The 72,089-nt window shown below is 44.1% G+C and overlaps 1 protein-coding gene across 1 annotated transcript; it reads right to left on the bottom strand.

Moving 5' to 3' along the window:
* Positions 1-62,323: 62,323 nt before the first annotated feature.
* Positions 62,324-69,483, bottom strand: LOC134337686 (nuclear receptor coactivator 6-like). Its single transcript, XM_063032877.1, has 2 exons — positions 69,433-69,483; positions 62,324-64,474 (listed from the first exon to the last, which is right to left on the bottom strand). Exons 1-2 carry the CDS (start codon positions 69,481-69,483, stop codon positions 62,324-62,326), a joined length of 2,202 nt encoding a protein of 733 aa, XP_062888947.1.
* Between the last annotated feature and the right edge of the window lie 2,606 nt (positions 69,484-72,089).

Here is a 72,089-nt window from a genome sequence, read left to right as displayed (position 1 = left end):
CAAACTCCTACACCCCCGATGACGCTGTGATTTCAGCCCCTGAGGCTGACATGAGAGGGTGAACCCATGAAAGTATCCGGCCCAGATGGGGAACGTGGCCGAACACTCATCAACTGGCTGGAGTGTTCGCCGATATCTTTAACCCCTTGCTTTGGCAGTCTGAGGTACCCACCCACTTCAAGCAAGCTTCAGCTATGAGAATATAGTAACTACCACCCAGCAGCACTTTCATCCACTGTGATGAAGTGCTTTGAGAGGCTAGTGATGAAACATATCAGCTTCTGCCTGAGAAGAGAATTGGATTCACATTCACTCCAATTGGCCTACCGTCACAACAGGTCCACAGCAGATGCCATTGTGCTTAACCCCCTGCTCTACTCAGTTTACACCTGTGACTGTGAGGCTAAGTACAGCTTTAAAGTCACATTTAAGTTTGCTGATGACACGACTTGGAGACAGCAGTCAGAGAACTGGAAATGAATACCAACGAATTGATCCACTTGACCCGAAACAGGAGTGTGTGGGCCATGGCAGTCAAAGCTCAAACTGGGCACGGCACCTGATGAAGATGATGATGATAATGACACTACTGTTGTTGGCTGAATCAAAGGAGGTGACAAATCAGCACATAGGAGGGAGATTGAAAATCTGGTTGGGTAGTTCCACAACAACAGTCTCTCACTCAGCAAATATCTCAGCAAAACCAAGAAGCTGGTTACCATCTTCAGGAGGAGGAAACCAGAGGTCCATGAGTCAGAACTCATTGAGGGATGAATCAAGGCAGAGAAGGTCAGCAACTTTAAATTCCTCGCTGTTATCTTTTCAGAGGATCTGTCCTGGGTCCAGCACAGAAGTGCAATGATGAAGAAGGCATTGCAGCGTCTCTACTTTCTTAAAAGTTTGCAAAGATTCAGCATGTCATCTAAAACTTTGACGAACTTCAATAGATGTGTTGTGGAGAGTATATTGACTGGTTGCATCATAGTCCGGTATGGAAGCACCAATGCCCTTGAACAGAAATGCCTACAAAAAGTAATGGATACCACCCAGTCCATCACAGGTAAAGTTTTCCTCACCATTGAGCACATCTACATGGAATGCTGTTGCAGGAAGGCAGCTCCCATCATCAAGGACCCCAACATCAGGCCATGCATTCTTCTCACTGCTGCCAACAGGAAGAAGGTACAGGAGCCTCAGGACCCACACCACTAAGTCAAGGAACAGTTATTACTCCTCCATCATCAGGCTCTTGAACCAGATGGGATAACTTCATTCAACCCCACTCATCCCATCACTGCACTGTTAGCACAACCAATAGTTTCACTTTCAAGGACTCTTCATCCCATGTTCTCAATATTTATTGTTTATTTATTTATTATTATTTCCTTTTTTATCTTTCTTTGTTATAGTTGCACAGCTGTTGCCTTTTGCACATTGTTTGTTTGTATGTCCTATTGGATACAGTCTTTCATTAATTTTATTGTGTTTTATGTATTTTACAGTGAATGCCTGCAAGAAAATGAATCTCATGGTTGTATGTAGTGACCTATATGTCTCTCTCTGTCTCTGGCTATCCATCCCATAGGATGATGATGGTTCCTTTCAGTGCAGAAAGGAACAGTCTGTGTGTGAGTGGATTTTCGGTGATTCAGGGGTTGCACAGGTCCAGACCCACCCTCTCGACATCCCCTCCCAGATCCAGTGGCATGGTGGGGTCCAAGACAGCTGGGGGAGGTTCTGTTGCAGTGAATGGCCAGACCAAGCTTCGATGCAAGGGATGCCCTTTCCGCACTTCACGGCACGTGTTTGCTAGATGGACGTTGACCCTACGAGAGTGTTCATCCGCGCTTTGACAGGTCTTGTTTTCATCCTGCAGGGTGTCTAGTCACCCTCCACACCAGGCAAGCCCGGTGGGGGAGCCGGTTTAGTCGCCGACCACCCAACCATGCGACAGGTAAATACTGGGTTACATGGTACCAATAGCACTCAGACGAGTGACCTGATATATATGTACTTTCAAAATAAATGTACTTTTAACTTTGAACTTTTGTATCCCTCTATGTCTGTGCTGAGCTTGGTGTCAAACTAACTTACTCTATTTCCCTACATATGATCTATAGCCCTCCATTCCTTGCCTGGTCATGTGCCTGCCTAAATATCTCTTAAATATTGCTATTGTATCTGTTTTCACCACCTGGTAGCAAGTTCCAGGCACTTGGCACACACTGTGTGAAATAAGTGTTTCACCATTCTTCTTTTAAACTTTACCTCTCTCTCCTTAAACTTATGCCCTCTAGTGTCTGAGATTTCCATGCTGAGAAGGAGACTCTTACTATTAACCCTACCTATGCCTCTGGTAATTTACTATTAACCCCACCTATGCCTCTGGTAATTTACTATTAACCCTATCTATGCCTCTGGTAATTTACTATTAACCCTATCTATGCCTCTGGTAATTTATCAGGTTACCCCTCGGCCTCCAGTCAAATGATTTAGCTCAATCATTTCCACCGCCCTGTGTATAGCATCTTCACTTGCATAAATTCACTGCCAGATTTCCTTCTATACAGCAATTAGTTCTTACATTTCAGATGTCCAGGGTGTGAAGGGTTTGAAATGATTTCAGATCAAAAAGTAATCTTCACAAATGTTGGTTATGATGTCTTTACTGAGTAAGATGATGAATATGAAATAGAATAGTCAGAGTGCTCAGAATTTTATCAAGATTAAAAATACAGCGATAGAAGCAATGTTTAGGCCAGTGGTTACAAGTTTCTCAGTTTGCCATTTGTGCATTGTGAGGACTCCTTTTTCCTGTGATTTGTATTCATGCATAACATGATTGTGTTATTCATTCTGCATGACCACTTGGAGAAGGCTGAGCAGACAGGTTATAACAACAGTTCTCATTTGATGAGATGAGATGCACTCAGACTAGACAGCTGGTAGAGCTGCCGTCTCACAGCACCAGAGGCTCAGGTTCAGTGATGACTTCCTACTAATTTGTGTGGAGTTTCTTTGTTCTCCTTTGACTGTGTGAGATCCCTCTCAGTGCTTTGGTTTTCCTCCACATTCTAAAGACATGGTTGTTGATCAGTGAACTAGCCACTATAAACTGCCCCTAGTGTGTAGGGATCTGGGAGGAGAATGTGGGGAGAATAGGAAAAAGGACTAATGTAGGAGTTGTGCAGAATGGTGGTTGATGGTCAGCATGGATCTGATGGGCCAAAGGGTCAGATCCGTATCCCTATCAGGGTCCACCTAAGACATGGTATCAGACTTGGAATAGGATAGGGCATTTGCTGGTTTATTGTACGGAAATGGTGATGACAATGATGGATTGCCCACACTGAAGCTTCAGCATTTGCCTAAGATAACACCAGCTCCATGCTGATGTCGGGGCATGGTTGTATCCACACACCCATTCTATCATCTGTAAAGCATCTGTAAGAAGGAATTCCCTCCACTTACCTCAATGAGGTCAGCTCCATTAGTGCTCAGGAAACTCAGAAACATGACAATTCATTTGGTTGTCCTCAGCAACAACCTCAAACTCTCATTCTCCCCACTACTAGAGAACAGTTGCTACAATGTGAACCACTTACAAAATGTCCTACAGTTACCCCGACAGCAACGCTCATACCCACACCAAGAGGGACGAGCAATAGGTAGACAGTTCCCCATCAAGTTACACAGGATCCTAACTAATGCCAGCCCTTCGTTATTGCTGGTCTAAGTTTCTAGACCTCCTCAATCAATACCACATTACCTTCACCAAAAGCACTGCAGTGGTTCAAGAAGACAAATTGTCCCCACCTTCTCCAGGGCAGTTAGGGATAGGTGATAAATATTGCCTCTCCAGTACCACCCACACCCTAAGTTGTGAAGAAACGAATATGTTCCTACTTTACTTAATTGCACACAATCTACATCGCATATTCATCATTGTAGTTACCATAATAAAATATCATTGACCTGAAGCAGTGATAGTATTTCTCTTTCCATGGGTGCTTAATGGGTGAATTTTCATGGAAAACATTTCAACAGTATGGAATTTTAAACTAAAGTATTAGAAAGATAAGAATAAATTAATTCTTATCCATATTCAAGATAAGGATTGACTTAGACGTTACTGCAAGTAGCCAAAATACGCAATCTTGTTTGAAAACATCCTGACCTCAATATAAGCCCTGAAACTGGAGCAGGGAAGTTGTGGGATGGACCGCCACCTAGCAGTCTGAGTACAGATTCAGCTGATCTACTCAAGATGCTGAAGAGAAACCCGTGACCCAACAATATGTGGAGTGGCGTGAGCTTTTGTCCTGCTCAGATTGAAGTGCACATATTTAGGTTACTCCTGTATGGGAGACAACGAGCAGGAAGAAATCAACTGCCAAAGCAACTTCTTGACTTTTTCCCTTTTCCCTGTACTGAGCTTGCTTGGAAAATAATCTCTTAACCTGATTTTAAAGTTTGAAGTATCCGTACCTGTAATAACTTATCAACACTTTCCAACAGAAAGTTTCAGTTCTGTGACACTTTCCACATTGCAAAGAACCTTAGGAATAATACAGTTGTTATGAAGTTAAAGTTACCTAGGTTCTCACAAAGAAAAAGAAGTGGAAGTCAAAGCTACTTCCACTTTAAAGTATTCAGTAAAAGAGCCCCATGCCTCTTCTCTGCAGGAGGAGTGATTTCCCAGCACACATTTCTTGGGAAATGAGAACTCCCGGTCGTCCACTCTGGATGAGGCATTTGCATAAGATGTTCTCATTCTACGGTGTGATCTCCCTCTTGTACACGAGCTCTTAAAGGACTAGGACTTCACACAGATCTGCCCATGACTAGAGTGATGGAAAAGGTCACTGTCAAAGGTAACATCCAGGCCATGACTATTGCAGGCATGGGTCCACATGGAAGGTTGAGGTCACCTTTAAGAGGGAAGGCATTGGGGGTACTTGTGCTAATTCCAGGCCTGGCTCCGGTGGGGGATTCGCTGATAGCACCTCACGAGGTTCCCACCCCATGACCCTAGTTGGGTAAAGTCTTCATCCTCTGCTCAAGCCACCCCATGGATTCTGAGGGTCTCATGGGCTACTAAGTATCTATTCACAGTCCAGTATTGTAAGAGCAACTATCCAGTAGTTTACGCGGGTAACTAGCATGTTCTTCACTCCGTATATAAGCTCATGTACCAGAGCATAACCTGCTTGCACAGAATTGGCATTCGCTCTCAGTTTTCCGGTTAAAAAGAAAACCTTATATTGTATAAACGGTGCACTCCCTGATCGAGTTCCGGGCTGTTTGTTAGTTGCAGATAAGGATGCTAGTGATAGCTGTCTTGCTCCTTTTTGGATAGCAATATAGTGTCCGAGAAGGTTAGATGGGCATTGACTGAAGATGTCACCTGAGAGACAGCACTCCTGATACTGCAGCATCTGGGTGTATCACTGGCAATGCTCACACAGAGCCCAGGAAGAGTGAAACCCAATTAACTTCCATCAGATCAGATCTTGAATTGAAAGGTTAACCCTGTTTCTCTCTCTCGGGATAGCTGCCTTACAATACTGGACTGTGAGTAGATACTTAGTAGCTCAGCAGACCCTTGGAATCCATGGGATGGCATTGAGCAGGGGATGAGGACCTTCTCTCACTGGGGTAATGGGATGCATACTTCCTAAACCTTCAGCTTTTGTTGCATTTTGCTTTTGTACTCAGCAACTTCAGACCTTATTTCTTAAATTTCTGCAGAGAGGATGTGAAACCCCTCCTTCAGACCCAGCGCACAGCAATCAGTTTGCCCTGAATGCTGCCCGAAATCAGTGTGGATCCACTGCTTACAAATAGGTGTAATTATACAGCGTATTAAACCTACACATTTAAACTGCTTTAGTATTCAAATTGCAGTATAATGTCCTCTTGGACATGGAATGGAAAGCAGATTAATGAACATATTTAACTATCAATGGCCATTATGAATGGACCAGATACACTTAAATTGTTGTGGGACTGCACTATACTCACTGTGAAATTACTGAAATCATTCTCTCAATGGCATGTCTGTGTTTGTGAATCTATGTGGTCTGCGTGTGTGCTTGCGTGAGTGGTAAATCGAACAGAGGACAGTACAGCACAGAAACAGACACGGGCCCTTCCCCCACCTTCTTACTCTGACTTCTCATCAGTTTTTCCATCCTGACGAAGATTCTTGGCCCAAAACATCAACTGCTTATTCCTTTTCATGGCTGCTGACTGGAGCTGCTGCATTCCCCTATCATTTTGTGTCCCACTGTTGTCTGCGCTGAACATGCTGCCAGTCAGCCAATCCATCTGTCTGCACATGGTCCCTGCCTATTCATGCTCCTGTCTAAATACTTCTTAAATGTCGCTATTATATCTGTTTCTATCAATACTCTTGGCAGGCACCCCCATTCTCTGTGTAAAACAACTTGCCTCACCAACTTTTAAACTTTACCCTTCTCACCTTAAACCATTGCATATGAAATTTCCTCCCTGGAAAACATTCTCTCTACACGATCTCTGCCTCATAATCTTATGGACTTTAATCAGGTCAACCCCCTCAGTCTTCGATGCTCCAAAGAAAACAAACCAAGTTTGTCCATCTGCTCCTTAAAGTCAATAATTCTCCAATTCAGGCAGCACAACATCTGGTTCTAAGTTCCAGTGCATTCACCACTGGTCAATCTCTTCTGGACCGTCTCCAAGGCCTGCAGATCCTTCCTATAGTGTGAAGATCAGAACTGCACACAGCACTCCAAATGTAACCTAACTGATCTTTATTCTCAGTACCCCAACTGATGAAAGCAAGTATGTGATATGTTTTCTTGACCACCCTTTCCGTTTGTGTCACCACTTGCATGGAGCTATGGACTTGCTGCTTGGCCTTCCTCTTACATCAATGCTGCTACAGGTCCACCCATTTACTGAGTACTTTCCTCTTGCAATTGACCTTCTAGTATACAACATCTTGCCTTGTCCAGATTAAACTCCATCAGCCATTTCGCCACCAAATTCCTAACCAGTCTATATCCAGTTGTATCCTTTGACACAGGAGGCAAGAGTTGTTGGAATCTCAAGCAGCATTCAAGGTGCTTTAGGAACTCCGCAGATCCAGCAGCACATAAGAACATAGAAATCTACAGTACATTGCAGGCTTTTCAGCCCTCAATGTTGTGCCAACCATGTAACCTACTCTAGAAAATGCCCAGAATTACCCTACCACATAGCCCATTGTTTTTCTAATCTCCATGTACCTATCTAAGAATTCCTTAAAAGACCCTTATCTGCCTCCACCACTGTCGCGAGCAGTGCATTCCACACGCCCACTACTCTCCGTGTGAAGGGAAATTGACTGACAATGTTTCATGTCTTGACCCTTCTCTGTACTGAAAAACAAGAGGAGAGATAGCCGCTATAGAGATGGTGCAGGAAAAGTGAGAACAAAAACGGACAGGAGCTAGGTGGACCCTGGTGAGGGGGGTGATGATCGGCAGATGTGGAAGTGGAGAGCGGGAATAGCAACGGAAACTGGGAGGTGATAGAAGGAAGTGACTTTGTCCCTTGTGACTTCAGATACCATTCCCACTCCCCTCTCCACAATCTATCTGTCACCTCCACCTCTCACCTGGATCCACCTATCACCTGCCAGCTTCTGCTCCACCCTGTCCCCCAAGCTCTTTATACTGGCTAGCTACCCTCTATTTTTCAGTTCAGATGAAGAGTCTCAACCCAAAATGACATCTGTTCTCTTCCCTTCATAGATACTACCTGACCTGTTGAGTTCCTCTAGCACATTGTGTGGTGTATCCTTTGACAATTTGCCTCACTATTCACAACTCTACCCATTCTCATGCTGTCCACAAACTGACTAATCAGACCACTGCATTGTTTATCCAAAGTGGTTACATAGACGCTTGAGTGTGTTACATTTACACACTTGGAAATGAGTCATTAGTCTTTCAACTCTTGACACCAGTTTTGGCAACCCCCTACCTTAACAGAGCTCAGGGAGCGATTTCACACAATGACTGCAATGGATTACATAGGATGTTCAGCTTTTATTACTTCCCAGGTATTAATGACTCTTAAGCACCTCTGCTTCCTCAGGAAGCTAAAGCATTTTGGCACATCCCTATCAACCCTCAACTTTTATTCCTGTGCCAAAGAAACCATTCTTGCTGGATGCTTTATGGCATGGTGTGGCAAATGCGCTGTGCAAGACCGCTAGAAACTACAGTGAGTGGAAGACAGAGCTCGGCACATCACCAGAACCAGTCTCACCTGTATAGACTCTGCCTATACTTCTTATGGCCTCAATAAAGCAGCCAGCATAATGAAAGACCGCACCGACCCCAGCATTTACTCTTCTCCCCTCTCCCATTGGACAGAAGATACAAAAGCCTGAAGACAGTTTCTATTCCTCTCAATGCACTTCTTGTATGATAAGATGGACTCTTGATCTCAGAATCAACTTCATTATGATCTTTTACTTCATCATTTACCTGCCCTATATTTTCTCAGTAGCTTTTAGTCATAGTCATAGTCATAGTCATACTTTATTGATCCCGGGGGAAATTGGTTTTCGTTACAGTTGCACCATAAATAATAAATAGTAATAGAACCATAAATAGTTAAATAGTAATATGTAAATTATGCCAGTAAATTATGAAATAAGTCCAGGACCAGCCTATTGGCACAGGGTGTCTGACCCTCCAAGGGAGAAGTTGTAAAGTTTGATGGCCACAAGCAGGAATGACTTCCTATGACACTCTGTGTTGCATCTCGGTGGAATGAGTCTCTGGCTGAATGTACCCTTGTGCCCACCCAGTACATTATGTAGTGGATGGGAGACATTGACCAAGATGGCATGCAACTTAGACAGGATCCTCTTTTCAGACACCACCGTCAGAGAGTCCAGTTCCATCCCTACAATATCACTGGCCTTACGAATGAGTTTGTTGATTCTGTTGGTGTCTGCTACCCTCAGCCTGCTGCCCCAGCACACAACAGCAAACATGATAGCACTGGCCACCACAGACTCGTAGAACACCCTCAGCATCGTCCGGCAGATGTTAAAGGACCTCAGTCTCCTCAGGAAATAGAGACGGCTCTGACCCTTCTTGTAGACAGCCTCAGTGTTCTTAGACCAGTCCAATTTATTGTCAATTCGTATCCCCAGGTATTTGTAATCCTCCACCATGTCCACACTGACCCCTGGATGGAAACAGGGGTCACCTGTACCTTATCTCTCCGCAGGTCTACCACCAGCTCCTTAGTCTTTTTCACATTAAGCTGTAGATAATTCTGCTCACACCATGTGACAAAGTTTCCTACCATAGCCCTGTACTCAACCTCATCTCCCTTGCTGATGCATCCAACTATGGCAGAGTCATCCGAAAACTTCTGAAGATGACAAGACTCTGTGCAGTAGTTGAAGTCCGAGGTGTAAATGGTGAAGAGAAAGGGAGACAAGACAGTCCCCTGTGGAACCCCAGTGCTGCTGATCACTCTGTCAGACACACAGTATTGCAAGTACACGTACTGTGGTCTGCCAGTCAGGTAATCAAGAATCCATGATACCAGGGAAGCATCCACCTGCATCGCTGTCAGCTTCTCCCCCAGCAGAGCAGGGCGGATGGTGTTGAACGCACTGGAGAAGTCAAAGAACATGACCCTCACAGTGCTCGCTGGCTTGTCCAGGTGGGCGTAGACACAGTTCAGCAGGTAGACAATGGCATTTTACACTTTATTCTGCATGTTATTGTTTTACCTTATTCTACCTCAATGCACTGTGCAACGTTTTATGTACAGTATGGAAGACAAGTTTAGTATATGTGACAATAATAAACCAAAGCCAATCTTTGGCAGATACATTCACTGTCCCAGAGCAAATAAAGTGAAAATAAAATCCACAACACATTTCCCATTTTACTTTCTCTCTGGATGTTGACCAGAATAAGATTCCCAAGCATGACATAGAAACATAGAAAATAGGTGCAGGAGTAGGCCATTCGGCCCTTCGAGCCTGCACCGCCATTTATTATGATCATGGCTGATCATCCAACTCAGAACCCAGCCTTCCCTCCATACCCCCTGACCCCTGTAGCCACAAGGGCCATATCTAACTTCCTTTTAAACATAGCTAATGAACTGGCCTCAACAGTTTGCTGTGGCAGAGAATTCCACAGATTCACCACTCTCTGTGTGAAGAAGTTTTTCCTAACCTCGGTCCTAAAAGGCTTCCCCTCTATCCTCAAACTGTGACCCCTCGTTCTAGACCTCCCCAACATCGGGAACAATCTTCCTGCATCTAGCCTGTCCAATCCCTTTAGGATCTTATACGTTTCAATCAGATCCCCCCTCAATCTTCTAAATTCCAACGAGTACAAGCCCAGTTCATCCAGTCTTTCTTCATATGAAAGACCTGCCATCCCAGGAATCAATCTGGTGAACCTTCTTTGTACTCCCTCTATGGCAAAGATGTCTTTCCTCAGATTAGGGGACCAAAACTGCACACAATACTCCAGGTGTGGTCTCACCAAGGCCTTGTACAACTGCAGTAGTACCTCCCTGCTCCTGTACTCGAATCCTCTCGCTATAAATGCCAGCATACCGTTCGCCTTTTTCACCGCCTGCTGTACCTGCATGCCCACTTTCAATGACTGGTGTATAATGACACCCAGGTCTCGTTGCACCTCCCCTTTTCCTAATCGGCCACCATTCAGATAATAATCTGTTTTCCTATTTTTGCCACCAAAGTGGATAACTTCACATTTATCCACATTAAATTGCATCTGCCATGAGTTTGCCCACTCACCCAACCTATCCAAGTCACCCTGCATCCTCTTAGCATCCTCCTCACTGCTAACACTGCCACCCAGCTTCGTGTCATCCGCAAACTTGGAGATGCTGCATTTAATTCCCTCATCCAAGTCATTAATATATATTGTAAACAACTGGGGTCCCAGCACTGAGCCTTGCGGTACCCCACTAGTCACCGCCTGCCATTCTGAAAAGGTCCCGTTTATTCCCACTCTTTGCTTCCTGTCTGCTAACCAATTCTCCACCCACACCAATACCTTACCCCCAATACCGTGTGCTTTAAGTTTGCACACTAATCTCCTATGTGGGACCTTGTCAAAAGCCTTTTGAAAATCCAAATATACCACATCCACTGGTTCTCCCCTATCCACTCTACTAGTTACATCCTCAAAAAATTCTATGAGATTCGTCAGACATGATTTTCCTTTCACAAATCCATGCTGACTTTGTCTGATCATTTCACAAACTCTATTTCTACATCCAATCAAAAGTAAAAGCATTTCAGCATCAGCCATTGCCTCTTCTACCTATTCTTGGCATCTGTCTTCCATGTTCTGCTGCCAGTCCTGTTGTTCTGTGAAGTGTAATGTTATTTTAGGATATTGCTGCCTTGTAGCTCCAGGTACAAGGTTCAATCCTGAGATCTAGCCCAGTCTGTGAGGCATCTGCATCTTCTTCCTGTGACAGTGTGGATTTCCTTCAGGTTCTCCAAATTTCCTCCCACATTTCAAACGGTGTAAATTACCCCTCGGTGTGGTTAAATGGCAGGAAGACCCAAAGGGGATTTAGTGAGCATACAAGAGATAATAAATTATGGACTACAGGGAAATGAGAGGGAATTTTTCCCCAAAAAGTGATAGCTTTTTTGGGAGCCAGTGTAGACCTGCTAAAATCCTTTGTAAGGAACTCCTACCATCAGGCTGTTAGGAAGCCCTTGCAATAGAAGAGGCTGCAGATGACTGTCAAGAGCTCTCAGCATTTTATCCCCCTCAGTCACATCTCCTCTCCACTTCTAAATACCATCAGATCTAAAAACAGAAACCACAGGAGACACTCAGAAAGTCAGGGAGCATTTGCGTGGAGAGAAGTAGAAATAAGATTTCAGGTTGTAGGCTCTTCATCAGAACTCAACTCTAATGATCAGTTCCGGTGAAGATCTCCGAACCAAAACAATAAGTTTATTTATCTCCTCACAGTTGCTGCCTGATCTACTGAATGTTTACAGTAAAACGCACAAAATGCTCTCACAGCTACCTGAACTTCCAATCCTGCTAGTGTAAAATGCCATCCCTTTCTCTCAATTCCTGCTTCTCCACCGCATCTGCTGTCAGCATGAGGCTTTTCATTTTAGAACTAAGGAGATGTTCACCTTCTTCAAAGAGAGGGCCTTCCCTTCCTCCACCATCAATGCTGTCCTCACCCCATCCTCCCGCCACCCCACCAGGGATAGGGTTCCTCTTGTCCTCACCTACCATCCCACCAGCCTTCCCGTCCAGGACATAATTCTTCATAACTTCTGCCATCTCCAATGGGATCCCACCATCATCTTTCCCACCGCACCCCCCCCCCACTTTCTGCTTTCCACAGGGATTACTCCCTACTCAACTCCCTTGTCATCATCCTCCCCCATTTATCCTTGCAAGCAGAACAAGTGTCACACCTGCCGCTACTCCTCCTCACTCATTATCATTTAGGGCCCCAAACAGCCTTTCCAGGTGAGGCAACACTTCACCTGTGAGTCTGTTGGGGTCATCTACTGTATCTGGTGCTCCTGGTATGGCCTTCTGTATACTAGTGAGTCCCAACATAGATTGTAAGACCACTTCACCGAGCACCTACACTTAGTCTGCCAGAAAAAGTGGCATCTCGCATTGGCCACCCATTTTTATTCCACTTTCCATTCCCATTCCAACATGTCAGTCCACGGCCTCCTCAACTGTCACAATGAGGCCACACTCAGATTGGAGGAACAACACCTTATATTCCGTCTGGGTAGCCTCCAACTTGATGGCATGAACATTGATTTCGCAAACTTATGGTATTGTCCCTTCTCCCTCACCATTCCCCATCCCCATTTCCCTCGCTCACCTTATCTCCCTTTGGTTCTCCTCCCGCTTCCCCTTCTTCCATGGCCTTCTGTCAGATGCCCCTTTCTCCAGCCCTTTATCTCTTTCACAAATTGACTTCCCAGCTCTTTACTTCATCTCCCCCCCACCCACCCCGGTTTCACCTGTCACGTACTACCTTCTATTTCTTCCTCCCATCCCACCACCTTCTTACTCAGACTTCTCTTTTTTTCTCCAGTTCTGACTCTATTCCATAGGTGCTGCCTGGCCTGCTGAGTTCCTCCAGCATTTGTGTGTGTTTCTTGGATTTCCATCATCTTCTGCAGATTTTCTCTTGTGGGTGTTTACAGTATTCTTTTCACATATTTACAGCATCAGCACAGTTATGAGTTTCCTGAAGATACAGATCTGTTGGTGTGGGAGACATGGAAATGGTTATGTACAGAAACACGCACAGAGTCACCATTTAATTTACGAGTCTATTACATAATAGCCCAGGAAAGCTTATAACATAATGTTTGGCATGAACATTTCATCACCTTATCATTCACTACCCATGATTGCAGACGAACAACACAATTACCCTTTATCCTTAATGAAATTATCATCTGCCTTTTCCATACACGTGACATGCCAGCTCAGGAACAGAAGTCCAATGCCCATGAACACTCAGTGAGAGGTTCCTGTGGGGTAATGCTTAAAGGTCAGTAAATTAACACTCAGTGACAACCCAGTGGCAGGTATCAGGCCAGGGATGTACTCTATACAAGTTGCACTTACACATATCATCACTCATGGGTCATTTCAGAGAACACCTAAGTCTAGAGAATCAAAAAAGATTTATGTCACAATTGGAGACCATTCAGCCCATCATGTCTGTACCAGTTAATAAAAGATAAACTCAACCTAATCCCCCCTCCCTGCACCAGACATGTAGCCCATTACACAGGGAAAAGTGACAAGGATCTCTGCTTCTCCCATCCTTGCAAACAATGACTTCTAAACCCCACCCACCTTCTAGGTGAAAAATACTTTCTCTGATCTCCTCTCTAATCCTTCCACAGATTGCTTTAAATTTACACCCGCTGGTTTTTGAATAACTAAGAGAAACAAATTCTCCTTATTTATTCTGTCCAGATCCTTCATCTCCTTGCACATAGTCTCCTCTCACACTCTCTTCGGCTCCAAAGAAAATAACCCCAGTTTCTCAAATTTTTCCTCCAACTAAAATTTTCCAACACCTTCATAAATCTCTTGAGTTCTCTTTCTAATACAACCATACCTTTTCTTGAAGGGTAACAACCAGAACTGCACGTAGGCCTCAAGCTGTGGTCTAACTAATTTTGCATGCAGTTCTAATATAACCTCCCTATGATTATATTCTTTGTCTTGGCTAATAAGGAAAGTATCCTGTATTCCTTTTCCAATCTTTGAAGCTCTGTTCCCTCTGTTCCCCCAGAGTTCTGAATATCTTCCAATTTTATTACATATTCCCTTGAATTGTTGTGCCTATTGCAGGTAACTTTGCCCCACTCCAATCCTCTAAGTTCAACACGAACTCCTTTCGCTGGTGTGAAAACTAGACAAGACTTACAGAATGGCATATATGAGATATTTTATAAATGTCTATTAAAGCTGCCACAAGCAAAATAATATAATATAAATACTAATATGTTAAATAAGTTAACATAAAACATTATATCAAATTATCCAAAATTACATTGAATGAAATTCTACAAACTGTTATGCCTTCTATGTCTAATACCTCATACAAATTTGAGTTCTAACTATAATCCCTACCCAGATCCCTGTAAAAGTGATCAGCATTGTTCTTTACAAATTGCTAAAATATGACTGAACACTTCCACCATTATAATCCAAGAAAGGCACTCATGGCAATTGAGTGAAGCAGCCACCTCCCCTCCCTACCCCCATTCTAACCAACTGCACATTGTTTCCCTGCCCTAAGGCTGAACTAAACTATTCAATACAGAAAATCATAAGCACAAGAAAGTCCACACATGCAGGAAATCCAAAGCAACACACACAAAACGCTGGAGGAACTCAGCAGATCATGCAGTATCCATGGAAATGAATAAACAGCCGACATTTCGGGCCAAGACCCTTCTATAGAAAATACAGAAAACTTAGGAAATATTACACCTCGCCATGAGCACAGCTAAGATACTTTGGTAAGGAAAAGTCCAAGTTTATCTGCATTCTAAAAAACTAATGAATATGCATTATTGGTAATTGGTTTATTAGTGTCTCACGTACTGAGGTCCTCCAAGAGAACCACAACCTTGGAGGCTTCCAGGCCTCAATGACCCAGACAGTTATGTTGGCTGGAGTCAGAGCTTTATGCTTTGGCTCTTGGTGGGGTTGCCCGTGTCAAGCAGGTCAAAGGGTAGAGGGCAGACTAAGAGTGGTCCACCAGTCCTCCAGGTTCAGGAGGGGTCAGCTTAAGGCCAACAACCCTGACTGGTCAAACAAGATTGTTACAGAAGCAGCAATGAAGAATCCTACACCTGAGTACGACGGTATTCCTGAGTCTCCATCTGGAACTTGCATGACTGACAGCAGTGAAAACCAAGCGGTTTTCGATGGAGGAAGCCCAGAACACTGCCAGAGATGGAGGATTTTCATTGCTGCCCTAAACGCTGTCGTAACAGGCAATAGGTATGTACTGAGGTACAGTGAAAAACTTTCGCCTGACACCAAACCAGTACATTGAGACAGTACAAGAGAAAAGAAATAGCAGAATGTAGAATATAGTGTTATAGCTACTGAGAAATTGTAGCACGTTTTGACAATAAGTTGGAAGGCCATAACAATCTAGATTATGAGGTCAAGGGTGCTTCTTATCATACAAGAGTCAATAGTCATTCAAAAACTCTGTAATAGCAGGATAGAAGCTGACCTTCTTCCTGGTATTACATGTTTTCAGTCTTTTGAATGCTCTGCCCAGTTGGAGAGGGGAAAAGAGAGAACGTCTGGGGTCAGAGGTGTCCTCGGTTGCTTTACCGAAGCATTAAGTACAGACAATGTCCATTGATGAGAGACGGGTTTCCATGACGTGCTGACGTGTGTCCACAACTAGCTGTATTCCGGTGACAATTCAGATGTTTGCTACTGATGAAGAAGGATTAGCCATCTTAGCAACGCACTCCATTCATTAGTTATCAGACTTTGGTGATAATCACATGATGGTGTTCATAGACCTTTCAGTATTCATAAAAACAATCTCTACCAGCCTCCCTCTCAGCTTGTTGCCAGTTTATGAAGTTGAGCACACTTCCTTCTCTTCCCCCAACATCTATGGAAGAAAATTAACAGTTGACATTTTGGGTATTATGGGTGATACACACTTGAAGGTGTGAAATGATCCTCAGTTGGTGGGTAAAATGCACCACCTTGATCCACAAAGTCTTTTTTTAACATTTTGCTTATCAAATCACCGAAAAATAAAATAAATGACCCAATTGTATTATTAATTAATAAGTATCTTGTTATTACTCCCAATAGACTGTACCCAACTACTGATATTAGGCTAGCTGGTCTGTAGATCCTGATTTCTTGCTCCCGACTTCCTTAAAATGTAGGGTTGCATTTGCTACCCTACAATCTGTGGGAGGCATTCGGGAATCCGTGGAAGGAGGAAGGTGACCATCACTGAGTCTCCATAGTAATTTCTTTCAAACCTTTGGCAATGCAAGTTATTGATTTGTTCTCTGTCAGTCCCATTACTTCGATTATTAAAAATGATTCCTTTAAGATCCTGATTCGCTCTTGCTTCAAGATTCAAGGTACATTTATTATCTAAGTATGGATGCAGTACACTTGGTGCTTTCCATTATTTTCAAGTTTTCAGTCATAGTCCATGAAGACGAGCAAAATATTTGTCTAATTTCTTTATTTCTCATCTCAATCTAAATGTCCAATATAAACACTTGGTAAACTTTCCCTTATTACATACCTACAGACATTTTTGCTGTCTGTTTTTGTGGTTTCTCTAGTATTCTACTTTTCTAATCAAAGCCCCATTCTTAGTGCACTACATTCTGAACTGTTCCTAATCCCCAGATTTTGTTCCTTTTTTTGGCAGTGTTATAAGCATTTTCCTTTGATCTAATACTGTCTTGAATTTGTTAACCACGGCCAAAACACTTATCCTGTTGGGCTTTAGTTCATTAAAGGGATATGTAACATATGGATATATATTTGCTCCAGATTTTACAATGAATCTTTAAAAGGTGACCATTGCTTGTTAATTATCATACTTGTTAAAGTGGTGTCTCAGTCTATTATAGCCAACTCATGCTTCACACCATTGTAGCTTGGACTGTGCAGATTTAAGAAGTCTGTTTCAAATGAAACTGAATCATGCTCGGTTATTATATAAAACTCACTCATATTAGGATCATTCTTCCATAATATTCCCTTAACTATAAGATAAGTAATTATGCTTCTTCCCCTCACAATGTAAAATTTGGCATGTCAACAAATACATTCAAAAACTTCTATAGATGTACCATGGAGAGCATTCTGACAGGCTGCATCACTGTCTGGTATGGAGGGGCTACTGCACAGGACTGAAAGAAGCTGCAGAAGGTTGTAAATCTAGTCAGCTCCATCTTGGGTACTAGCCTACAAAGTACCCAGGACATCTTCAGGGAGTGGTGTCTCAGAAAGGCAGTGTCCATTATTAAGGACCTCCAGCACCCAGGGCATGCCCTTTTCTCACTGTTACATCAGCTAGGAGGTACAGAAGCCTGAAGGCACACACTCAGCGATTCAGGAACAGCTTCTTCCCCTCTGCCATCCAATTCCTAAATGGACATTAAACCCTTGGACACTACCTCACTTTTTTTAATATACAGTATTTCTGTTTTCTGCACATTTTTGTAATCTATTCAATATACATATACAGGAATTGATTTACTTATTCATTTTTCTCTCTCTTCTATATTATGTATTGCAATGAACTGCTGCTGCTAAGTCAACAAATTTCACGTCACATGCCAGTGTTAATAAACCTGATTCTGATTTAAGTTCATCTTTGCTTGATTCCTTGATATATTGATTTAGCAAACTATTTTGTGTACATTCATCCACGCTATCACACTAACTTTTTTTGCCCACTCTGCAGGTTAATCAAAGTCCCCGTGACATGCATTAGAGTTAGGGGTGGGCTTAGGGACAGTTCCTCAACGTAATGTCCCCTTCTTATTACTACCGTCAGGGAGAAGATACAGGAGCCTGAAGACAGAGTCAACAATTAACTTCATCAGTTTCACAATCATAATTCTGAACAGTCCATGAAACCATGAACATCACCTCATTGTTCATTTTTTGTACTTTTTAGTTGTTTTTTAATTTATCATAATTTTAGGTCTTTGTACAATGAAACTGCTGTAAAACATCAAATGTGATGCTATCTAAGTCAGTGATAATCTGAAGCTGACGCCCAAACACAGCACAGCCGCCCACACTCATGCCTCAGGATCCTGCCCCACTAACTTCACCTGGCCTGTAACTACCACATCTATGTTCATTCCATCTTAAATTCTCCTGTACCACAGAGCTGTGGTCAGTTCACTCACCCTCCTCCAGTCCCTGGGCTCATCTACAAGAACCTGGTACCTGTTGGACCAGTGCAAGGACTGAGCACTAACTACTCACAACTAATTGGTCCCCAAGTCCTTAAATCTAAGGAATACAAATTTCCCAAGCTAAATCTTAATTTCAGTAACTGATGGTGAGGCTTCCAAATGAAATCTAAACTGCATGAACCTTCCCTGAAGTTCCCTGATGGCCTTTACAACCGACTCATGCCTCTGAAGTTATTGAGGATGAGGCTGTTCTTGAAGTTCCTGAAGCCTTCTCCTGTTAGCTGCTTAATTCTTTTGTCATACGGTCTCAATAATAACAACAATGGCAAAGTATCAAAATAAAAGACTGCAGATAGTAATGAAATTATTGTTGATACAGTACATATTTGCATGCCTAGAGTGGAGTTTTACCAAATCTGTCCCTGTTAGCACAATGGTAATGACCGTCCCTCCAGTCATATGTTGTCGACCCAACCTGATAATGACACTCTTCACCATGGTGAAACAAGGCCAACCCCTTTACTTGTGGCTGGGAAAAATCTTCAAAGTAGACAGTGATCCCATGTTTATAAGGAAGACTACAGATGGTGAGTGTAACACGCACAAAATACTGCAGGAAATCTGGTCCTGATGAAGAGTCTCAGCCCAAAATTGTTTATTCCCTTCCATAGTTGCTGCCCGGCGTCCTGACTTCCTCAGGTATTTTGTGTGTGCTACTCAAAATTTCCAGCATCTGCAGAATCCCTTGTGTTACTGAATGGTTAACAGTGCCTTTGTCCTTCCCCATCTCCAGGAATCACAGATTTTTGCCTTTCTCACTCCATTATAAAACTCTGGTTAGACCACTGTATTGCATTCGGTTCTGGTTGCACCACTATGGGAAGGATGTTGAGGCTGTGGAGAGGAGGTTTACCAGGATGCTGCCCGGTTTAGAGGGCATGTGTTATCATGAGGGGCTGGACTAACTTGGGCTGATTTCTTCAGAGCAGTGGAAGCTGAAGGGAGATCTACTAGAAGTCTGTAAGATTATGAGAGTATAGATGGAGTAGACAGGGGTACGTGTCAGAGGGGGTAGGTTCAAAGGGGATGTGACAGGCAAGTTTTTTACTCAGAGAGTGGTGGATGCCTGGAATCTGCTGCCTGGTATGGTGGTAGAGGCAAATATATTAGAGGCTTTTAAGAAATGTTTAGATAGGCCCGTGAATATGAGGAAGATGGAGGAATTTGGACATTGTGTAAGTAGGAGTGATTAGTTTTTGTGTTTTTTTGATTTACTTTTTAGCTGGTTCAGTACAACATTGTAGGAGGAAGGGCCTGTTCCTGTGCTGTACTGTTCTATGTTCTATGTTCTATGTCCTATATCAGAGCCTTGTATTATCACCATTTAAAGTGAGGAATATCAAACAAAATGTCAGAATAAGTTTAGATAGAAAAAGGTTTTGATTCACTAGTAGCCCTTCCATTCCACATATGAAACTGAACTTTATCTTCATTCTGATATACAAAGCAAGGCTGGCTTCAAGCAAGAGCTTTCTGTACTGGCAGCTTTGGCCCTCTGTCTGTGATGTAGGTCACGAATATCAGCAAACGCTGTCTACAATCCATGCCTACCACCCACCTCGATGAGCAGTACAGTGCACTTCTGTGCAGTATTTTCAGGAAAAATTATCTTAAAATTCAGGGAGAACAGCTTGAATTTCACACCGCCTATTAGTTTTGGTATACTCCCCAGAATTTGGAAACTCAGCACCCTTTTATTAATGCAAACAAGAACTAAAGCTAAAGGGCTAGATTACATCCAGATGGGATATCTGTGGTAGGAAAATCAGTGGAATATTGGGTCAGGTTTTCTATTGAACCAGAAGGTCACATACCAACATTAACCGTTTCAGAACAATTTCTCAGCCAGATTCATCTTTTTTGTGCCACTTGGCAACAAAGCCACAAATCCGTGAGCTCATGATGATATCATTGAGAACTACAGGAATAATAGCCTCAGACACATGATTTAGAAAGGTCATAAGCAATGAAGAGGGAGGGATGGATGGTTTGAGATGGAGGATGAGGGGTGAAGAATGTGAGTGATGGAGGGTGAGGGGTGAAATGTGAGAAGGAGGGTGAGGAGCAGAGAGTCAGTGACGGTAAGTGAAGGGTGGAGGATTGGAGTAGAGGGTGAGGAATGGAGAGTGAAGGACGGAGGGTGAGGGATAGCGAGTGAGGAATGATGAGAAAGCGGTGGAGGGTAAGACGTGGAGGTGAGGGATAGAGAGTGAGGGATGGATGGTGAGGAATGGTGAATGAGGAATAGAGAAAGGGGTGGAGGGTGAGGGGAGGAGGTTGAGGGGTGAAAACAGAGGAAAAGGCCCACCATCTTGTGCTTGTTGGGGGATGAAGGATGAACAGTCAGAATCAAATTTAATTATCATTGGCACATGTTGTGAAATTCGTTGTTTTGCAGCAGCAGTACATTGGAATTCACGATAATAAAAATGTATAAATTACTACAAGACATACAGATAAAAAATAAATTAAATATGTAATGCAAGCAGCAAAAAACAAGTAAAGAACAAAAGAATTAGTGAGATAGTATACATGGGTTCATTGTCCATTCAGAAATCTGATGGTGGAGGGGAAGAAGTTGTTCCTAAAACATTGAGTGTGTATTGAGGCTCCTTGAAGGTAGCAATGAGAAGAGGGCATGCACTGGACGATGGGGGGGGGGGCGGGTCCTTAATGATGGATTCTGCCTTTTAGAGGCATCGTGTTTTGAAGCTGGGGAGTCTAGTGCTGGCTGCCTTTACAACTTTCTGCAGCTTTTTCCAATCCTGTGCAGTGGCTCCTCCATACAAGACAGTCATGCAATGAGTTAGAATGCTCTGCACAATACATCTGTATAAATTTGTGAGAGTCTTTGATGACATACCAAATTTCCTCAAACTACAAACAAAATGCCGTCATGCCTTCTTTGTAATTGCATCAGTATTTTGGGCCCAGGATAGATCTTCAGAGATGTTGACACCCAGAAACTTGAAACTGCTCCCTCTTTCCACTGCTGTTCTCTCAATGAGGACTGGTGTGTGTTCCCTCGACCTCCTCTTCCCGAAGTCCACTCTTGTTTCCTTGGTCTTACTGACATTGAGTGCAAGGTTGTTGTGACACTACTCAGCCAGCTGATCTATCTCACCTCTGTACTCCTCCTCGTCACCACCTGAAATTCAGTGGCAATACTTCTGTCATCAGCAAATTCATAGATGGCATTTGAGCTGTGCCTACCCACAAAGTTATGGGAGTAGAGAGAGCAGAGCAGTGGGCTAATTACCCATCTTTGAAGTGTCCCTGTGCTGATTGCCAGCGAGCAGGAAATGTGTCCAGTTACAGGACAAAGTACAGAGGTACAGGTTTTGGGGCATTTTGATTAGAACTGAGAGCATGATTGTGTTGAATGCTAAGCTATAATCATAGAAACATAGAAACATAGAAACATAGAAACATAGGTGCAGGAGTAGGCCATTCGGCCCTTCGAGCCTGCACCGCCATTTATTATGATCATGGCTGATCATCCAACTCAGAACCCCGCCCCAGCCTTCCCTCCATACCCCCTGACCCCCGTAGCCACAAGGGCCATATCTAACTCCCTCTTAAATATAGAGAATGAACTGGCCTCAACTGTTTCCTGTGGCAGAGAATTCCACAGATTCACCACTCTCTGTGTGAAGAAGTTTTTCCTAATCTCGGTCCTAAAAGGCTTCCCCTCTATCCTCAAACTGTGACCCCTCGTTCTGGACCTCCCCAACATCGGGAACAATCTTCCCGCATCTAGCCTGTCCAATCCCTTTAGGATCTTATACGTTTCAATCAGATCCCCCCTCAATCTTCTAAATTCCAACGAGTACAAGCCCAGTTCATCCAGTCTTTCTTCATATGAAAGACCTGCCATCCCAGGAATCAATCTGGTGAACCTTCTTTGTACTCCCTCTATGGCAAAGATGTCTTTCCTCAGATTAGGGGACCAAAACTGCACACAATACTCCAGGTGTGGTCTCACCAAGGCCTTGTACAACTGCAGTAGTACCTCCCTGCTCCTGTACTCGAATCCTCTCGCTATAAATGCCAGCATACCGTTCGCCTTTTTCACCGCCTGCTGTACCTGCATGCCCACTTTCAATGACTGGTGTATAATGACACCCAGGTCTCGTTGCACCTCCCCTTTTCCTAATCGGCCACCATTCAGATAATAATCTGTTTTCCTATTTTTGCCACCAAAGTGGATAACTTCACATTTATCCACATTAAATTGCATCTGCCACGAGTTTGCCCACTCACCCAACCTATCCAAGTCACTCTGCATCCTCTTAGCATCCTCCTCACTGCTAACACTGCCACCCAGCTTCGTGTCATCCGCAAACTTGGAGATGCTGCATTTAATTCCCTCATCCAAGTCATTAATATATATTGTAAACAACTGGGGTCCCAGCACTGAGCCTTGCGGTACCCCACTAGTCACCGCCTGCCATTCTGAAAAGGTCCCGTTTATTCCCACTCTTTGCTTCCTGTCTGCTAACCAATTCTCCACCCACACCAATACCTTACCCCCAATACCGTGTGCTTTAAGTTTGCACACTAATCTCCTGTGTGGGACCTTGTCAAAAGCCTTTTGAAAATCCAAATATACCACATCCACTGGTTCTCCCCTATCCACTCTACTAGTTACATCCTCAAAAAATTCTATGAGATTCGTCAGACATGATTTTCCTTTCACAAATCCATGCTGACTTTGTCCGATCATTTCACCGCTTTCCAAATATGTCAATAGACAACAGCTTGACAAAAGCATAAGTATTGTCCAGGAGATCCAAGGCCAAGTGGAGAAGCAGTGAGATTGCATCTGCTGTAGACGTATTATGGCAACAGGCAATTGCAGCAGGTCCAGGTCCTCTCTGAGGCAGCAGTTGATTCTAACCATGACCACCCTCTCAAAGTACTTCATCACAGTAGACTCGAGTGCAACTGGACAATAGTCATTGAGACAGCTCACCCACACTAGTATAGTCCTTGGGCACTAGTATGATTGTCACATATTAGAAGCCAGTGGGAACCTTCAACTGCAGCAGTGAGACAAGAAAATGTCTTTCAAAACTCCTGCTAGTTGGTTGACGCAGATTTTCATTGTCCTCCCAGGTACATCATCAAGGTCTGATGCCCTGCAAGGGTTCTCCCTCTTGAAAGATGTTCTGACTTTGGCCTCCGAGACAGAGATCACAGGGTCACCAGATGCTGCAGGAATTCACACAGGTGTAGTTTTATTCTACCTTTCAACGTGTGCATAGAAGGTGTTGAACTCACCTGGGAGTGAAGCGTCACAGCCATTCATGATGTTAGGGTTCACCTTGCCTGCAATCCTTGGCAGAGCTGATGTGCGTCCAATTCTATCTCTGACTTCAACTGGAATTGTTTTTGCGGTCTTGTAATAGCTTTCCGTAGCTCATAACTGGGCTTCATGTAAAGTTCTGGATCCCCAGTGTTGAATTGCCCAGACTTAGCCCTCAGCAGAGTACGATTCTCCAGTTCATCCATGGCTTATGGTTTGGGTAAGATCAATAGACCATAAGACAGGGGAGCAGAATTTGGCTATTCAGCCCATCGAGTCTGTTCTACAAAACCAGTTTGGCTGTTTTATTATCCCTCTCAAAACCATTTTTTTTTGCCTTCTTTCCATAACCTTTGATGCCCTGACTAATCAAGAACCTATTCACCGCTGCTTCAAATATACTCAATGACGGCGTCCATTGCCATCCATGACAATAAATTCCACAGATTCACTACCCCCTGGTTAAAGAAATTCTTCCTTATCTCTGTTCTAAATGGAGGTCCCCCTATTCTGTGGCTGTGCCTTTTGGTCCTAGACTCCACTACTAGAAGAAATATCCACTCCAAATCTACTCTATCTAGGCCTTTCAAAATATGATAGGCTTCATTGAAGTCCCCCACATTCTTCTAAACTCTAATGAGTACAGGAGTACAACCCTCAAATATTCCTCATACACTAATCCTTTCATTTATAGAATCATTTTCGTGACCCTCCTCTGGAGCCTCTCCAATGCCAGCACATCTTTTCTTAGATAAAGGGCCGAAAACTGCTCACAATACTCCAAATGCCATCTGACCAGTGCCTTATAAATCTTCAGCATTACGTCTTTGCTCTTATATTCTAGTCCTTGCGAAATGAACACTAACATTGCATTGGCCTTTTTTATCAACAAATCAACCTGCAAGTTAACCTGTAGGGAATCCTGCACAAGGATTCCCAAGTCCCTTTGCACCTCTGAATTTTGAATATTCTCCCCATTTAGAAAATAATTTATGCATGACCATACACTTCCCTACACTATATTCCATCTGCCACTTTTTTGCCCATTCTTCCTATCTGGCTAAGTCCTTCTGCAAAACTCTGCTTCCTCAACACTACCCACCCCTCCACCTATCTTCGTATCATCCTCAAACTTGGCTACAAAGCTCATCAGTTCCATCATCCAAACCATTGACATATAACATGAAGGAGCGGTCCCAATAATGACCCCTGTGGAACACCACTAGTCATCAGCAGTCTTTGCCCCCAGACAGTTACCTATTATGTCCATGCAAGTACCTTCCTTGTAATACCATGGGCTTTTATCATGTTAAGCAGCCTTATGTTTGGCACCTTGTCAAAGGTCTTTTGAAAATCCAAGTAAACAACTTTCTTTTGTCAATCCTGCCTATTACTTCCTCAAAGGAGTTCCAACAGGTTTACCAGGCAAAATTTCCCCTTAAGGAAACCATGCTGACTTTAGCCTATTTTATCACATGCCTCCAAGTACCCTGAAACCTTATCATTAATAATGGACTCCAACATCTTCCCAACCATTGTATCAGACTAACTGGACTATAGTTTCCTTTCTTCTTGAAAAGCAGAGTGACATTTGTAACTTTCCAGTCCTTTGCAACCATTTCAGCATCTAGTGATTCTTGAAAGATCATTACTAATGCCTCCATAATATTTTCAGCTACCTCTTTCAGATCGCGAGGAGTAGTCCATCTCGGTGACTTATCTACCTTCAGACCTTTCAACTTCCCAAGCACTTTTTCCTTAGTAATAGCAACTTCACTCACTTCTGCACACTGACAATCTCAAATTTCTGGTATACTGCTGGTGCTTCCACAGTGAAGACTCATGTAAAACATTTATAAAGTTATACTTATACCTTATACTTTATTGTCACCAAACAATTGATACTAGAACGTACAATCATCACAGCAATATTTGATTCTGCGCTTCCCACTCCCTGGATTACAAATTGATAGTAAATATTAAAAATTTAAATTATAAATCATAAATAGAAAATAGAAAAATAGGAAGTAAGGTAGTGCAAAAAAAACCGAGAGGCAGGTCCGGATATTTGGAGGGTACAGCCCAGATCCGGGTCAGGATCCGTTCAGCAGTCTTATCACAGTTGGAAAGGAGCTGTTCCCAAATCTGGCCGTATGAGTCTTCAAGCTCCGTCATTTCTCTGTACCCCATTATTACCTCTCCAGTGCCGTTGTCCAGAGGTCTGATATCCATTCTCACCTCTCTTTTGTTCTTTGTGTATCTTTTAAAATCCTTTTCTATCTTCTTTGATATTATTAGCTAGCTTACCTTCATAATTCATCTTTTCTCTCCTTATAGCTTTTCAGTTGACAGTTGATGCTTTTTAAAAGTTTCATAATCCTCTAACTTCCCACTAATTTTTGCCATATTATAGGCTCTCGCTTTTGCTTTTATGCTGTCATTGACTTTCCTTGTCAGCCAATGTTGCCTCCTCTTCCTCCCTTTAAATTCTTCTTCATCTTTGAGATGCATCTATCCTGCCGCTTCCGAATTGTTCCCAGAAACTCAGCCATTGCTGTTGCATCATCATACCTGACGGTGGTCCCTTCCAATCAACTATGGCCAGCTCCTCACTTGTGCCTCTGTAATTCCCTTCATTCCATTGTAATACTGATACATCTGACTTTATCTTCTCACTCTCAAATTGCAGAGTGAATTCTATTATATTATGATCATTATCTTCTTAGGGTTCTTTTACCTTGTGTTCCCAAATCAAATCTGGTTCATTGCATAACGCCAAATCCAGAATTGTCTTTCCCCTATTGGGCTCATCCACAAGCTGCCCAAAAAAAGCCTCTTTTAGGCATTCTACAGGTTCCCTCTCTTGGGATCCAGCACCAACTAGATTCTTCCAGTCTACCTGCATACTGAAATTCCCCTGACTATCATAACATTGCCCTTATTACGTGTCTTTTCGATTACCTTTTGTAGTTTATATCCCACATTGTGGCTACTGTTCAGAGGCCTGTATATAATCGCCCATCAGTGTCTTTTTACCTTTGCAGTTTCTTAACTCTCCAATCATGGATTCTCCATCTTCCAATCCTATGTAACCGCTTTCTAAGGATTTGATTTCATTTTTTTGAGCCACCCCACCCCCTCTGCCTACCACCTGTCCTTTCAATATAATGAGTATCTTTTGATGTTAAGCTCCCAACTATAATCTTTCAGCCACGTCATACCTGCCAATCCCTATTTGCGCAACAAGATCATCTACCTTATTCCGTATACTGATTACATTCAAATATAACCCCTTCAGTCCTATATCTGTCACCTTTTTTGATTTTACCTTCATGTTACACTTCAACTCATTTCACTGACTGCAATTTTTCCCTTTCACCTGCCTGTCATTCTTCGCAGTCTCACTATATACTGCATCTACTTGTAAATCAACTTCCTAATCCTCAGCTCTATCACTCCTCTCCTACCGAATTAGTTTAAATCTGCCCCAACAGCTCTAGCAAACCTGCCCACCAGCAGATTGATCTCCCTCGGGTTCAGATGTAACCAGTGCTTTGTGTTCGGGTTATACCTTCCCCCCGAAGAGATCCCAATGATCCAGAAATCTGAAACCCTGCCCCATTGTGCCAGGTTCTGCCACTCCTTCATCTGTAATATCATTCTGTCCATGCCCTGACTAACACATGGAGTAATCCAGAGATTGCCACCTTGGACATCCTCTTCTTCGGCCTCTTGCTCTCAATACTCACTGCACAGGACATCTTCCCTTTTTGTTTATTTATTTATTGAGATAGAGCGTGGAATAGGCCTTTGAGCCACATCACCCAGCAATCCTAAGATTTACCCCGAGCCTACTCACAGGACAACTTACAATGACCAATTAACCTTCCAACCAGTACGTATCTGGACTGTGGTTGGAAACCAGAGCACCTGGAGAAAACCCACGCAGTCAGGAGGAGAACGTACAAACTCCTTTTCTACCTATGCCGTTGGTGCCAATATGTCTCACGACCTCTGGCTGCTCATCCTCCCTCTTGAGAATATTCTGCAGTCTCTCTGAAACATCCTTGACCCTAGCACATGGGATGCAACACAACATCCTGCTGTCTCTTTCGTGGCCACAGAATCTGCTGTCCGCCCCCCTCCCCCAACTATTGAGTCTCCTAACACTATTGCACTACCTGACCTTGCCCTTCCCTGCTGAGCCAGAGTGCCACTGGCCTGGCTACTCTGCCCTAACAGGGTCACCCCTCCCAGCAGTATCAAAGGGGTAATCTTGTTGCTGAGGAGAATGACCACAGGACTGCTTCCTCCCTTCACTTCTCCTGCAGTTCACCCTTCTGCTATCTGCAGCCCGCACTCTGGGTGTGACCACCTGAGTAAAATTCTCATCTATGAGGTTTTCTGCCTCCTGGGTGGTCCTGAGTAGGACCACCTCCAGCTCCAGTTCCTTAACCTTGTCAGTCAGGAGCAGAGTTGGGTACAGATGTGGTCATCAGAGACACCACTAGGTAGCCAGAAATCCCACATCTTACTGGAGGAACATTGCACTGCCTTAACTACCATCCTGCCGACACTTGTTATACCTTTGCGGGTTATGTCTGGTATATTTTCAAAGGCACACATTCATCCACACAGGTCTTGATACAGTCGATGACAACTGTAGCGTTTTCATTCAGGTCAGAAGATGAATCCCCACATGTTGTCCAGTCCAAGCTTTCCTGTAAGCCCTCCTCCACCTCCCTTTACCATATCTTCTTAGTCCTCACTACTGGTGCTACGATTCTTGAAGTAGGAAGAGAGAGGAAGGGAAAGAGGGGGGGATGGAAGGTGAGGATAAAGGGTGAAGGGTGGAGTTTGAAGGATGGAGGGTGAGGGATGGAGGGTATGTGGTGGAGGGGAGAAGTGGAGGCTGAGGGGTACAGCATGAGATGTGGAGGGTGAGGGATGGCACATGAAGAAAAGGCCTCTCATCTCATGCTTGTTGGCTCCACCACATCGCAGAGTTGGCTGGGTAACATTGGACACAGCATTCACTCCCACACACTGAAGGAGTTTCCCTCCATTTGCTGAGGCACAGGCATGAGCTCAGGCTGATGCTTTTTCTGACATGGGTCTGACCATAGCCTGAACACAATGTGCAGTCCTCAGCAATGACTGCACTGGAGAGTGAGCAGAGGAGATTACAGGGACGTTCCAAGGACTGCAACAATTCTGTTGTGATTATAAGCCACTGAGAGTTGTCTTCTGTAGGAAGGAGCATGTGAGATGAGACCTATGATGAGGATGTGCAACGTATTGGGTGGTATCAGAGAAGAAAAGGAGAAGGACCCAAGACTCAAAATCCCGTGGCAGGAAAGATTCTGCAACACACACAAAATCCTGGAGGAACTCAGAAGGTCCTTCAACATCTATAGATGGAAAGTCAACATCTTGGGCCAATACCCTCCATCAGGACTGAAAAGGAAGACAGCAGAAGCCAGAATAAGAAGGTGGGGGAAGGGGAGGGATTCAAGTTGGCTAGTGATAGGTGAGACCAGTGAGGGGAAAGATGCGTGGATCAAGGAGGGGAAAGGACAAAGCAATAAGCTGGCAGAGGATAGGTGGAGGAGGTAAAAGGCTGAAGAAGAAGGAGTCTGATAGGAGAGGACAGTAGACCATGGAAAAATGGGAAGGAGATGGGGAACCGGAGGGAGGTTATGGTCAGGTCATAAGGGTGGTAGAGGAAAAGAGAGGGGGTGAGAGGGCCACTACACTAGGGAATAGAAGAAGTGCAGAAGTGGGGTAGGGTGGTGGAACTGAGTGGAGTGATTACAGGAAGTTACAGATATCAATGTTCATACCATATGGTTGGAGGCTACCCTGACAGAATTTGAGGGTGTTGCTCCTCCAAATTTGACCACAATGGAATTCCTCTTTTTTGTTCTATTTGTGCCATTTCTTGTATATTGTTTGTATTATAATTTATATTTTTCTTGTGAATATTGGATATTTACTGACTGGATGTGAAGGTGAGACCAATAAAAATTTCTCTAACTGCCAGCTGCCTGTTTAGAAGATCTCACCAATTCTCTGCCAAACCACGGTGTCTGAGATGGTAGGAAAGAAGGAGTCAGGAACAATAGTTGTCATCCAAAGTGTGATGAGTAAGTAAAATTAGTTTCTGTCATGGGTTGTGGAGTTTGAAGTCGATGAATGTGCATTAATTGTGGTTGACTGAAGAAATGCTGTGAATAGATTTCCTGAATACTCCACACTCCCATCAACACTGAGGATTTCCAGTGATGAAAGGTTTATCTTCTGAAAACTAGACTGCAGCTAAAATCTGGCTGCATTTCCAACATGCTTTCCGTTTCCAAAGTGACCTGTTGCATTCGTTCTTGCGTCTGATGCTGTTGAATTCAATCTCATCCAGCTGCCGCAGAGGTACAGACTTTATACTGGATGACAGAAGACCCACCAGCCCTCTCCCTCCCCCACCATCACCACCACCACCCATCTCTGAGGAGATCAGTGACAAACAACACAGTAGATGCACAATATCGCTGGTCTATCTGTTTTCAGAATCTCTTTAAACAATCAGATTCATTTATCTGTCTTAGGACCAGAGGGCTCAGCTTCAGAATAAAAGGGCGTCCCTTTAGAATTTCTTTAACTAGAAGGTGGGTAAATCTGTGGAATCTGTTGGAGCATTCGGCTGTAGAAGCCAAGTCATTGGGTATATTTAACTGGGAGATTGATAAGGGTGTCAAAGGTTACGGTTAGAAGACAGGAGAATGGGGTTGAGATGGAAAATAAATCAGTCATGATCGAACGGCAGAGCAGACACAATGGGCTAAATGGCCTAATTCTGCTTATAAAACCTTCTGTGGTTTGTTTTCATTAGGTAACATTTCTGCAAAGTAGCCAGAGAAATATTTGCCATGTTAAGGATGCTATAATCAGGGAAGTAAAATGTTTCCTGTTACATGCTAGATGCAGAGTTATCTGGGGATGTACTGTGGACAGCAAAGATGACTACATTCCTGAAGTCTGTAATGAAAGGGACACTCAATTTCTGCTGACAAGCTACTTGTGCCATTTTCAGAGTTGAAGTGTGATTTGTAATCGATGCAAAATTGAAGTCCCACTTGTACTTTACACCATTGATCTACCCAGGCCCGTTCAGACCCTGCTTATCTGACAAGGCAGCAATGCATTGTCTACTATCTGATCCTGAGTACAGTGCTTCTCCCTGGGTTGTCCTCCAATCAGTTGGTAATGCAGACCACACCTATCCTGTCAACACTTTCTAAAATCACACAACCCATTGATTAACAGCCATTAAAATCAGTACTGGAAGATTACAGTAACAACTAAAGTACAGGATATTTTTTGAGCATTCTCTTAACCGTTCTTTTGCATTTATCTTGCACCCAGTGACTAAAAGTCTAACAACGTTGGTTGATTGATATCAGGACCTTTCCTGAGTGAGCAGTAACATCAGCACATAAGGATTGTCATGGGTCTGGTCCATGAAGTCCGCATTCCAGTTCACGGTCCAGTCCGTGGATTCCATATCCCTGCTATTCCTTTTATCCATTGTTCCACTGGGTGCCTTAATTGAGGCACCTGATTCTCGCTTTGGGCTGCCAACATAAATAGCTCTGGGGTCCATTGATTCCTTGCTGGACCACCCTCATCAGTAATCTCATCAGTTACCTCATCAGTAACCTTGTCAGTAACCTCATCAGTTACCTCGTCAGTAACCTTGTCAGAATCCCCGTCAAGTTAACCCACTGGAGTGAGACTAGAGCCGCTGTCTGTAGTTCCTGGGCTGCATCTAGGGCTCGCCGCTACTTGGAGCTTTTTCGTGTCAAGGTGAAGGTCAGTTTATCGTTCTGTGGTTTTGTCTCTCCATATTCTCTCCTCCACTGGGTAGGTCCGGCCAGTTGCCACTACCCTGAGTGGTGAACAGTCTCAATGTTTTGTGCCCTGCATCTAAGAAGAGTCCTGGCTCTATGTCCTGTGTCCAAGGAGGACCCCTGGCTCAGTGTTCCGTGTCCTGTGTCTAAGTCAAGTCTGAGCCTAGTCCAAGTCGAGAGCCAAGTTCCAAGTCCAAGTCAAGAACTAAGTTCCAAGTCCAAGTCGAAAGCCAAGTTCCAAGTCCAAGCCAAGAATCAAGTTCCAAGACCAAGTCGAAAGTCAAGTCCAAGCCAAGTCCTAGTTCTAGTCAAGAGCCAAGTCTAGACCCAGATACCTAGTCCCTGCCAAGACCCGAGTCCCAAGTCATGGCCTGAGTTCCCTGTCAAGTTCAAGTCCCAAGTCCAAGTCCAGGTTTTTCGGTTTGTCACTCTTCATCTACCTTCGTGTTATCATTTTGTCCTCGCTCCTTGGCTTCCCCAGCATTCTTAATAAACACAGTCCAGTTCCAAGTACTTCAATGTTTATGTCTTGCATTTGGGTCCGCTTCCATTGCCCACGTATGACAAAGAGAAGGGGTTAGCTGATGACTTTGCTGAAGTTTGTTGAATATGTTTCCTTGCAGTTGGTTATAAGCCAAGTATTGTTTCTGTGTTCTTACTAGAAGTAATTCACACTGGCAGCAACCGGTTCTGCCTTGGAAAAAGGTTTTCCATTGCTGGCTTAGGCTGAAGTAGTGAGCACTATTCTCCTGCTAGAGCTAATGCCACAGGGTAATAGACTCATAGAATCATACAGCATTGAAAGAGGTCATTCATTGAAGCCATCCACAATAATCATTGGCACTTTAATCAACCTCCCAGCACATGGTCCAGAGCCCTTATGTCTAAACAGTTCCAGTACTCATCTCTTAAATGCTGTTGGCAACTCTGTTCCCAACACTTTCTCGGGCAAAACATTCATGTTATATTCTCAGTGGACTGTGAGTTTTTGAATGGTGGGAGCTGAGTCTTTGAATATTTTTAAGATAAAGTCAAGTTTATTGTCATTTAACTATACACATGTACAGTATACCATCAAACAAGACAACATTTCTCCGGACTAGGGTGTAAAGCACAGTAGTACACATAACACACATATAATACACAATAACACAAAGTAGATACATCCTTGATATATGAATGGTTACCATGGATAGATGGAAATGTGGAATTGAGGGCATAATCTGATCAGCCATGGCCACATTAAAAGGCAGAACAGGCTCGAGGCATCGAGTGGGGAATGTCAGTATGTTCACAAAATCAATTTCTTTGCTAAAAGAGTTTTATAATCACAAGTTGCTGTAATTCAGTAGACTAATCTTAGCAATGATGTAACACAGACTCTCGATTTTTTCCCCAGGCAGTGGGAAATCTGAAAGGCATCTTATTCTTGCTCGCTGGCCTACTCAAAGTATATATGTAATAACTGTGAGAGAATGTGATCACTCCTGCTCTTGCTGAAGAAGCCTACCAAAACTTCTCATCAAACCGTCCCAGTAATGAGTAATTACTTCTGCAGGAGTCAACCAGTGCTTTGAGAATGTAACAAGGATCAAGGCATAGGACAGGAAATGGGCAAGAAATCAGCATTTGTTAATAGTCACGATTCTGGTTTATAAACACTGCTTTATCACACAGCTGGATCTGAGTTCTTGCGAGTTGAATTTATATAGTTACCAGTGTACTAATTAAGACAACTGAGGCAATTTACAGACTGAACTGCATTTATCTATATTCCATGTTTGAGCCAGCAGGGCATAAAGTATCATTACACACAGAATAAAGCTAGTACAGATTAAAATCAATACAAATTGTAGTTGTTGCCTCCCCTGTTTCTAACCATGATGTTATTCCATCTATCATTTTCATTCTCTGTCAGCCTCTGCTTCTTTTTCCTTCCAGTTTTCCAGTTGTAACTAAATGTTCTGATGTCTCTCTTCGCATGATGTGTCCAAAGAATTTTGATTGCTGTTTTCTGATTTTTTTAAGTAATGTATGTTTTATTTTCATTCTCTGTAGAACTTCTTCATTGGTTATCCTGTCCATATATGATATGCATAGCATTCTTCTGAGGAACCACATCTCTGCACATCTCTGCTAATCAGGAATCTCTACTGGCAACAAAGTGCAGCCAGTAGAGATTGACAACGAGATTGATGAATATCAGCCGATAAAGTGAGGAGTCAGACAGGGTTGTGTTCTATCACCAGACCTGTTCTCCCTGTACAGTGAAAACTTCATGAGAACCATACAAGACCTACCTGGAATAAGTATATAAGGATAGAATATCAACAACCTCCGCTATGTGGATGGTACAGTACTGATAGCAAACAGTGAACTAGATTCACAGAAACTCATATCTACCATCAACACAGAGAACGAAAGACTTGGCCTAACCTTAAACAAAAAGAAAACTGAAGTAATGGTAATATCAAAGAAACCTGATATCCCAAACTGTAGGATTGTATTGGGAGATGAAATCCTGAAACAAGTTCACAACTTCAAGTACCTTGGATCATGGGTAACATCTGACGGCAAATACGAAACAGACATAAAAACAAGAATAGCAATGGCAAGAGCAGCATTTACTGAAATGGGAAACGTCCTAATGAACAAGAAAATAGCAATTGACATCCACCTTAGAACTCTCAGCTGCTACATTCTTCCTATATTGACGTATTGCATGCGAGTCGTGGACCATCACAAATACAATGGAGAAAGAATCAATGCAACAACACTACATAGGAAGGCCATTAAAGTATGAATCTGATTAACACCCACCCACATACCTTTGAGGATCCAAAACTAATTTCTCTAAACTTTTTCTTTTATTTACCTTGCTCCCAGATCAGTGAGAGTTTCTGGTTGAACTGTTTAATATTCAGAATCGTGTTTAATATCACTGGCATATGTCATGAATTCTGTTATTTTGCAGCAGCAGTACATTGTAATACATAATAATAAAAGCTATAAAAAATCAGATTCATTTATTTGTCTGAGGACCAGGTCCACTATCGACCTATTACAGTAATAAGCAAATTGCAGTGGGTCCAGGTCCTTGCTTAGGCAGGAGTTTCTCCCAGCCATGACCAACGTCTCAAAGCACTTCATCACTGTAGATGTGAGGGCAACTGAGCATTAGTTGTTCAGGCAACTCATCCTGCTCTTCTTGGGCACTGGTATGATTTTCACCCTTTTGAAACAGGTGGGAATATCTGACTGCAGCAGTGAGAGATTAAAGATGTCCTTGAACACTTCCTCTAGTTGGTTGGCGAAGTTTTCAGAGCCCCAGCAAGTACACTGTCAGGGCCCGACGCCTTGCAAGGAAGGTTCCGAGACCGAGATCATTAGGTCACCAGATGCTGCAGAGATTCACACAAGTGTAGTTCAATTCTCCCTTTCAAAGTGTGCATAAAAGGCATTGAGCTCGTCCGGGAGTGAAACGTCACAGCCATTCATGATGGTAGGTTTTGTTTTGTAGGAAGTAATGGCCTGCAAACCCTGCCAGAGCCTTTGTGTATCTGTTTCTAACCCTAATCAGAACTGATTTTTCAGCTCTTAAAATAGCCTTCCATAGGTTGTATCTGGGCCTCTTGTATATTTCTGGATCACTGGTCTGGATGCCACAGATCTAGCCTTCAGCAGACTACAAAGCTGCTGGTTCATCCATGGCTTTTGGTTAGGGTATGTCGGTATGTTCTCGAAGGAACACACTCTTGATGAAGTCGATGAGAACTATGGCATATTCATTAAAACTCGAAGATGAATCCCTGAGTTTTATCCAGTCCACTGACTCAAAACAATCTTGTAATTGTTCCTCTGCCTCCCTTGACCATTCCTTCTTGGTCCTCACAACTGATGCTGCAGTCTTTAGTTAATATTCATCAAAGTCAACATTTAAGTTCCAATTTTCTTTCATCATACTGCTGCACACTAAGGCAGCTAGTTATTTTGCAATGTAAGAGTCATGTAATACCCATGCAATTTACTTTGGCATTGAACAAAATGGAGCAGATTTAACTTTGGAATATTGAGTTACATGTTGTTCTGGCAAAGGGGTCAGAGCAATGTTGAACACCTACTTGGGAAATAAACTGAATTAACTGCCTAAAGCAAACGAGAGCCATGGAGTACACTTCCAGACGTCTGTAGAAGTCCTAGCAACCCCAGTAAGTCATCTTATTCTTGCTGACCCGCCTACTCAAAAGAGAAAGCTTTGTAACGATGACTGAATTCGAGCCATGGCGGAATTAAAACTGATTAGGTTAATTAAGGTTAGATTTAAAGAGGGGCATGTTGTCAAAAACCATCCAATATACTGAAATAACATGAACTCTTTAGCGTGAAATCCCCCTCAGCAACTCTGACGTTCTGCTTTCTTCTCTTTAAGTACTAATCTTTAAGAAGCACTCTCCTCACTCTATTAGACTAAAACCACATTAATAGAGAGGAAGAAAGAAGGGTGTATGGGTCATTGTCCAAGTTGTTTGTGTGTCTGATGATGACAGGTGACCTGATCGAGGTGCATAAGATGATGAGAGGCATTGATCGTGTGGATAGTCAGAGGCTTTTCCCCAGGCCTGAAATGGCTGCCACAAGATGACACAGGTTTAAGGTGCTGGGGAGCAGGTACAGAGATGTCAGGGGTAAGTTTTTTACGCAGAGAGTGGTGAGTGTGTGGAATGGGCTGCCAGCAATGGTGGTGGGGGCAGACACGATAGGGTCTTTTAAGAGACTTTTGGATAGGTACATGGAGCTTAGAAAAATAGAGGGCTATAGGTAACCCTAGTAATTTCCAAGGTAGGGACATGTTTGGCACAACTTTGTGGGCCGAAGGGCCTGCATTGAGCTGTAGGGTTTCTGTGTTTCTATGTTTCTATTACTATTATTATTGTTGTTATTATTACTGGAGAGGTCTAGTTAGAGTTGGCAATGTGTGGATTTACTGATGTGTGGGCTGGTGCACGATTATGGGTATGTATAGGAACATAGGGTCACGATTATGGGTGTATATAGGAACATAGGGGCACGATTATGGGTGTGTATAGGAATATGGGGGCACGATTATGGCTGTGTATAGGAACATAGGGGCACAATTATGGGTGTGTATAGGAATAGGGGGGCACGATTATGGGTGTGTATAGGAATAGGGGGGCACGATTATGGGTGTGTGTATAGGAACATAGGGGCACAATTATGGGTGTGTATAGGAACATAGGGGCACGATTATGGGTGTGTATAGGAATATGGGGGCACGATTATGGCTGTGTATAGGAACATAGGGGCACAATTATGGGTGTGTATAGGAATAGGGGGGCACGATTATGGGTGTGTATAGGAATAGGGAGGCACGATTATGGGTGTGTATAGGAACATAGGGGCACAATTATGGGTGTGTATAGGAACATAGGGGCACGATTATGGGTGTGTATAGGAACACAGGGGCACGATTATGGGTGTGTACAGGAATATGGGGGCACGATTATGGGTGTGTATAGGAACACGGGCACGATTATGGGTGTGTATAGGAATATGGGGGCACAATTATGGGTGTGTATAGGAACATAGGGGCAGAATTATGGGTGTGTATAGGAACATAGGGGCAGGATTATGGGTGTGTGTAGGAATACAGGGGCAGGATTATGGGTGTGTATAGGAACATGGGTCACTATTATGGGTGTGTATAGGAATATGGGGGCAGGATTATAGGAAGGATAGGAATATGGAGGCAGGATTATGGGTATGGATAGGAACATAGGAGCACGATTATGGGTGTGTATAGGAACATAGGGGCACGATTATGGGTGTGTATAGGAACATAGGGGCAGGATTATGGGTGTGTATAGGAATATGGGGGCACGATTATGTGTGTGTATAGGAACGGGGCAGGATTATGGCTGTGTATAGGAACACGGGCAGGATTATGTGTGTGTATAGGAACATAGGGGCAGGATTATGGGTGTGTATAGGAACATAGGGGCAGGATTATGGGTGTGTATAGGAACATAGGGGCACGATTATGGGTGTGTGTAGGAATACAGGGGCAGGATTATGGGTGCGTATAGGAATTTAGGGGCAGGATTATGTGTGTGTATAGGAATATAGGGGCAGGATTATGGTGTGTGTATAGGAATATGGGGGCAGGATTATGGGTGTGTATAGGAACATAGGGGCAGGATTATGGGTGTGTATAGGAACACAGGGGCACGATTATGGGTGTGTATAGGAATATGGGGGCACGATTATGGGTGTGTATAGGAACATAGGGGCACGATTATGGGTGTGTATAGGAATATGGGGCAGGATTATGGGTGTGTATAGGAATATGGGGGGAGGATTATGGGAAGGATAGGAATATGGAGGCAGGATTATGGGTATGTATAGGAACATAGGGGCACGATTATGGGTGTGTATAGGAACATAGGGGCAGGATTATGGCTGTGTATAGGAATATGGGGGCACGATTATGGGTGTGTGTAGGAATACAGGGGCAGGATTATGGGTGTGTATAGGAATATGGGGGCACGATTATGGGTGTGTATAGGAACATAGGGGCACGATTATGGGTGTGTATAGGAACAGGGGCAGGATTATGTGTGTGTATAGGAACATAGGGGCAGGATTATGGGTGTGTATAGGAATATGGGGGCAGGATTATGGGTGTGTATAGGAACATAGGGGCACAATTATGGGTGTGTATAGGAACAGGGGCAGGATTATGGGTGTGTATAGGAATATGGGGGCAGGATTATGGGTGTGTATAGGAATATGGGGGCAGGATTATGGGTGTGTATAGGAACATAGGGGCACGATTATGGGTGTGTATAGGAACATAGGGGCAGGATTATGGGTGTGTATAGGAATATGGGGGCAGGATTATGGGTGTGTATAGGAATATGGGGGCAGGATTATGGGTGTGTATAGGAACATAGTGGCACAATTATGGGTGTGTATAGGAACATAGGGGCAGGATTATGGGTGTGTGTAGGAACATAGGGGCACGATTATGGGTGTGTATAGGAACATAGGGGCACGATTATGGGTGTGTATAGGAACATAGGGGCACGATTATGGCTGTGTATAGGAATATGGGGGCGCGATTATGGGTGTGTATAGGAACATAGGGGCACGATTATGGGTGTGTATAGGAACATAGGGGTAGGATTATGGGTGTGTGTAGGAATACAGGGGCAGGATTATGGGTGTGTATAGGAACATGGGTCACTATTATGGGTGTGTATAGGAATATGGGGGCAGGATTATGGGAAGGATAGGAATATGGAGGCAGGATTATGGGTATGTATAGGAACATAGGGGCACGATTATGGGTGTGTGTAGGAACATAGGGGGCACTATTATGGGTGTGTATAGGAACATGGGGGCACTATTATGGGTGTGTATAGGAACATAGGGGCAGGATTATGTGTGTGTATAGGAATATGGGGGCACGATTATGGGTGTGTATAGGAATGGGGGGCATGATTATGGGTGTGTACAGGAACATAGGGGCACGATTATGGGTGTGTATAGGAATGGGGGGCATGATTATGGGTGTGTATAGGAACATGGGGCCACTATTATGGGTGTGTATAGGAACATGGGGGCACTATTATGGGTGTGTATAGGAACATAGGGGCAGGATTATGTGTGTGTATAGGAATATGGGGGCACGATTATGGGTGTGTATAGGAATGGGGGGCATGATTATGGGTGTGTACAGGAACATAGGGGCACGATTATGGGTGTGTATAGGAATGGGGGGCATGATTATGGGTGTGTATAGGAACATGGGGCCACTATTATGGGTGTGTATAGGAACATAGGGGCAGGATTATGAGTGTGTATAGGAATATGGGGGCACGATTATGGGTGTGTATAGGAATGGGGGCACGATTATGGGTGTGTATAGGAACATAGGGGCACAATTATGGGTGTGTATAGGAATGGGGGGCACGATTATGGGTGTGTATAGGAACATAGGGGTACGATTATGGGTGCATTGTGAATGTGGCAACTGAGCTGCTCATTTGCATAGAATTGAGCGCATGTTTAGATGTACGGAAATGTGCTGAATGTGGAGTCTTTATGACTGACATGTTGTGTAGGATTGTAGGTCTGAGATGGTGTGTTAGACTAAGGCTCTGTGTAGGACCATAGATGTGCCTATGTCTATGGGTTTTGAATTTATGTGGTCTGATTAGAACTATGTGGTGTGTGTGGGAGCCCCCTACCATAGAGCAGTAGATGTATGCAGAGAGTGTAGGAAGTCTGCCCTTGGCTATTTAGTGTCTGGATGGTTTAGTGATTGTCAGAATATTTAAGATATTGGGTACTGTCAGTAAATTTTGGATTTGTGTGAGACTCTATTTTTGTGTGGACACACCTGTTTGTGTACATATGTAGGTGTGCGTGTTTTGACTGTGTTTGTCTATGGAGTTATCTTTATTGGTATTATTTCACAAGTATGCAGTCAAGATGGTGTTAGTAAACAATTCCTCGGGCAACATCTTCCAGATAGCCAATCTCTTCAATTATTCCACTTTCTCTATGTCTTCTACTTGTTCTTTTTGTCTTGATTGGGTTACAGAAACTGTTGGAGCTGTGATGTGCAGTTCAGAATTTGATCGAATGATCTAGCTCTCTGCTGAGTGCGGAGAGGACTGAGAACAGGAGCTGCCTCGTGGAAAAGACCGGAGACAGGGCTCGGGATCATGAGCGACTCCATTTTGAAGCACCGAGGAAGATTGAACCATTGAGGTGACTGCGGAGGAGGTCAGTGGTTGCTCTCAACAGAACCCACGGGGGTGGCAGCGTTCGGTAGCCGGGTTGGCGGTCACTCTTCTCAGAAAGACAGAGCTTGTGCTGCCGCTCTTCTCTAATGCTGACAGGAGGATGTTTTCAATATTCAAGGATTTATGTGTTCTTGGACTGTACCGTCTATTGGTCTCCTTCAGTTTTATTTCTCATGGACGACTGGCGAGAGGGTGATACTGTATGCTACCTTTTGTGAGAGGGAAGCGTTGAGGATTTGCGGTTCGATGTTCTTGTTGGTGCTTTTCTGTGTGGGTGATAGGATAGTTTTTGTATCTGAGGGGGGAGGGCATTTTGATGATATTGTTACTGTGTTTTTCTGTGATGGAGGGGGTTGGGAATTTCAAAGGTTAAAAAAAAATTCAAAGGTTAATTTTACTGTCAAAGTATGCATGTATAATACAACTCTGATATTTGTCTATTCCAGATAGTCATAAGTCATAGTCATATTTTATTGATCCCAGGGGAAATTGGTTATTGGATAACCATACAGAAAGGCATGGCTGTTGATGAAAGAAAAGATGTCAGCTCTCCCCTAACCGGCATGAAAAAGAAAAGAAGCAAAACTCACAGACCCCAAAACCCCGCCTCACCCGCAACAAAAAACAGCCTCATTAACAATCAACAACCCCTACACAGAACAGTCTCCTACCCCCTCACTCGCAGAAAAGAACAGTAAAGCCAAAACAAAAAATTAACAGATCACCCACCTGCCAATCGTCCACGAGAAAGAAAACACGGAAAAACTGAAGGAAACCAATACAAAGTACGGTCCAATTTTCACATAAACCTCAGAATATGGGAAAGGTCTTATGAGGAGAGCAGCCGTATGAACTCAGTCCTTCCATAAAGAGTGACCACTGACTTGGGCGCGAACGCACAGATCAGCACATGGGTTTGATGTTATTGTCACTGGTTTTTTTGCGAGGGAGGTGGTTGAGGGATTGATGTTATTGTCACTGCATTTTTTTTGCGAGAGAGGATGTTAGCAGTTTGATGTTATTGTCACTGTTTCTTTTTGAGAGGGATTTGATGTTCCAGCTGCTGTTTTCCATGTGGGCGATCTGTTAGTTTTCTGTGTGAGGGAGGCGTTCTGGGGTTTGCGAGTTTTGTTTCTTTTTCTTTTTTGTTCCAGGAGGGCGGTTGACGTCTTTTCTTTTGATAACTCCATGGTTTTTCTGAATTTCACGGCAATCTGGAGAAGACGAATATCAGAATTGCATTGTACATGCATACTTTGACAATAAAGTGAACCTTCGAACCTTTTTAAACATTTAACCTTTCTTAACAATATTTTTAAATTATCCTGATGATAACTTAGTGTACATGTGGCTGTAAGAGAGAAGTGTAGGCACAGTTAAAGCAATGCAATAGAACCTAGTGTGCCATTCACGCAGATATTTAATATGAGTACTGAGTGCCCAGACTTCCATCCTTTTTGTATTCTTTCAGGAGGTGAGGGTTTCCTAAGGTGAGCCAGCATTTTGTTGCCCTTGAGAATGTGGGGAGAGCTGCACTTCCTGAACTCCTTGAGCTTTGGGTACACCCAAAATATTGTTAGGGAGAGGATTCCATGATTTTGACCCAGTGACAATGAAGGAACAGCACGTTGGGACGGCGTGCCTTGGAAGGCAATATCCAGATCATGTTATTCCCCAAGCTTTCGCTGCTCCTGTCCTTCTAGCTAGTCAATGGTTATTCTTGCCTCCACCTCTGCCCCAGGACTCTCCTACCAAGGTGGGGTTTGCCACAAGGAAATGATAGGGCAATGTTGAAGCAGATGGCCCACCCATTTCCCTCCCTCCCCTCTCACATTACACAGACCGTCTGGTTGTGCAGAATCAGTACAAGCTGTTCCAGATGCATGCACTTGTGCTTATATTGTGCATTGTGAAGTAATAGGGAAGGGCAAAGATGGAGTGAAGGTGAATTTGTGATGGAAGTGAAACTATGCATGTCTCCTGTGCAAGCTCCAGCTGTGTAGTCTACGTACCTTCCCTCATCCCATTAAAAATAAAGGCAGCGGTTAAGACTAGCCTGGTCTCCTAGCTCCACTGATTTTAGCCCAGATTTGAAACTAGCCTTTAAATTATTTATCCAAAAATCCACAATTAAAGTTGCTTTTCACTCGGACTATATCTCTCAAGCCCATGCAGACAGCTCAACAAGAACAATGGATAACAGTCTGGGGTTCTCATAGTTACAATTTTACTGTTGAAAATGTTGTTTTTCAAAGGCAAAATGAAGAGTCAAAACCTTGAGACAATATTCCTCTGGCCCACGTTATAACAAATGACAAGCTGCAGAACAAAGCAACACTTTTCAGATGTCTGCTCATTTCCATCAGGAGAGAAAAAGCAGATTCTGAATTCCCAGCACGATCGAGGCAAGCTGGTTAAAGCTGATAGTTTAAGACCAGATATATGTGTGAATAATGAATATCGTCACATACACACACGGGGCCCGGGCTTAATGAAGACATCTAGTGGATGCGATTAGTTCAAAGCACAGAATCCCTGCCCATCATCTGTCAGTTCAGCTTTGAAGTGTGTGTATTAGATGTTCTGCGAGATCTAGCTACGAGCAGCAGTCAGGAAAAGCACAAAGCCAATCCGGTTATGTATTCAAAAAGCAATGTGAGCCACTGCAGATCTCTTTTAGCTCATCTGGTCTCATTTTATTTTAGCTGATACAAGTCTGCACATGAAAGAGCAGAAATTCAACACAAATTATTTGAACATGGCTTCAAGCCCCTCAAATAAAGCAACATGATGAAAGAAAGTTCTCCATGGGCTCGTCCCCCTTTGCCCTCCCCTCCTCTGATGTGGTCTGCCCTCCCATTTAAATCACGAGGTGCAGAAAATCGGCAATGTCTCAGTATGACCTGGTGCTCTCGTAAAGGTATAATTACAATATTTCTCTGTGTGTCTTCTCCCCTGACAGTTATGATCTACGAGCATTTGCTTTATATAGTTGTATTCTACAAACTAACCTTTAAAAATGGGAAAACACAATTGCACACTCAGGGAGAGGAATCCTTATCCCACAGTCAAGCAGAAAAGGTGCCGACGTAAATGCTTACATTAAGGTCGTGGATTTATTAACTCCTATAATTCATCACTGCTGAATGTTTTTCCATTTTCCATGAAGAACGAGAGTTCGTCTCCAGCAAGATCATTTACTCTACACTGAAGATTCAGTGGGAGATGATACTAATTGTGCAAGAGTATCAAAAAATATGATGCTTCATATGATAAAAGGAATGGCAATTATGGAGAACGGATTATTGTGAATATTCAGAGTTATTAACCAAAATGATGATCAATGACATCTAGTCTGCATCTTCTCCATTCCCTTTGTTAATTTCTTGAAATAAAGCCTAGCCTAATTTATGAAGTTATATGGGACAGAAACAGATCCTTCAGTCCATGCATAGCTGTTTGCCCATTTGCGCTAACCTTGTTCTTGTTCAATCTATTTCACTTCAAGCAATTAGCTCAATCAGCTGTCTATAAAGTGTAGAATTGCACCAGATCTTCTGGTGGGTTTCTCCTGTTCTTGCCAGCACAGGCCACTCAGACTTCAGTCAGCTCCCACGTTCTACAGCACGTATCCTCCCATCCCAGTTCCCACCCCTGAAAGCTGCCACACAATCCCGTCAGCTCGTTGCCAATGGAGAGTGAGGTAAAGTATTATAAATATACATTGGAGCCCAGAGTACACTGATGCCTTGCACACCACTTCTATTGGGGACACAAACACTGTTGAGGAGCAAGAGGGTCATCAAACTGAACTGGAAACAACAAACAATTGGCTGGAGGAACTCAGCAGGCTGAGCTGTATCTGGGAGGGGAGAGGAACTGTTAACAACTTCTTTCCTCAACCCCGTGAGTTCCTCCTGCAGATTGGTTGTTGCTCCAAATTCCAGCATCTGCATTCTCTTTTGTCTCCACTGAACTAAACTGCTAATTCAGTTCCTCTTCTCCACTGATGTCACCTCGCCTGCTGAGAGGTTCCAGAATCTTCTGTTTTTATTAAAACACTTCTAAGGCCTTATTTGCTTTAACCAAGTGCACTACATCACTGAATCCCAACTCATCCGATGATTCCAATTGACCCCAACTGCTTTACTGACACCAGTCAGAGATCCACATGCTATAATGTTTAGGCATTCACTTACAGTACTGAACCTCATCGGCACTGGGTGGTGAACTGGCAAGGTTCTTTAACTCTTTCTCTTATTGTTTTCCTACCTGCTCAGCAGCACATACAATGTTCTCAGCAGTCAGTCTCAAATGTGACACTGCATTGTCCATATCAATAGGTTTCAATAGGTCTCAGTAGGTACACCTAATGTCAGAGAAATGTATACAATATACATCCCGAAATTCTTTTTCTTTGCAGACATACACAAAAACAGAGGAGTGGTCCAGAGAGTGAAAGACAATTAAAATGTTAGAACCCCAAAGCCACCCACCCCCAACATATTCCTGTTTCCTTACAATATCTGATCTTCTCTCCGGAGTTTTAATCCTATTCAAAACCAAAGATTTAACCCTTCCTTTGCTTTTATTATATCCAACTGAGCGATCATAAAAAAAGACTTCAAAGCCACCAGTCGTTTCTGTCCTGAGAGTTCAGTGATGTTTACTTGTTCAATCTGGTAAAGGAATAATCTCCAGGTATTAATGTGAGATTTACATGGGCACCTTGAACGAGATAATCAACTGATAAGTGAATTCTTGTTATTTGTGTCCAGACAAGAACTTCCAGGAGCTGAAGTTTTGGAATCTGACTCCAGAAAGCATCCACAATGGTAATATCAGCCTTCCCATCATCTGCAGGCAGATTCATCAACTTGGATCCCTGCCTAATCCTTGAACTTCCTGTCAGGTTCCAATAGGGATTCAGGGATGATGTATCAAAGGGCAACATTTGTCCTGGTTCACGTGAATGCTGCAGCCTGGAGAGCAACACAGGCTCCTCTACCTCCTCGAAGGCTAAGTAATTTTGTATGTTCCCAGTGATCCTCACTGATTTTTAACAGATGCACCATAGAAAGCATCCATTCTGATGAATTGCAGGTCTGCCCAAGTCTGCAAGAATTTGCACTTATGGACAAAGCCCTGTCTAGTGCACAAGCCATTCACCTCTCTATTGTCTGGCTACTCTTCCTACTGGCCTGGGAAAGCAGCCAGCATTATCAAGGACTCCTCCCACCTGCTCATGCTCTCTCCCCCCCACCCCGCATCAGGCAGACAACACAAAAGCTTACAAGTAAGTACCACTGGGCTCAGTGACAGCTTCCATCTCACTATTATAAGACTCTGGAGTGGAACTCTTGTACAAGAAAGATGAACTCTTGGTCTCTCAATCTACATTGGCCTGGCCCTTCTCTACCTGCACTGCACTGGTTCTGTCACCATAAAACTACATTCCGCATTCTTTGGTTTCCTTTGTACCACCTCACTGTACCTACATATGGAATGATCCCTCTAGCTAGCATGCAATACAATGCTTTTCACTGCATCTCAGTACATGTGACAACAATAAACCAAATTATTACTTGTGACAAATAGGAAAATATGCACAATCAGAAAGAGTCTAGTTCATCTTCATAGTGCTAATTCAGTGGAATTATCCTTGTGATTTGCCAGAACAACCTGACCTTTCCACTGATTACCCTGAGCTACCCACTGCCCACCTGAGACAGCATTTAATTCACAAATCCTACCTTTTGTTTCCTTTTAGAAGCTGCAGAACATAATTCTTTATATCCCAATTTGGCTACGACATATGAAGGAGTGGGATTGCAAGACATGTCCTCAAACTTCCTTTCAATACTTGCACCCTCTCTGTCTTCCTATGGAGAGGCTCCCTCCATCATTCAGTCATTGAAGAGGTCTTTGGGGAAGTGGAGAAAGGGAAGGGATGAGCCAAGATTCAGTAGCAGCCACCATGAGAGTCAATGACAGAATGAATAAAAGGCTTCTTTTTTGAGTGAGTTTCATTTTAGGCCACATCCTGTGATTGCTCCATCAAAGACAGTTCTTTGTAGGAAGGGTCCCCCAGTGACAAACACAGTTCAGGGGACATCAAACCTGAAAAAAGTCCCGTAATCTCATATGAAGTGGGGTGTCACAAATACCTTTCATAAATTTGACATAACCCATTCATTTCCGCTATTGATTTGTACAGGACCAATACCTCACCGAGACACTGTCAGGACTTTTAAAGATTCGAAGTACAGTTATAATCGAAGTATGTATGCAATCTACAACCCTGAGATTCGTCTTCTCACTGACAGCCACAAAACAAAGGAAAACCATGGAACCCATTTCAAAGAAAACATCAAATACCCAATGCACACAAAAAGGAACAAGTGGTATAAGCAGCAGGTAACAAGCTAGAAACACAGAGTATAAAACCTCAAACCACAAAGTTAATGAACAGACAAGGAATGTTCAGTTTATTAACCTATGCATTCAGAAAACAGAGACTGATTTTTCTCTGTGTAATGTGAAGCAATATTCCATCAGCAGTTGGTGATACATATTTCCATTATATTAATGAAAATTAATTGTTTAAAAAGCAGTTGAAACAGGAACGCTTTTCCAGAAATGTGGTGTTGAGAATCATAGCATTCAAGCCAACAATATTTTGTGTTTTTCTACCAAAGCCTCAAATCAAAGTAGGAAATGCTGGAAACATTCAGCAAATCTGGCCACATCTATGGAGAGAAAAACATAGTTAAGATTTTAGGTTGATGACCTTTCATTGTGTTTTTGATTACTAGCAATTTATGAACTATGTTTCTTTATCAATGTTAAATATAGAGAGAACGGTAAAAAAAAATAGACATACAGTATTTCCAGACGGAGTAGATCAGTAAATGGAAACTTAATGATAGTAAACTTCACTTTCTAGGGAAAAATTTTTACTTCCATGTTGATTTTCCTTAGGAGTCACCTAGTGATAATGATGGTTGGTAACAGTTGCGTTTTAATGTCGGCATTTAAATTATTAAAATTCCTTCCAGCCTTAAAATCACTTAAGTGTGTTAATGATAATTGCCAGATTGATGCAGAAAACATCTTATGTGTTTTAATGAATAATAAATATGAACATAAAAATAAGAGCTTGGGTAAGCCATGTGGCCATATGGCTGTTCTGACATTCTGACTGGTCGTCTGGAGGCTCCAATGCACAGGATCAAAGAGGCTGTAGTGGTTTGCATACTCAACCATCTCCATTATCGGAATAGCCCTGTCCACCACTGAGGACATCTTCAAAAGGTGGTGCCTTAAAAAAGTGGCATCCATCACTATTGCAGCAAGCCCCTCACTATTTGAGCTACGAATCCTTCTCATTACTACCATCAAGGTAAATGTACAGGAGCCTGAAGACCCACACTCAACATTTTAGGAATGGTTTCTGCCCCACTGCCATCGGCTTTCTGTACGGTCCATGAACCCATGAACACTACCTTGCTATTCCTCTTCTGTGCTATTTTCCTGAGTGATTCCCATATCCTTTGATTCCCTTAACACTCAGAAATCTAATGGTCTCTACAATGACTAAGCTCCACACCTCTCAGAGATAGAAAATTCCAAAAATTTACCATCCTCTGCACAAAGCAATTTCTCCTCATCTCAATCCAAAAATTTCTACCTTGTGTCTTGAGAGGGTGCTCTCCAGTTCTTGACACTGGCCAGCAGAAAACACTTCCTGGCATCCAGATTTATGTTTCAATGAGATCATATTCTTCTAATTTTTAGAGAATATATTCCCAGCCCAGTCAATCATCCCTTAAATGGCAAATCCACCATCCCTGGAACTGGTCTAGAGAACTTTCATTGCATTCCCTCTATCACAAGCATATCCTTTTCTAGATAAGGAAGACTAAATTGTACACAATATACCAAGTGCAGCCTCACTGAAGCCTTATACAATTGCAGTCAGATATCAAATCCTCTCATAATTGAAGCCGACATATAACTTCTTCACCTTTGGCCTGCTAAAGCTGCAGATTGGCTTTCAGTGACTTGCGTACAAAGTTCAAAAAGTTCAAAGTCCAAAGTAAAATTTGTTATCAGCACATACAACCCTGAGATTCTTTTCCCTGCGGGCATACTTAGCAAATGTATAGAACAGTTACTGTAAACAGGATCAATGAACAACAAACTGTGCAACGCAAATATAAATAGATAGCAATAAATAACGAGAGCATGAAATAACAAAATATAGTGTCCTTAAAGTGAGACCATCAGCTGTTGGAGCATTAGAAATAGAATGAGTGTAGTTATCCCCTTTTGTTCAAGATTCTGATGATTGTGGGTTAATAACTGTTCTTGATCTTGGTGGTACAAGCCCTGAGGTACATGTACTTTCTACCTGATAGCAACAGTGAGAAAAGAGCATGGACAGGTTGACGAGGATGTTTGATGATAGATGCTGCTTTTCTATGGCAACGTTTCATGTAGATGTGCTCAATGCTTGGGGGAGGTTTACCCACGATGTACTGGGCCGAATCCATTACCTTTTGAGGATTTTCTGCTCAAAGGCATTGGTGTCCCCATACCAGGCCATAATGCAGCCAGTCAGCATACTTTCCACCATGCACCTATAAAATCTTACCAAGGTTTTTGATGACATGCCAGATCTCCGCAGATTCCTGAGGAAGTATAGGCGCTATTGTGCTTTCTTTGCAGTTATATTTATATGATGGGTCCAGGATCCATCTGAGATAGTGACACCCAGGAATTTAAAAGAACAACTACTTCCCTTTGAGCATCAAAAACATGGGAGCAATTTCCAGTGGGTTAACAAATTTCCCAGCAACTAACATAGGGAATACAGTAGCAAAAGACATCTTAAACAACAAGTCAAACATGGAGTGTTTTAGGTAACACTGGAGCAATTGTCTGAAAGGCAGAGCAAGAGATGAATCACAGAAAGAAAAATGTATCAAAGGTTCAAAAGTTCATTTATTATCAAAATATGTATCCATGCACAACTCTGAGATTCGTCTTCTCCAGATAGCCATGGAAGAAGGAAAGAACATGAAAGTCATTCAGAGAGAAACATCAAACCCATCCCCCGCACAAAAAGAACAGGATCCCAATCATCAACCCCCAAAACCCCCCCTCCCCTCACACGAAATGGAACAAGAACATCGGCTGCCAATCCACCCTCCTCTCCCTGCACAGGACTGTGTGGATAATTAGGGCCTTCCTATCTCCAGCATCAGGGTGGAATAAGGCAGGCAACTGCTTCCACAGCCATGAAAGGAATAGTTGGGCTCGCACCAGCCACTGTCCTTCTACTCCATGACTCAGCAAGGCTAACAAGCCTAAAACATGGCAATGATACCAACCATTTCAAAGTTCAAAGTTCAAAGAAAATTCATTATCAAAATAATTAATTATTATTTCTCGCTGTGAAATGGGGACAGCACTTTTTTCCCTTATTAGGTTGAACGAGAGCCTGTGGTATGTCGAATTACCGGGTGAACAAGTCGTCGTTGGGGTACTGCAAGGCTGTGTCTTTATTGGTGCTTGCCGCACGCTTGAGTGCTCGGTGCTCAGATGATGCTTTTTTGCTGGCGGGGAGGGTAAGCGATGCTGCTCGGTGCTCAGATGATGCTTTTTTGCTGGCGGGGAGGGTAAGCGATGCTGCTGTTTGTGCGAGGGAGGGGGGAGCCTGGGGGGCTTTGGGGTTCTAACGTTTAACTGTCATTCATTCTTTGGGACACTCCTCTGTTTTTGCGGATGCTTGATAAGAAAAAGAATTTCAGGATGCATATTGTTCATTTCTCTGACATTAAATGTACCTATTGAAACCTATTCAAATACATATATGTCACCATATACAACCCAGAGATTCATCAACTTGGGCGTTCAACCAATGTGTAATATACAACAAACTATGCAAATACAAAAAGAAAGAAATAATAATAAATGAATAAATAAATAAATAATATCAAGAACATGGTATTAAGTGTCCTTGAAAGTGAGCCCAAAGGTTGTGGGAACATTTTAATGATGGGCTATGTGAAGCTGAGTGAAGTTATCCACTATGGTTCAAGAGCCTAATGGTTGACAAGTAATAACTCTTCCTGAAGTTGGTGGTGTGATTCCCAAGGCTCCTGTACCTTCTTCCTGAAGACAGCAGCAAGAAGAGAGCATGACATGGGTGGTGGGAATTCCTGATGATGGACTCTTTCCTGCTACAAAGCTTCATGTAGATGTGGTCAAGGTGGAGAGGGCTTTACCTATAATGGACTGGGCCATATCCACTATATTTTGTAGGATTTTCCATTCGAGGGATTAGTGTTTCCATACCAGGCTGTGATGCAGCCAGTCAATATACTCTCCGCCATGCATCGATGAATTTTTAGATTATGAGAACACTCAGTCCTCTTTTATTGTCACTTAGAAATGCATACATGCATTAAGAAATGATACAATGTTTCTCCGGAGTGATACCACAGAAAACAGGACAAACCAAAGACTAACACTGACAGAACCACATAATTATAACATATAGTTACAGCAGTGCAAAGCAATACCGTAATTTGATGAAGAACAAACCATGGGCACGGTAAATAAAGTCTCAAAAGTCCCCAAGTCGATCGACTCCCAAATCTCCGATAGCAGGCAGCAAAAGGGAGAAACTCCCTGCCATAAACCTCCATGCAATGTCAACTTGCCGATGCCTTGGAAGCAGCCAACCACAGCCGACACTGAGTCCATCCGTCCGAAAACTTCGAGCTTCCGACCAGCCTCTCCAATACAGCCTCCCAAGCGCCATCCTCTGCCAAGCGCCTTCAGCCTCGCCCTGGCCACTGAAACAAGCAAAGCCGAGGATTTTGGGGCCTTCTGCTCCGGAGATTCCGGTTACCACACAGTAGCAGCGGCAGCAAAGCGGGCATTTCCAGACGTTCCTCCGTACTCTCATGTCCGTCTCCATCAAATCAGGATTGTGCACAGTCCCCTACTTGACAGATAACAGATATTCATCACCGGAGAGCCCGCGCGCGCTGCCGTCGCGTCGCCATCTTCTCCTCCCGACAAAAATTTTGTCAAAGTTTTAAATCTCATGCTGAATCTTCACCAACTCCTAAGGAAGTAGACCTTAGTTGCTGGCCCTCTCCACCTCTGATTCCCTCCTGAGGTCATTAATCAGCTCCTTGGTCTTGCTGACATGAGTAACAGGCTGTTGTTGTGGCACCACTCGGCCAGATTTTATGTCTCCCTCCATTATGCTGATTTTGTCACCACCTTTGATCTGGCCTATGACATCTGGCCTGAAATGACTTCTTGAAAGTGGCCAGACAAGTGGGTAGCAAAGATATGTTTGCCTTTATCTCTGTGATCATAGCTCATAAGTTAGAAAATAATGATGCAGTTGTATAAGACGATGGTTAGGCCACACTTAGTGGTGCTGGTGAGACCTGGTGGCATTTGTGGACAGCTAACCTAGCTGCTAACAATGTAAATAAATATATTTTTTCTGGATTATGATCACTGCAATCCACAGCCTGTAATTTCTCTTTGGGAGGTGTGCTTTTGAATCGTCTGAATGGCCTGAAGGGTTTGGTAAACTGGACCCTCAAGAATGCAGGCAAGGCCTCAGCAGCCATTGCTCTGGAAGACATGGGGCCAGATTAAGCTGGATTGAACCAGTGGGGCCTGAGCCAAAGAGGAAAAGAACTGTTATTTCGCTGATTTAAGCTCCAAACCAGATTAAAAAGAATAAGGCGCGAGGCCGAGGGTGAAGAACGAGCCTGTGTTCACCTTTACTTGCCTCGGTGTGGAACTGCCTCTGCAGCCAATGGGTATCCTGGGCTGGCTGCAGCTCTGAACTGACTCCATGGCTGTGGACTCGCTTTTGGAGACTCTGCAGCCCATGGCCTGTTTACCTTTTTATTATTTGCATGATTTGTTCTTTCTGCTTTCACAAATTGGATGTCTGACTGTCTCTGTGGTGTGGGTTTTTCCTGAATTCTATTAAGTTCCTTCATCTTGTGGCTGGTGGCAGGAAGATGAATCTCAAGGTTGAATATGGTACACTTACTTCAATAATTAATGTACTTTAAGGAGAATGTGGGGGGCAAGTATTTTTCACAGAAAGTGCTGGATGTCTGGAACACACTGTCCAGGGTGATCATGGAAATAAATACTTTTGTGGTTTTTAACAGATGGTCACATGAACACACTGGAAATGAAAGGATCTGGAATAACCTGCAGGCGGAAGGAATTAGTTTGGGCATCGTGGTTGATACAGACATTGTGAGACAAGGAGCCTGTTCCCGCTCTGTGCTCTTGGTATGTCCATATTCCCATAATAAGTGGAGGTGAAAACACCCTGCATTCCCATCTCCATCAAGGGCACAGATGTGGACGTCGTCTGGATCTACAAATACCTGGGAGCTCACCGGGGCAATAAACTGAACTGGACTAATTTACAAGGGCTCTGTACAAGAAGGGACAGAGATGACTGTTCTTCCTGAGGAGGCTCCGGTCATTCAGCACCTGCAGTACTAGGCCGCAGATGTTCTACGACTCAGTGGTGGCCAGCATTTTATTCTACGCTGTTGTCTACTGGGGCGGCAGGGTGAGAGCAGCTGACGCCGAGAAGATCGATAAGCTCGTCAGGAAGGCCGGTTCTGTTCTGGGGGTGGAACTGGGTTCCCTGGTGGTTGTGTCCGAGAGGAGGATGCTGTGGAAGCCACAGAGCATTATGAACAATCCCTCTCACCCCCTCTGTGACATACTGGACAAATAGAGGAGCACCTTTAGGAATAGACTGATTCCACCAAGGTGCACCACTGAATGCCACAGGAGATCCTTTGTCTCTGTGGCTATAAGAATCTACAGCTCCTCCTCCCTAAGTATACATATATGGTTTCTCTGCACATCTGTATTTTGCACTATTTCTTTTTAATGCATATTTGGTACTCCCTTTCTTACCTCAATGCTTACATTTTGTATTGTAAAGTATATATTTCTGTCTGAGCAACCTTACAATAATTTCCTTCGGGGTAAATAAAGTTTTATCTTACCTTATCATATTCACAACATCAACTGATCACCTTTGTCAGCCTCTCTAATGACAAACTCAACCTTTTCATACATGAGTTGCCAGAGCTACCATAGTTTCTTTGATTAAACCATGCTGTTAATTTTCTCATAGGGTATTTGGGAGAGCTCTTGCAGATTCTGACCGAAGACACCCACACAAGGAAGGTCCAGATTACGTGGGCCTGAGACTGAGAGATAGGTAACAATGCATAAGATCAGAAAGCAGCACAGAGAATGGGAATGTTAATTAAATTTAATTATGTTTAAAGTTTTAATTTAATATTAAGTTTTACAATCGGTTTATGATTAACTATTTTATACATATTTTTATAATATTGACTTTTTAATGATTTATACCTTTAATAGACCTCAAACCTCACTGAGTATCAGACATAACATAAACTTCTCACGAGCTCTGAGGGAACTGGATTTGGAATTGGTTTATTATTGTCGCGTGCACTGAGATTCAGTGAGAAGTTTGTCTTGCATACTGTTCAGACAGATCAAATCATTACACCAGGGGTGGCCAACCTTTTACATTCCATACTTCAATTTTTTTCACGCGCAAGTTCAGATGCGATTTTTTCATGTACGAGTTCAATATTAACATATTTTTACAAGAATTGAATGGGGGTACAAGAGTTGTATGGCGCATCTGAACTCGTGCGTGAAAAAATTGACGCATGGAATGTAAAAGGTTGGCCACCCCTGCGTTACACAGTGCACTGAGGTACAACAAGATAAAACAGTAACAATGCAGAATAAAATGTAACAGAGGAAGTGCAGTGCAAGTAAACAATGAGGCCCAAGATCATAACAAAGTAGATTGTGAGGTCAAGGGTCCATCTTATCACACTAGTGAACTATTTGAAAGACTGACAGTGGGAGGGAAGCTGTCCATGAGGCTGGTGGTACGTGCTTTCAGGCTTTTATATTTTCTGCCCCATCAAAGAAGGGAGAAGTGGGTGGTGGGATCTTTGAATATTACTGGCTATTTTGCTGATGCAGCAAAAAGTAAATAAATAGTTCACAGAGGAGAGTTTTTTATTTCTCGAACTTACAGTAATTGCACCCCGACACCCCCCCCTTCACCATTGCCCATTCTCACCTCATCTCCTTACTTTCCCATCACCTCCCTCTGGTGCTCCTCCTTCCCTTTACTCCCTGGTCTTCTGTCCTCTTCCCCTACTCCAGCCCTTTATCTCTTTCACCGATCAATTTCCCAGCTCTTTACTTTACTCCCTCCTCTCCCTGTTTTACCTATCACCTACCACCTTGTACTTGTCCTCCACCCTGTCTGGCCCTTCAGCCCATCTTCTCCATGCTGATCTGATCTTCCGCCTAATTCCACCTACCTGCACCCAGACCATACCCCTCCAAACCCCTCTCCTCCAAGTACCTATCCAAATTTCTCTTGTATGTTACAATTGGCTCTGCACCTACCACATCCGCAGCAGGTGCTGGAGAAAACCCTCGCTGCATTATGTGGACCTTGGGTAATACCGGAGCAGTCCGTCATCGGTTGCGAGTTTGCCCATTCAGGTCTCTTGGTGCTCCTTTAAAGGTGGAGAAATGCTACAGACCATTGTTAGTGAAGAATGTGCCACAATGTGGATCTCTGTACCGGAACTTGAGTCAGCCCGACCCTATAAATTGGATGAGCCTGGTTCCTAAAGTTCATTCCCCTTTAATAGGAGTCAAACCCTTCCCTTTAATCAAAGGAATATAAGCATAAAGCCTTCCCTTTAACCAGGAATTTAAAATATGTGGCTAATTCGTATCCTTTAACAAGGAGTTGGAGGTAATCTCTCCCCTTTAGAAAGTGATATAATTCCTCCCCTTGAACCAGGAGATAATTCCTGCCCATTAATTCTTACAAAATTTGCCTGTCCAATGAGGGGTCTTGAAAAACAAATTACTTTAAAAAATAGTTCTTATAAATAGAGTAGTCATTAATTGAGGCCAACTTAAAATGATAAGTTTAATTAATAGGGCATCACTCATTTAATTAGAAATATTATAGTTTCAGTTCAGCTTTTTGTCACTTTTATAACCTGCCCTCCAGCAAGCAAGAACCAGCGTTTTATGTCTGCATGTAACCCAGCCAAGGTGAAAGTGTCTGTGATCTCTCCATTGTCTCCTCTGTAAAGTTTGGTACTTGTGTCCAATATTTCATTTAAAGTGTTCATCCCTGGCTTAAATACTTCCCTATTCACTGATGGTTATTCTTTGTTGAAATATAATTAGTTCACTAGCAATTTTTACTAAAGCATCCTCTATGAATCTTAGAAACAAACTGAAGATCAAGCCTTTACTGTGACTATTGTTTGTCACTTTCACGAAAGGATAAGATTAATCCAAAGCCACAAAGTAAGCGAGCCCTTCAGAAAACCTTGGAATCTATCACAACATTGTGCTTCTGCAAGGTCACAGCTGACCCCTCACCTCTGTGTGCCTGAACTAGCCTGGGTTAAAGTCAAGATGCATTCTCGCTTTTGGTTGTTGTAGCAGCTGCATCTGTGCAATCCCAGGGGGGTCAGATAGTATTAAGTTTGCTTGTGACACTTCCCAGCATTAGCTCTTTCTGCTTTCACACAGCCCCTCAGAACTGAGGGTAATTTGCTACCGCCTGAGTTCTGTGGCTTCTGAGGCTACTATGAGGACCATTGTCTCTGCTACAGGCGAGGCAGGGCTACCTGAAGGACAAGGTGTGGATTAGTCTGGATGCCAGAGCTGATATTGGATTTGCTGTGGAGCCCTTAGTTAAGACCAAGGCTTACATACTGTCGCATTACAGAAGTAGAATGGAGACAAATGTCCGCAGGCACCTCAACTTGAGAAGGATTCTCCACGGGCCTTCTTAATTGACAGAGTCGAAGGCTTTTGTAAGCTAAGGAGGGTCAGATATAATGGTGAAAACTGTTCCCAAATTTCCATTGGAGTTGACACACAGAGCAGTGAAAATCATATCCACTTTGTGAATAAATTGACAGGTACAGTCCTTCGGCCGCTGGAAGAGGTTGGTGTGATGGTCCTACAGCAACTTGCCTCGTGTCAGAGAGGAGTGCATCTCCATAGCTACTGCAATTGAATTTGTCTCTTTTCTAAGGAACTGCTTAAAACTTCGGTGAGGCTACGCTTGTTGTGAAGCTCATCTCAGCACATGACAGAAACCAGCCTCCCTCCCCTCCATGGACCCTGAACCCACCCACCATGGACATCCTCCCTTCTCCCCTCTCCCGCTGGGCAGGAGATACAGAAGCCTGAAAGCATGTACCATCCTGCTGTCACCAGACGCTTGATGGGCTCTTGACCTCAAAACCTACCTCACTATGATCGTTTCCACGGATGCTGCCCGACCTGCTGAGTTCCTCCAGCGTGTTGTGAGTGTTACCTCATTATGATCTTGTGCTTTATTGTGCACCTGCACCAGACTTTCTCTATTGCTTTTCCATTTTATTCTGCACTGTTATTGTTTTACCTCAATACACTGTGTAATGATTTGATCTATATGAACAGTATGCAAGGTGAACTTTTCACTCTGCCTTTGGACATGGGACAATAACAAAACCAGTACCAGTACCAATAATACTTGACGTATTTTGTGCACTTCTGCTGCCGTATCACAAGAAAAATGTGTAAGTTTTGGAAAGAGGACAGAAGAGGACTCGGATGCTGCCTGAATTAAAGGGTATTAGTCGTAAAGAGAGATTAAACAAAGTGGACCATGTTTTCCAAAGTATTGTTATGAACCTCTACAGGGCCTGTATTTTCTCAATACATTCTATTCAGTGAATGAGGCCATGAGGACTTGGAACTCCCCTTCTGGAGATACACAAAGATCACTATCCCACTATCCCTGTAGCCCAGCTTGGTTCTCACAGGGGCATAGGTTGAACTCTTTTCCATTGGTCCTGTGGGTTGGTCACATCCCAACAGGAATGTAACAATCAACACACATCAAAGTTGCTGGTGAACACAGCAGGCCAGGCAGCATCTCTAGGAAGAGGTACAGTCGATATTTCAGGCCAAGACACTTCGTCAGGACTAGAAGAGTGGATCTAAACTTCTTCGGTGTAGGCATCACTGGAAGAGGCTTCACAGTAGTGAATTTTAAAAAACGCAAACAACAGGAATTCTGCAGATGCTGGAAATTCAAGCAACACACATCAAAGTTGCTGGTGAACACAGCAGGCCAGGCAGCATCTCTAGGAGGAGGTACAGTCGACGTTTCAGGCCGAGACCCTTCGTCAGGACCAACAGGAATGTGATTGGAAGCAAAGTACTAGACTGCAAGAAGAAAGAATGAAGAAAGAATGAGGAAAGTGCTGGGGTGATGGTGTAGACACGACTTCACTGGGACTGAAAGCTAACTCCAGGAGAACCCGTCAGGTCAGGCTGCATTGGTAGAAGTGAAGGGATGGTCAACATTTCGGATTGAGACCCTGCATCAGTGGGTAGTGCAGCTGCTAGAGGTGGCCTGAGACTGAATGATTTAGTCTGAAGGCAGTTAGTCTCCGAAACCTTAATGGGAGTGGACACAAATGACCTTCCAGTAAGATGGAGATGCAAGGGCCTCTCCGGGTCCAACCAAGGGTGTTATTGTCTTTTTAAAATATCTTTTTTACAATTGCAAGACATTGCTAGGTATTAAGAACTTCAGGTACCGCAGGCCTACTCCATCAGCAGAGGAGCTGGCCTGCTACAGAAAGATGTCGGAGTTGGTGCATCAAGGTGACGTGCAATCCAACAACGAATGATTGTCTTGGGTGTTTCTCTTATGATCACAAGTCCCTGTCGGATATTGGTAGTGCAGAATACTGCAAGTCCAGTTCGCTGGTTTATTAGCAAGACTGACAACTGGAGAGCTGCATGGACTTGGACTAGGCCTCATACCACAGTGGTCACGTGTGGCAGCCATCCAGGAGAGGAGATACCAGAGGCAGTGTGGAACAGAGTCCATGCTGCGTTGGGGGCTGGCCGTGCCTGCTGGTGCTGCCCTCTAGTGTACGCTCAGTGGAAAACAAACTGGACTGCATTTGTCTACAGGCTGTTGCAGGCTTATTCTTGTCGACAACATCCATACACCAACAACTTAACCTGCAGGAGATGACACTCAGACCCTTGGGCTATATTATAATTTTTTTGTGCGACTGTTTATTTAATGATGTCATATATATGCTATCATTGGTTTGTGCTTTCTATGACTATTGGCACTGTATTTTTCTCCTTGGTCCCAGAGGAACTCTGTTCCGTTTAGCTGTATTCATGGGTATTAATTAATCTGTTTATTTATTGAGATACAGCTCGGAATCGGCCCTTCCGGCCCTTTGAACCATGTCAAACAGCAATCCTCCAATTTTAATCCTTACCCAATCACAGGACAATTTGCAACGACCAATTAACCTTCCAACCAGTACATCTTTGGACTGTGGGAGGAAACCAGAGCACCCAGAGGAAACCCACGCAGTCACAGGTAGTGGCAAGAAAAGAACCCAGGCTGCTGGAACTGTAAAGGGTTGTGCTAACCACTACACTACTGTGCAGTGTGGCCCCACATATGGTTGAATAACAATTAAACTTAAACTTTAACTTGAACTTGATATCTGTGGCAGTCTGCCAGCCCCAAACTGAGGATGTTCTTGTGAAGAGGGACCAGTGCCGTCGGGAGGTGGGATCCAGTGTGCAGGTACTAGGGGGAGCAGGCCTTGCCCCAGGACTCTTGTCAATCTCTCCAGTGTTCGCAATAGAAAAGCTCACAGTAGAGTCCACAAATGGCCCCAAGAGTACATGATAGCTGTGCCCTTGTGTGATCCACAGCCATTAAACTATTTGTCTCACTATTTCATTTCATTCTGTACCTCACATTTAATGACATTTAATGATGCACTCCCTCTCACTGCTTTGGTCAATGGTTCTCTCTCTGTTTCTCTCTCTCTCTCTCTCTCTCTCTCTCTCTCTCTCTCTTCCTCTCTCTCTCTCTCCCTCCCTCCCTCTCTCTCTCCCTCCCTCCCTCTCTCTCTCCCTCCCTCCCTCTCTCTCTCATCCCTCTCTACCTCTCTACCTCTGTCTCTCATCTACCTTTCTACCTCTCTCTCCCTCTCTCTCATTCACCTCTCTACCTCTCTCTCTACCTCTCTCTCCCTCTCTCTCACCTACCTCTCTCTCTCTCTCTCTCTCTCTCTCTCCCTCTCTCTCTCATCTACCTCTCTTCCTCTCTCCCGCTTCCCAGCCGTTGCTCAGCTCAATGCTGACACCTGGTGGATTATTCTGGAACTGAAGAAACGAGAATGATGGTTATGGATTCCCGAGTCAGAGTCATACAGCATGGAAACAAGACGTTCAACTTGACTGGTCCATGCCAACCAAGATTCAAATCTAAGCTAGTCTTATTTGTGCACTTTTGGCCTGGATACCCCAAAAACTTTTCTAACCATAAACCTGTTGAAATATCTTTTAACTTGCCTCAGCCACTTCCTCTGGCAGCTCATTTGATAGACTGATCACCCTCTGGGTGAAAAAGTTGCCCCTCAGGTTTCTATTAGATATCTCCCCTTTCACCTTTATCAGATGACCTCTAGTTCTTTATTCCCAATGCTGGGAAACAAACTATGGACACTGACCCCATCATGATCTTAGACACCTCAAACAGATCACCCCTCATTTGCCTATGTGCCAGCGAAACAGGTTCCAATCTGCTCAGTCTCTCTCCATAGCTCAGTCACTCAAGTCCAAGCAACATCCTGATCAACCTCCTCTGCATTCCTTCCAGCTTAAAGACACCTTTCCTACAGCAGGGTGACCAAAGCTGAAACAATATTCCAAATGCAGTCTCACCAATATCTTGCACAACTACAATGTAACATCCCAACTTCTATACTCAGTGTCCCGATTGATGAGGGCAATTGTGCCAAAAGCCTTCTTCACCGCCCTTTCTACCTGTGATGCCATTTTTAGGAACGATGAGCAATGTGCTTGTTGAGACGTACAATACGGAGAAGGCCCATTTGCCCAATGAGTCCACACTGACCACCCGCTTACCCGATCCAACATTACCCTCGTTTTTGTTCTCGCCACACTCTCATCAAATTCCTCCAGACTCTACCACTCAACTCACATGAGGGATCGATTTGCAGCGGCCAATTACCATGGCAACCCACACGTCACTGGGCTGCGGGAGGAAAATAGGCTCACTGTACAGGGAGGGTGCGCAACTTTTACACTGACTGGAATCAAGGCCGGGATTGGACCCAGGTCTCACTGACTGGAGTCTAGGACAGGACTGGACCCAGGTCTCACTGACTGAAGGCCGGGATTGGACCCAGGTCTCACTGACTGAAGGTCGGGATTGGACGCAGGGCTCGCTGACTGAAGTTTGGGATTGGACCCAGGTCTCACTGACTGAAGGTCGGGATTGGACCCAGGTCTCACTGACTGAAGGTCGGGATTGGACGCAGGGCTCGCTGACTGAAGTTTGGGATTGGACCCAGGTCTCACTGACTGAAGGCCGGGATTGGACCCAGGTCTCACTGACTGAAGGCCGGGATTGGACCCAGGGCTCACTGACTGAAGGCCGGGATTGGACCCAGGTCTCACTGACTGAAGGCCGGGATTGGACCCAGGTCTCACTGACTGGAGTCTAGGACAGGACTGGACCCAGGTCTCACTGACTGAAGGTTGGGATTGGACCCAGGGCTCACTGACTGAAGTTTGGGATTGGACCCGGGGCTCACTGACTGAAGTTTGGGATTGGACCCAGGTCTCACTGACTGGAGTCTAGGACAGGACTGGACCCAGGTCTCACTGACTGAAGGCCGGGATTGGACCCAGGGCTCACTGACTGAAGGTCGGGACTGGACCCAGGTCTCACTGACTGAAGGTTGGGATTGGACCCAGGGCTCACTGACTGAAGTTTGGGATTGGACCCGGGGCTCACTGACTGAAGTTTGGGATTGGACCCAGGTCTCACTGACTGGAGTCTAGGACAGGACTGGACCCAGGTCTCACTGACTGAAGGCCGGGATTGGACCCAGGGCTCACTGACTGAAGTTTGGGATTGGACCCGGGGCTCACTGACTGAAGGTCGGGATTGGACGCAGGGCTCGCTGACTGAAGTTTGGGATTGGACCCAGGTCTCACTGACTGAAGGCCGGGATTGGACCCAGGTCTCACTGACTGAAGGCCGGGATTGGACCCAGGTCTCACTGACTGAAGGTCGGGATTGGACCCAGGGCTCGCTGACTGAAGTTTGGGATTGGACCCAGGTCTCACTGACTGAAGGTCGGGATTGGATACGGGTCTCACTGATTGAAGGTTGGGATTGGACCCAGGTCTCACTGACTGAAGGTCGGGATTGGACCCAGGTCTCACTGACTGAAGGTTGGGATTGGATCCGGGTCTCACTGACTGAAGGTCGGGATTGGACCCAAGTCTCACTGACTGAAGGTTGGGATTGGATACGGGTCTCACTGATTGAAGGTCGGGATTGGACCCAGGTCTCACTGACTGAAGGTTGGGATTGGATACGGGTCTCACTGATTGAAGGTTGGGATTGGACCCAGGTCTCACTGACTGAAGGTGGGGTTGGACCCAGGTCTCACTGACTGAAGGTGGGGTTGGACCCAGGTCTCACTGACTCAAGGTCGGGATTGCACCCAGGTCTCACTGACTGAAGGCCGGGATTGGACCCGGGGCTCACTGACTGAAGGCCGGGATTGGACCCAGGGCTCACTGACTGAAGGCCGGGATTGGACCCAGGTCTCACTGACTGAAGGCCGGGATTGGACCCAGGTCTCACTGACTGAAGGCCGGGATTGGACCCAGGTCTCACTGACTGAAGTTTGGGATTGGACCCGGGGCTCACTGACTGAAGGCCGGGATTGGACCCAGGGCTCACTGACTGAAGGTTGGGATTGGACCCAGGTCTCACTGACTGAAGGTTGGGATTGGACCCGGGGCTCACTGACTGAAGGTCGGGATTGCACCCAGGTCTCACTGACTGAAGTTTGGGATTGGACCCAGGTCTCACTGACTGAAGGTTGGGATTGGACCCAGGTCTCACTGACTGAAGGTCGGGATTGGACCCAGGTCTCACTGACTGAAGGTCGGGATTGGACGCAGGGCTCGCTGACTGAAGTTTGGGATTGGACCCAGGTCTCACTGACTGAAGGCCGGGATTGCACCCAGGTCTCACTGACTGAAGGCCGGGATTGGACCCAGGGCTCACTGACTGAAGTTTGGGATTGGACCCGGGGCTCACTGACTGAAGGCCGGGATTGGACCCAGGTCTCACTGACTGAAGGCCGGGATTGGACCCAGGGCTCACTGACTGAAGGCCGGGATTGGACCCAGGGCTCACTGACTGAAGGCCGGGATTGGACCCGGGGCTCACTGACTGAAGGTCGGGATTGGACGCAGGGCTCGCTGACTGAAGTTTGGGATTGGACCCAGGTCTCACTGACTGAAGGCCGGGATTGGACCCAGGTCTCACTGACTGAAGGTTGGGATTGGATCCGGGTCTCACTGACTGAAGGTTGGGATTGGACCCAGGTCTCACTGACTGAAGGTTGGGATTGGACCCAGGGCTCACTGACTGAAGGCCGGGATTGGACCCAGGGCTCACTGACTGAAGTTTGGGATTGGACCCGGGGCTCACTGACTGAAGGCCGGGATTGGACCCAGGTCTCACAGACTGAAGGCCGGGATTGGACCCAGGGCTCACTGACTGAAGTTTGGGATTGGACCCGGGGCTCACTGACTGAAGGTCGGGATTGGACGCAGGGCTCGCTGACTGAAGTTTGGGATTGGACCCAGGTCTCACTGACTGAAGGCCGGGATTGGACCCGGGGCTCACTGACTGAAGGTCGGGATTGGACGCAGGGCTCGCTGACTGAAGTTTGGGATTGGACCCAGGTCTCACTGACTGAAGGCCGGGATTGGACCCAGGTCTCACTGACTGAAGGCCGGGATTGGACCCAGGGCTCACTGACTGAAGTTTGGGATTGGACCCGGGGCTCACTGACTGAAGGCCGGGATTGGACCCAGGTCTCACTGACTGAAGGCCGGGATTGGACCCGGGGCTCACTGACTGAAGGCCGGGATTGGACCCAGGTCTCACTGACTGAAGGCCGGGATTGGACCCAGGGCTCACTGACTGAAGGCCGGGATTGGACCCAGGGCTCACTGACTGAAGTTTGGGATTGGACCCGGGGCTCACTGACTGAAGGTCGGGATTGGACGCAGGGCTCGCTGACTGAAGTTTGGGATTGGACCCAGGTCTCACTGACTGAAGGCCGGGATTGGACCCAGGTCTCACTGACTGAAGGTTGGGATTGGATACGGGTCTCACTGACTGAAGGTTGGGATTGGACCCAGGTCTCACTGACTGAAGGTCGGGATTGGACCCAGGTCTCACTGACTGAAGGTTGGGATTGCACACAGGTCTCACTGACTGAAGGTTGGGATTGGACCCAGGTCTCACTGACTGAAGGCCGGGATTGGACCCAGGTCTCACTGACTGAAGGTCGGGATTGGACCCAGGGCTCACTGATTGAAGGTTGGGATTGGACCCAGGTCTCACTGACTGAAGGTTGGGATTGGACCCAGGTCTCACTGACTGAAGGCCGGGATTGGACCCAGGGCTCACTGACTGAAGTTCGGGATTGGACCCAGGGCTCACTGACTGAAGGTCGGGATTGGACGCAAGGCTCGCTGACTGAAGTTTGGGATTGGACCCAGGTCTCACTGACTGAAGGTCGGGATTGGACCCAGGTCTCACAGACTGAAGGTCGGGATTGAACCCAGATCTCACTGACTGATCTCCAGGTTGGGATTGGACCCAGGTCTCACTGACTGAAGGCCGGGATTGGACCCAGGTCTCATTGACTGAAGGTTGGGATTGGACCCAGGTCTCACTGACTGAAGGTCGGGATTGGACCCAGGTCTCACAGACTGAAGGTCAGGATTGAACCCAGGTCTCACTGACTGATCTCCAGGTTGGGATTGGACCCAGGTCTCACAGACTGAAGGCCAGGATTGGACCCAGGTCTCACTGACTGAAGGCTGGGATTGGACCCAGGTCTCACTGACTGAAGGTTGGGATTGGACCCAGGTCTCACTGACTGAAGGTTGGGATTGGACCCAGGTCTCACTGACTGAAGGTTGGGATTGGATCCGGGTCTCACTGACTGAAGGTTGGGATTGGACCCAGGTCTCACTGACGGAAGGTGGGGATTGGACCCAGGTCTCACTGACTGAAGGTTGGGATTGGACCCAAGTCTCACTGACTGAAGGTTGGGATTGGACCCAGGTCTCACTGACTGAAGGTCGGGATTGGACCCAGGTCTCACTGACTGAAGGTTGGGATTGGATCCGGGTCTCACTGACTGAAGGTTGGGATTGGACCCAGGTCTCACTGACTGAAGGTGGGGTTGGACCCAGGTCTCACTGACTGAAGGTTGGGATTGAACCCAAGTCTCACTGACTGAAGGTTGGGATTGGACCCAGGTCTCACTGACTGAAGGTCGGGATTGGACCCAGGTCTCACTGACTGAAGGCCGGGATTGAACCCAGGTCTCACTGACTGAAGGTTGGGATTGGACCCAGGTCTCACTGACTGAAGGTCGGGATTGGACCCAGGTCTCACTGACTGAAGGTCAGGATTGAACCCAGGTCTCACTGACTGATCTCCAGGTTGGGATTGGACCCAGGTCTCACTGACTGAAGGCCAGGATTGGACCCAGGTCTCACTGACTGAAGGTTGGGATTGGACTCAGGTCTCACTGACTGAAGGTTGGGATTGGACCCAGGTCTCACTGACTGAAGGCCAGGATTGGACCCAGGTCTCACTGACTGAAGGCCGGGATTGGACCCAGGTCTCACTGACTGAAGGTTGGGATTGGACCCAGGTCTCACTGACTGAAGGTTGGAATTGGACCCAGGTCTCACTGACTGAAGGCCGGGATTGGACCCAGGTCTCACTGACTGAAAGTTGGGATTGAACCCAGGTCTCACTGACTGAAGGTTGGAATTGGACCCAGGTCTCACTGACTGAACTCCAGGTTGGGACTGGACCCATGTCTGACTGACTGAACGTTAGGATTGGACCCAGGTATCAATGCCTTGGAAAACAATATGTCGGAGGTGAAGCAAAATGTTGCTTCTAATACCACACAGATGGAAGAAGCTGAAACTGAATAATGATGGCAGAGGAACACCTGGAAAAGAACAAGACTGAACTAACCAACGGCATGAAATGAATCGCCTACCTGGAATCCAAGTCTGAAGACCTGGAGGATCGGAGTGGAAGGAAAAACTTGTGGTTATTCGGCCTCCGGGAGGGCGCCGGGGGAAACCGACCACTGCGGGAGTTCATACAAAACATGCTGCCGCGCTGGCTGGAGCTGGACACCGACAGATCCTTCGTCACCGAACTCTAGCACCGTCGAAACTAAAACCAGAACAGAGCGGTTCTCATTCGGTTCCTGAGATTTCGGGATCGGGAGTTTATTTTCCGCTTCACTAAACAGCGTAATATCACGTATGAGGGAAAGAAGCTTTTCTTCGCTCGGGACTTCTCAGCTGAGACCACGTGACAGCGAAATGAGTTCAACACGGTCAGAAGAGTGTTCGTTGAAAAAGGAACTTTCCGCGGATTTCAACATAGTCCATGCAAGATGAGGGTCCTTCACAATGGGAAAATACACTTGCTTTCATCACCAAAAGAGACGGAAGATTTCCATCAAGGACATGCCTGAGGGGTCTGATTAAGGCAGTGGTGAGATTTGTGTACTTCCATACCCATGAGAATCAGCTGATACTGACTGCTTAACAGATATAAGTCTACACTGAGTCCCAGAAGACATCTTTTTTCTCTTCCTTTATTTTACTAGAACTGCTACTTTTTCCCCTTTTATTCTATTCTTGAGAAGATACTGTATTTAAGAGGTTGTTTATGCCACCAGCATAGCTTTGTTACGTTGCCTATTTTTATTATAACATTTTTGTTTGTTGAGACCTTAATTCTATTGAGATGGAACTCCATGGACCTGAATGAACATTTATATCAGGCAATACTGGCATACATTTCAGTGGCTACTTTGATTTTATTTTTATGCTGTCAGTTGAGTATATAATGTTCAAGATATAACAAGGTGCATGGTTGACGGACACCGCTGTTGCCTATGGAGTTAGCTTCGCATAGTTTAGCTGCTCCTCCATAGAGTGGATCAGCACAAGCCCTATAGTTGTTTGTTTTGCGTAAGGGAGGGGGAATTCAAGAGGTCAAATATCTATATGTGTAAATGTATATGTGTTTTTTGTTTTTCTTTATGTATATTGTGCACTCAACACAGTGGTAACGTTTCTTACTCATTTTCCTGGTATAATTGACATGTACTATATATGGAACAAACGAGCGCTCAGAATATCTTTAATATAAAACTCACAAGCTGGAATGTTAGGGGACTAAAAAGTTAACCAAATTGAAGCAGGTTATAAGCAGGATCAAACAGCTTAAATCCAAAATAATTTTTCTTCAAGAAACCCATCTGACAGTCTCAGATATTAAACTGGTAAGGAATAGATGGTCTGGCCAAGTAATATATGCAACATACAACAACTATGCTAGAGGTGTACTTATCCTTATTCATAGAACGATACCATTTCAAATTATGAAAAGAATCCAAGACTCAGCCAGAAGGTATGTTGTTACGCAAGATGATATCCTTTCTTTCACATTAAACCTAGTCAGTATATATGGCCCAAACGAGGATAATCCTAAATTTTTTTGAAGATTTTTTCCTTACTGTGTCCAACTTTACGAGGCTTTTATATCATTGCAGGTCACTTTAATTGCACTTTAAACCCAGCAATGGATCACTCTACAGGCTATGATACCTATAAGGCAGAAACTAGAAAATTGCTAAAACAATACATTGTGGATATAAATTTGGTTGAAGTATGGAGAGAACAAAACCCTGGCAAAATAGAATACTCTTGTCATTCAAGTACATGTAAATCTCGTTCTCATATTGATTATTTTCTTGTTTCAAGAGAGTTCTTATCAAAGATTAAAAGCTGCTGGTATGATAGCATAGTAATAAGTGACCATGCTGCTACTTCATTAAGTATTCATATAGAGAAATTTACTCACAGTCCCCCTAACTGGCAATTTCAGGTGAGATGGCTATAAAACCCAGACTTTGTTAAATTTGTGGGAACTGAAATAGACAGTTATTTTGAGTTAAATACAGATCAAACTAGTGCCAGCACGAGATGGGAGGCATTCAAGGCATATATTAGAGGAGAAATCATCAGTTATACAAGCTCCAAGGCCAAACAACAAAAAATAGAGATGGAAATTTTGGAAAAACAAATTAAATCTTTAGAGATAGAACTAAATGAAAGGGATGATCCAACAAAACAAAGAGATCTGCTGCTTTTGAGAGCCAAATATAATAAATTATCTGCTGATGAAACTGCAAAAAGTTTAGTATGGCTGAAGCAATCTTATTACGATCAAGGAGAAAAAGCTGGGAAACGTTTGACATGGAGAATTAAAAAATACAGTCTGATAGAGCAATTAACAGTATAATAACCTCTTCAGGAAGCCTAACAGTAGACCCATTGGAAATTAATAACAGTTTTAGAGAATTTTATGAACACTTATATAGATCAGAATACCCCCAAGCCTCGGAAGAACGGGACACATTTCTTGATCAGTTTCAGTTCCAGACACTGACAGAAGATGCAGGAAAGGAGTTAGATAGAGGTTTAACGATTGAAGAGATATCACAGGCTATCCAAAATACCAACAGTGGTAAAGCGCCAGGGCCTGACAGCCTACCAATTGAATTCTACAAAACATTTCAAGAAAAATTACTAAACCCACTGTTAAATATGTATGACGAATCTTATCGGAGTGGAACACTTGCACTCACTTTAAGGCTGGCAATGGTAACGCTGATCTTGAAACCAGGCAAACCGCCTGCAGAATGTTCCTCATTTAGACCGATAAGTCTAATTGGATCGGACGCAAAAATACTTTGTAAAGCCTTAGCAAGAAGATTAGATCCTTATATCCCACATCTAGTTCATAATGATCAGAATGGTTTTGTGCAAAAATGCCAAAGATTCCATAATATTAGAAGAGTTCTTAACATAATTCATGAAAAATTTGATGCTAAAGATACAGCAGTATTATCACTGGATGCTCGGCAGGCTTCAATAGAATAGAATGGCCATATTTATTTAATGTATTGCCTAGATTTGGATTTGGAAAGAACTTCCTTAAATGGATTCAGATTTTATATACAAAGCCAATAGCCGGTCTTAACAAATACCATAGTTTCTAAACCAGTCATCTTGGAGCAATCTATTCACCAGGGATGTCCTTTGTCACCAATGTTGTTTATACAGGCCATAGACCCCCTGGCTATGGCAATAAGAACACAGACCGGCCTGGCGGGCATCCAGCAAGGATAACGGGAATACAGAATATCCTTATATACTGATGACATGATTCTTTTTTTAACAAATTTATCCGTCAGTATTCCAAACTTAATGCAACAGATTGAATTGTTTGGGCAGTTCTCTGGATATAACATTGACAACCCAAAATCATCAATACTATTTTTGAACAAAGAAGAAAGATTGAAACCTGTCATAAAACCCCCATTTATAAATGCAAAGGAAGGATTTACCTACCTTGGTGTCAAAATTACCCTTGAAATTAAAACGATCGTCCCAACAAACCATGATCCACTAGTGGGCGAAGTGAAGGAGACGTTGGATCGATGGAGAACAATGCCCATATCAAAGATTGGCCGTATAAACCTGATCAAAATGAATATATTACCAAAATTTCTATACCTTTTTCAATCACTTCCTCTCCCACCACCAAAATCAATTTTTGATAAGCTTAATAGTATTTTTAGTAAGTTCATTTGGAATAATAAAACATCTAGACTGAGACTTAGGCTGCTATACCTGCCTTATGAAAGGGGAGGGCTACGGCTCCCGAACCTGAAATGGTATTACTGGTCTGCTCAGTTACATTCTGCGATGTTTTATTTCTCAATGGAGGCCCTTCCAGCCTGGGTGAATATTGAACAGGCATCAGTACCAAGCTCTATCTACACTCTGCAGACCCAAGAAATCTGAAAAGAACCACCGAGAACCCTTTCCTCAAAAATGCTATTGACATCTGGTATAAAGCACATCAGCATATTAAAGATACTTTCCCATTTCTCGCTTCTCCCCAATATGGGGCAATATATACTTCAGGGCAGGAAGAGCAGATGGTGGTTTCAGAATCTGGGCAGACAAATAGAGGGCCTTTATATGGATGGTAATCTTATTACATTTGATCAATTGTATCAGACATACCATATTCCTAAAAAACAATTTTTTAAATATTTGCAACTGAAATATTTCATACTATCAAAATATAAGCATTTAATATCTGAACCACCACTATCACATCTTGAAAATCTTACACTGACTTACATAACCAGAGGAAAGGCAGGAGAATTTGAAAATGTGTGGAAACCTTTATTGGAGTTTCTTGGACGTCAAGGCGCACAGTCATTTTAACTGTGTGTTGTTGAGTGCTTCTACAGTTTTTTTTCTGATGTATTTTTATTTTATTTCTTTGTTAAGTATGTGAAGTATGTGAAATGTTATATTTCTTTTCCTTTGATGATTGTGAAAAACACGAGGACACGTTTCACTATTTAGTTTAATTATTATTATTGTTTATTCGTATATGTGAAACATATGTAAATTTCAATTTTAAAAAATTTTAACCCAAAAAAAATTAACATCTTTTTTCCCAAGTCCTTCTATTGACTTTTCCATGCACTCTGAATCAAAGCTTTCAAATATACTTAAGTGTTTCCAGTTTTGGCACCTTAAACAGTCCTAGATTTGATCACTGTACTCTGACTGGCTGTGCCTTCAAACCCCTCGACACTGAGCTCTGAAATTCCCTCTTTAAATCTCTGCAGCTCTTTTTCAGGTGTATAGCTAAGCCTTGGCTCACTTCCTTAGGAGTTTGCGAAGATTCGGCATTACATTGATAAACTTCTATAGATGTGTAGTGGAGAGTATGTTGACAGGCTGCATCACAGCCTGGTATGGAAATACCAATAACCTTAAATCCTACAAAAAGTAGTGGATACGGAAACGCTGTCGTAGGAAAGCAGCATCCATCATCAGGGACCCCCACAACCCCGGACAAGCTCTCTTCTCGCTGCTGCCATCAGGAAGAAGGTATAAGATCCTCACGACTCACACCACCGGGTTCAGGAACAGTTATTATCCCTAAGCCATCAAGCTCTTGAACCAAAAGGGATAACTTCACTCAACTTCACTTGTCTTATCATTGAAATGTTCCCATAACCTACTGTATGAACTCACTTTCAAGGGCTCTTCAGCTCATTTCTCAATATTTATTGCTTATGAAATCCCACTGAATTCCTTGGCTGCCTAAGTCGAGGGAATGTACACTCCAGTCCCACCAAACCAGTGACGACTCTCCCACCCGAAACCCCAGTCTGTGTGGGTGCTATGTAATTTGCCACCCTGTTACAACTCAGTGCCAGGAAACAACAGACAGCACACTGCATACAATTAAAAGCAATATTTATGAATCTTAACTAGGGGGTTAGTAAAGAAAAGAAAGAAAAAACACAAAATGGGCCCATTATAATTAAACAGTCAAATATGCACAAGTTGGAGCTCAACTCTTCCAAAAGTCACACATATTCACCGATCCTCAGAAGGATTGGGAATACCTTCATCAAATATTGGGGAGTTTGCGAAGGGCAGAATATACCACACCTCCATTTGCTCATCCTCTGAGTCCGTATCACATTCAGGGGTGGGGTCTGGTCTAATCCTTCGTGCTGCTGGTCCTTCGCTTCCCCCACATCGCCACAGAGTCCTCTTACTGGCTGTCAGGCCAGGTCAGGCCCTGGCTCAACACACACCTCTTGTGACAGAGATAGAAGGTGGTTCTGAAGGAGAATCTTGACAAGCCCATTCCCATCCTCTGGTTTCAGCCGGAAAACCACTACATTTAGCATCTGGCTCTCCACTACATAGGGTGTAGCCCCCTGCCCCGCCCCACCCTCAGGAATCGGCCAACTTATGCCACGAAGACTTTATGACTTGGTCTCCATGCATTAGTTGGGAGAACCTAACCTTTTGATCGTACCTCCTCTTAGTTCTGCTAGGTCGGCGAGAGCTCAGTTAATTCATAAGCCTTTTTTCAGCTCCCTTCTCATATCAGACACACACTTCAGATAAGTCTTCTCTAGCAGATCTTCCTCGCCAGTCAAACATCGGATAATACAGCGAGC

Source organism: Mobula hypostoma, chromosome 25, assembly GCF_963921235.1.
Source record: "Mobula hypostoma chromosome 25, sMobHyp1.1, whole genome shotgun sequence".
NCBI classification, from domain to species: domain Eukaryota; kingdom Metazoa; phylum Chordata; class Chondrichthyes; order Myliobatiformes; family Myliobatidae; genus Mobula; species Mobula hypostoma.
Note: the sequence above shows the minus strand (reverse complement) of the source record. Positions and strands in the feature narration are given on the sequence as shown.

Coding starts and splice junctions, on each gene's coding strand:
- LOC134337686 (XM_063032877.1), bottom strand. CDS start 69,483: ATGGTTTGTTGGGACGATCGTTTTAATTTCAAGGGTAATTTTGACACC. Junction 64,475..69,432: donor AGGGTAATTTTGACACCAAG/GTAGGTAAATCC, acceptor CCCGACCTTCAG/TCAGTGAGACCTGGGTCCAA.